This window comes from Ursus americanus, chromosome 10, assembly GCF_024610735.1.
Source record: "Ursus americanus isolate L20-20 chromosome 10, mUrsAme1.1.p, whole genome shotgun sequence".
Classification (NCBI taxonomy): Eukaryota; Metazoa; Chordata; class Mammalia; order Carnivora; family Ursidae; genus Ursus; species Ursus americanus.
In genome coordinates, this window is record NC_142136.1 from 78,254,688 (window position 1) to 78,316,343 (window position 61,656).

At 46.0% G+C, this 61,656-nt stretch overlaps 2 protein-coding genes across 2 annotated transcripts; both read right to left on the minus strand.

Moving 5' to 3' along the window:
- Window positions 1-251: 251 nt before the first annotated feature.
- On the minus strand, window positions 252-52,494 carry LOC123791748 (uncharacterized). The gene is made up of 23 exons (XM_087865249.1): window positions 50,810-52,494; window positions 50,173-50,298; window positions 49,894-50,064; window positions 49,570-49,794; window positions 49,189-49,315; window positions 48,133-48,332; window positions 47,260-47,472; window positions 36,684-36,829; window positions 36,081-36,208; window positions 35,199-35,343; window positions 34,097-34,229; window positions 33,612-33,773; window positions 29,257-29,383; window positions 28,731-28,942; window positions 28,048-28,210; window positions 27,759-27,841; window positions 24,957-25,117; window positions 24,653-24,818; window positions 19,505-19,620; window positions 18,609-18,727; window positions 15,490-15,619; window positions 2,492-2,629; window positions 252-746 (listed from the first exon to the last, which is right to left on the minus strand). Exons 1-23 carry the CDS (start codon window positions 50,880-50,882, stop codon window positions 498-500), a joined length of 3,513 nt encoding a protein of 1,170 aa, XP_087721375.1. The 5' UTR covers window positions 50,883-52,494; the 3' UTR covers window positions 252-497.
- Window positions 52,495-52,625: 131 nt separating this feature from the next.
- Window positions 52,626-59,390, minus strand: LOC148109391 (uncharacterized). Its single transcript, XM_087864919.1, has 7 exons — window positions 59,336-59,390; window positions 58,574-58,673; window positions 57,551-57,771; window positions 56,366-56,512; window positions 55,580-55,744; window positions 54,980-55,131; window positions 52,626-54,660 (listed from the first exon to the last, which is right to left on the minus strand). Exons 1-7 carry the CDS (start codon window positions 59,388-59,390, stop codon window positions 54,142-54,144), a joined length of 1,359 nt encoding a protein of 452 aa, XP_087721045.1. The 3' UTR covers window positions 52,626-54,141.
- Between the last annotated feature and the right edge of the window lie 2,266 nt (window positions 59,391-61,656).

Below are 61,656 nucleotides of genomic sequence, written 5' to 3' on the forward strand. Positions count from 1 at the left end.
GGCAGTGAATGTGACCCACTGGGGATCCCCCTGAGAACTCAGCAGTGATGGAAGATGGGTATGGAAGCTCTGTGCTATGGCTGTACCTGAGTTCTCATGGTTCCCATTCCAAGCACTTCTCACCCCTAAAGCCAGGCTCCCCAGTAAAGCTGTTGGGAGCATTTGGCCTGGACCACAGCACCCAATGACCAGCACCCTGAAGAGAGAATGTGGGATAGACTCAGTGATGGGAATACATCAATTTTCTCAACCTGTATGACTTTATTTTCCCTCACCGCAAAGGATTGCAGACAGAAATCTGCACAAGCCCAGGTCCAGGCTCTGAAAGAAATTTGGGTATTACCCAAAAGAAGCATGTCATAAAACTGAGCACATGCTCTAAGCCTGGTGACCCCTCAGACACCACTCCTTCCTAACAAGAGCGAGCAGATTAACCTGGTTGTGTTCTCTGTGGAAAAGGCGCTCCTACAGATGGCCACCACAGTATCCTGTGTGACTCAGTGGCTCCCCAAGCTGGGCCAGCTCCCTCCTGCGCACACACTGCCATCTGTCACCTGGAGGAGCAGGGACAGCTCCCACTCCAGGTCCTCAATACTCTGAGCCAGGTGGGCTCTTCTCACTCCCAGCATCAGGGTCTGGTCACTCTTCAGGGCCCAGGTCCCCAGATTCTCTCCACCTGGGCCACTTGCATCTGCTGGGTAGGGTCCGTCTTCCTGCCACACACAAGGAAAGATGCTGGGAACCTCCTGAAAAGGACACAAATAGAAAAAGGAGATGTGGCCCCTGAGAGCTGTAAATTCACTCTTTCCTGAATCCACCATGTGATGTTGGCAAGACTCTTGTCACTCTGACAGTCTCCAGGCATTACCACCCATCCAAATACTTGGGAAGATGCCAACAAGTTACCTCCAGGGACTGATCTCACAATTAACTAATAAAGACATAGTGTTCCCTGAGTTTATGTTGCTACATGAATGCACAACAACAACTAATTATATCATTACATAATCATCATGGTTAATAATCTGGAATAATTATTGAATAATTAACTCTTGCTGCATTTTATAGCCCCTCAGCTCATCCTGTTTTTTTCCTTCCTTAATACTAGAGATATTTATATAATGTCTCTTTAATCTCGAAGTATCCCTGTTATTTTATCCTCACCAAATCATCTGAGCCCTTCAATGCAGCCAATGATAGGTCCCTGTGCCAGGTCCCTCCACAGTGGCACTGACATCACAACTGCCTATCTGAACTGGAGGGTGGCTGTGTAGAGACCCCACAGCTTAGTGTGACTTTTTTGGGAAAAGTCTAGATGAAGCTCAGGGAAGGAACAATAGACACACTGAGGAAAAAACACAACGGGAAGTTGGCATCTGCATTTGGGTTTCATGAGGAAGACCCACCTTGGGAGTTCAGGGAAACTTTGGGGCCTCAGGAGACAGTTCCTGCAGCCCTGCTGGGAAGGGCACCTGTGCATTTCATGACTGTTACACAGCCCCTGCTGTGTCTTTGTTTGTACACAAGATAAATTTTTCCTTTAGTCATTTGTGAGCACAGGTGCTCTTTCTTGTTGTTTTTGTCTTAAGAGAGAGGTCAGCTTGACCAAGAAGAACAGATTTTCCAGACCTCCCAAAATTAAGGCCCAGGCACATACAATGTTCTCATGGAACTCTCTGCATTTATAGAGCATTGCAGTGCCCCAACCCTGCTCCTCCTGGGTCCTCACTTCCAGGGTTCTTCCTAGCTGAAGAGGAGATTCTTTGGTGACATAGATATCCTGGCACAGATGCCCACTCTTGGAAGCCCGGTGAGGGGAGGTGTCTATGCATATTCCTCCACCAGCCAGGGCATTGCCTGTGTTTAGCAACTCAGTAAGGCAGGGAGTAGGGTGAGATGATGTAGGCACTGGCTTGGGTGCAAAAGTTAAGAGTATGCTAAAAAATTCAGGTCAAGAGAAATGGTATTCTAATGCAGCATTAAAAATCTCCAAGTGGCAAACTAAGGCCCACAAGCTGGCTGCCTGCTTTGATGAATAGAGTTTTATTGAGCTCAGTGCAGATAAAACTGAATCATGCCTTCTGTCTTTTGTCTTTGTCCACTCCAACCTTCCCTGTGTTGACACATCCAGAGACCCAAGTTAGGATGGGGGTGCAATCTAGATGACAGATGCATCTCATGTAAAAGTCCCTGTTCCAGTATGTGCTAAGCTGCATCTGAACAGCTATTTTTTTTATTGCTCCCTTTTTATGCTCCTCCTCTGTCTTTCCAGGCCATCAATTTACTTAGAGACCTGTAAACCCAAGCTGATTGAGTGGGCTTCCCTGTCTTTAGAAGTACTTGCCAAAGCAAACAGGCAAAACCAAATTTTGGCTGGTGGGCTTTCTCATCAGAGCTGGTTGTTTTAGTCTCAACCTCTTCTATGGAAGACTGTGAGACCCAGCTGTCTGTGGGCACCTCAGGAGCTGAGGTGGTGGTTGGCTGGGCTTACCACAAATGCATTGTCTTCACTTGGGGGCAGTTGTCCTGGTTCGTCTTTTTCCTTCTGAAGTTCTAGGGCTTGAGCAGTGAGCTGAAAGAACTCCTCATTCAGCTCATCCAAAGTATCTTCCACCTGCCATATCTTTCTCTAGAAACAAGGGACACATGGGAAAGGCTGTTGTGGAGGTGTCCACAGGGGCCACAAGAGCAAAAAGCAGGACACCTAATGCAAGTAGGTGTGACCAGGGAGTACTTTCTTGAAGAAGGCGCATCTCAGCTGAATTTTAACAATAAACAAGAATTAGCTGGGTGGACAATGGTAGGAGGGCATGCTAGGCAAAGGGAATGGCATATATGAAAACAAGAGATATGAGAGAGGAAGGGAACATTCATCCATCTGTCATTCCATCTATCTGTCCATCCACTCATAAGTAAAGAAGGATTTATTGAGACCCAGTATGTGTCAAGCCAATGTTTAATTCTGAAATTCCATTAGTGAACTTCCATGGGGTTTATAGTCTATCAAGAATGGCAGGCCTAAAACAAGGAATTATGAGTGAAGAATGTTACCTGTGGGTTGCTGTGGGAAGGTTGCTACAGGAAGTAGTCCAACTTCAGTTTGGTGGTAGCATGGAATTTGTTTGGAAAAGTAGAAGGAGATGATGCTGGAGAAATGGAGGTGATGTGGGGGCTAGAGACAGTAGGCCACAAAGGGGCTTGGGCACTAGTCTTGGCTACTATGGTGGAGACTTTCTTTATTAATAGAATTCAATTTGTTGGGAGTGTTGTGTGCCCAGCTGAAAAACTGCTAATTTCAGACTCTCTTATAGATTGAGATTTCCATATGACTAAGTTTTGGCAAATGAGATGTAAAAGAAATTTGTTGAAAGGATGGATTTTAGCAAATCTCTTTAAAAAGACAGCTGACTCAGTCAGCCTGTGCCCTTTTGCCTTCCCACCTTTCCAACAACCATCTTGTGACCACAGGGACCATGAAGATGAAAGTCATGCTAAGAGTTATGAAGCAGAAAGACAGAACGATCCTAGAGTTTGTAGATCATAGATGCTGATGGGTTTGCTCTGCATGTTACATTTAAGCTATTTGTGAGTTAATAAAACATCCAGTTGCCTGGTCAACTTGGCTGTCATGGAAAGTTCACCTCTTGCTCCACACATGAAATGCCAGGTAAAATACAAATACAAATGCAGAACCACATTTCAGTGGGAACCCTCCTGATGCCAGAGATGAAGAGACAAGTCAGTGGTAGGAGGAAGCTGAAGGCACATGGCATGTAGGTATTTTTTCTCAAAGGCTTAGGTGTTAACTACCATCTTGGGCAGGTGTTGAGGTCATGAGGCCATTTATGGCAGGAACTGGTCCCTGGCTGCCTGAGTAAAGTCTGGACTCAGGCTCTCTATTCTCTGAAGTTGAATTAAAAACCTACATCTGGCCTGAGCACATGGCCTATTGCTGAGCAAGCTTGTTGCTCAGGGCTGAGGTTGGAACAGGTTTGATGTGAGAAATTGGAACCATGAGGTTGAGTGCTCTGTATGAGGCCAGATAACAGAGAGAGAGAGATGAGGGATGTGGAAAGTAACCTCCCAAGAGAACTGGAAGCAACAAACCCAATAGGGTGCAGAGAGAAAATTAATCATTGCTTATTGTGTGGGGATGATGGTTAAAATGATTACCATCCATTTTGGATACGAACGGCTTCCCATGTCATGTAAAAACTCCATTATGTCATGGATTGTCACAGTATCTGCTATTTTACCTTCATCAAGAAGGAAAGCAGAAATGTTCTTTCCGTAGAAAGAATTTTCCAATCTATGCCCATCCTGGGTTGTGTGAGGGAATAGTGTCAGTGACATCTGAAGGAATTTCTATACCTTTATAGGGGTGGTACTTGTTTTAGGTGAATGGGCAGAAACTGTAATCTCTGAGGATGCCTTATGGGCAAAACATTGTTTCACAGGCTTCTTTCCCATTTCCATTCCCCTTATTGTCAGATCTGCCCAAATATCTTTTTTTTCTTTTTTTTACTAATAATTTTTTATTATATTATGTTAGTCACCATACAGTACATCCCCAGTTTTTTGATTTAAAGTTCCATGATTCATTACTTGCATATAACACCCAGTGCACCACGCAATAAGTGCCCTCCTTAAAACCCATCACCATCCTATCCCAATCCCCCACCCCCGTCCCCTCTGAAGCCTTCAGTTTGTTTCCCTGAGTCCATAGTCTCTCATGGTTCATTTCCCCTTCTGTTTACCCCCCCTTTCTTCTTCCCTTTCTTCTACCGATCTTCCTACTTCTTATGTTCCATAAATGAGTGAAACCATATGATAATTGTCTTTCTCTGCTTGACTTATTTCACTTAGCATTATCTCCTCCAGTCCCATCATGTGGCAGCAAATATTGAGAACTCATTCTTTCTGATGACTGAGTAATATTCCATTGTATATATGGACCACATCTTCTTAATCCAGTCATCTGTTGAAGGGCATCTCGGCTCCTTCCATGATTTAGCTATTGTGGACAATGCTGCTATGAACATTGGGGTGCATATGGCCCTTCTCCTCACTACGTCTGTATCTTTGGGGTAAATACCCAGTAGTGCAATTGTTGGATCATAGGGTGGCTCAATTCTTAACTTTTTAAGGGACCTCCACACTGTTTTCCAGAGTGGCTGTACCAACTTGCATTCCCACCAACAATGTAAGAGGGATCCCCTTTCTCCACATCCTCTCCAGCAATTGTTCTTTCTTGCCTTGTCTATTTTTGCCATTCTAACTGGCGTAAGGTGATATCTCAAGGTGGTTTTGATTTGAATTTCCCTGATGGCTAATGATTTTGAACATTTTTTCATGTGTCTGTTAGCCATTTGTATGTCTTCATTGGAAAAGTGTCTGTTCATCTCTTCTGCCCGCTTTTTGATTTGATTATTTGTTTCCTGCGTATTGAGTTTGAGAAGTTCTTTGTACATGTTGGATACTAATCTTTTATTTGTAGTGTCCTTTGCAAATATCTTCTCCCATTCCGTGGGCTGCCTCTTAGTTTCTTTGACTGTTCCCCAGGCTGTGCAGAAGATTTTATCTTGATGAAGTCCCACAAGTTCATTTTTTCTTTTCTTTCTCTCGCCTTTGGAGATGTGTCATGAAGGAAGTTGCTGTCGCTGATGTCAAAGAGGTTGCAGCCTATATTCTCCTCTATAATGTTGATGGATTCCTGTCTCACATCGAGGACCTTCATCCATTTGGAGTTTATCTTTGTGTATGGTGTGAGAGAGTAGTCAAGTTTCATTCTTTTGCATGTAGCTGTCCAATTTTCCCAGCACCATTTATTGAAGAGACTGTCTTTTTTCCACTGGATGTTTTTTCCTGCTTTGTCAGAGCCAAAGGTCCATTTCTGGGTTCTCTATTCTGTTCCATTGGTCTATGTGTCTGTTTTTGTGCCAGTACTATGCTGTCTTGGTGATCACAGCTTTGTGGTATAGTTTGAAATCCGGCAATGTGATGCTGGATTTTTCCTTTTCAACAATTCCTTGGTGATTTGGGGCCTTTTCTGGTTCCACACAAACTTAAGAGCTGTTTGTTCCAGTTCTTTGAAAAATGTCATTGGTATTTTGATCAGGATGGCATTGAAAGTGTAGATTGCTCTGGGTAGCATAGACATTTTAACTGTGTTAATTCTTCCGATCCATGAGCATGGAATATTTTCCCATCTTTTTGTGTCTTCTTCACTGTCTTTCAAGAGTGATTTGTAGTTTCCAAAATATAGATCCTTTACGTCTCTGGTTAAATTAATTCTGAGATAACGTATGATTTTTGGTGATCTTGTAAATGGAATGGATTCCCTAATTTCTCTTTCTTCAGTCTCATTGTTCGTGTATAGAAATGCATCTGATTTCTATCAAACAACATTCAGTGGAAAAAAGACAATCTCTTCAATAAATGGTGCTGGGAAAATTGGACAGCTACATGCAAAAGAATGAAACTTGACCACTCTCTCACACCACACACAAAGATAAACTCCAAATGGATGAAAGACCTCGATGTGAGACAGGAATCCATCAAAATCCTAGAGGAGAACATAGGCAGCAGCAACCTCTACAACATCAGCCAAAGCAACCTTTTTCATCACACATCTCCAAAGGCAAGAGAAACAAAAGAAAAAATGAACTTGTGGGACTTCATCAAGATAAAAAACTCCTGCACAGCCAAGGAAACAGTCAAAAAAACTAAGAGGCAGCCCACGGAATGGGAGAAGATATTTGCAAACGATACTACAGATAAAAGACTGGTATCCAAGATCTACAAAGAACTTCTCAAACTCAATATACAGGAAACAAATAAATCAAAAAGCATGCAGAAGAGATGAACAGACACTTTTCCAATGAAGACATACAAATGGCTAACAGACACATGAAAAAATGTTCAAAATCATTAGCCATCAGGGAAATTCAAATCAAAACCACCTTGAGGTATCACCTTACGCCAGTTAGGATGGCAAAATTGACAAGGCAAGAAAGAACAATTGCTGGAGAGGATGTGGAGAAAGGGAATCCCTCTTACATTGTTGGTGGGAATGCAAGATGGTACAGCCACTCTGGAAAACAGTGTGGAGGTCCCTTAAAAAGTTAAAAATTGAGCTACCCTATGACCCAGCCATTGCAATACTGGGCATTTAACCCAAAGATACAGACGTAGTGAGGAGAAGGGCCATATGCACCCCAATGTTCATAGCAGCATTGTCCACAATAGCTAAATCATGGAAGGAATCGAGATGCCCTTCAACAGATGACTGGATTAAGAAGCTGTGGTCCATATATACAATGGAATATTACTCAGCTATCAGAAAGAATGAGTTCTCAACATTTGCTGCAACATGGACAGCACTGGAGGAGATAATGCTAAGTGAAATAAGTCAAGCAGAGAAAGACAATTATCATATGATTTCTCTCATCTATGGAACATAACAACTAGGAAGATCGGTACGGGAGGAAAGGGATAAAGAAAGGGGGGCAATCAGAAGAGACAATGAAGCATGAGAGACTATGGACTCTGAGAAACAAACGGAGGGCTTCAGAAGGGAGGGAGGAAAGGGAATGGGATAGGCTGGTGATGGGTAGTAAGGAGGGCACATATTGCATGGTGCACTGGGTGTTATACGCAACTAATGAATCATCGAACTTTACATCAAAAACCAAGGATGTACTGTATGGTGACTAACATAATATAATAAAAAAAAATTTAAAAAAAAAGAAATGCAACTGATTTCTGAGCATTGATTTTTTATCCTGCCACATTACTGAATTGCTCTGTAAGTTCTAGTACATTGGGGGTGGAATCTTTTGGGTTTTCCATATAGAGTATCACGTCATCTGCGAAGAGAGACAGTCTGACATCTACTTTGCCAATTTGGATAACTTTTATCCTTTTTTTTTGTCTGATCGCTGTTGCAAGGACTTCTAGTACTATGTTAAAAAATAATGGTGAGTGTGGGCATCCTTGTCGTGCTCCTGATCTTAAGGGAAAGGCTTCCAGCTTTTCCCCATTGAGAATGATATTTGCTATAGGCTTTTCATAGATGGTTTTTATGAAATTGAGGAATGTACCCTCTATCCCTACACTCTGAAGGGTTTTAATCAGGAAAGGATGCTGTATTTTGTCAAATGCTTTTTCTGCATCAATTGAGAGGATGATAGGGTTCTTGACTCTTTTCTTGTTTATATGATCTATCACACTGATTGATTTGCGAATGTTGAACCACCCCTGCATTCCAGGGATGAATCCCACTTGATCTTGATGGATAATCCTTTTAATGTACTGTTGGATCCTATTAGCTAGGATCTTGTTGAGAATTTTGGCATCCATATTCATCAGGGAAATTGGTCTGTAATTCTCCGTTTTGATGGGGTCTTTTCCCTGGTTTGGGGATCAAGGTAATACTGGCCTCATAGAATGAGTTTGGTAGTTTTCCTTCTGTTTTGATTTTTGGAAACAGCTTCAGGAGAATAGGTATTATTTCTTCTTTGAATGTTTGGTAGAATTCCCCAGGGAATCCGTCAGGCCCCTGGACTCTTGTTTTGGGGGAGGTTTTTGATCACTGCTTCAATCTCTTCATAATTAATTGTTCTGTTTAAATAATCAATTTCTTCCTGCTTTAGTCTTGGTAGTTTCCAGGTTTCCAAGAAGTCATCCATTTCTTCCAGATTGTTTAATTTATTGGCATAAAGCTGTTGATAAAAGTTTCTAATATCCTTCCTATTTCATTGGTGTTGGTTGTGATCTCTCCCCTTTCAATCATAATTTTATTAATTTGGGTCCTTTATTCGTTTGAATAAGTCTGGCCAGTGACTTATCGATCTTATTTATTTTTTCAAAGAACGGGCTTCTAGTTCTGTTGATCTGCTCTACTGTGCTCCTGGTTTCTAATTCATTGATCTCTGCTCTAATCTTGGTCAACTGCTTTCTCGTGCGTGGGTTAGGCCTGTTCTTCTGTTCCAGTTCCAGCTTCTTGAGGTGTGAATATAAAAAATGCATTTTAGATTTTTCTATTCTTTTGAGTGAGGCTTGGATGGCTATGTATTTTCCCCTTAGGACTGCCTTTGCAGTGTCCCATAGGTTTTGGACCAATGGGTTTTCATTCTTGTTGGTCTCTGAAAATTGTTTAAATTGATTTTTAATTTCCTGGTTTACCTAATCATTCTTGAGCAGGATGGTTCTTAGTTTCCAAGTGTTTGAGTTTTTTCCAAATTTTTCCTTGTGATTGAGTTCCACACTCAAAGCACTCTGGTCTGCGAATATGCAGGGAATAATCTCAGTCTTTTGGTATTGCTTGAGACCTGTTTTGTGACCCAGTATATGGTCTATTCTGGAGAACTTCCATGTGCATTCAAAAAGCATGAGTATTCTGTTGTTCTGGGGTGTAGTGTGCTGTATATATCTATGAGGTCCCTCTGGTCTAGTATGTCATTCAAAGCTCTTGTTTCTTTGTTGATTTTCTGCTTAGGTGATCTGTCTATTGCTGAGAGTGGAGTGTTGAGGTCCCCTACTAGTAACATATTATTATCTATATGTCTTTTTATTCTGGTTAAGAGTTGGCTTCTGTATCTAGCTGCTCCCCTGTTGAGGGCATCGATATTTATACTTGTCATATCCACTTGTTGGATATATCCTTTAAGAATAATATAGTGTCCTTCTGTATCTCTAACTACAGTCTTTAGTTTAAAATCTAATCTGTCTGATATGTGAATTGCTACCCCAGCTTTCTTTTGAGGTCCATTGGCATGAAAAATGGTTTTCCATCCCTTCACTTTCAATCTGGATGTATCTTTAGGTTCAGAATGAGTCTCTTGTAGACAGCAAATGGATGGGTCATGTCTTTTTATTCAATCTGCAGCCCTGTGTCATTTTATGGGAGCATTTAGGCCATTCGCATTGAGAGTGATTACTGAGAGATATGATTTTAATGATGTCATGCTGCCTGTGAATTCTTTGTTTCTATAGATTCTAAATTTCTGTTCTGTATCACTCTTGGGGCCTTTTTACCTTTATAGAACCCCCTTAATATCTCCTGTAGGGCTGGTTTCATGGTTACAAATTCAGTCAGTTTCTGCCGATCCTGGAAGGTCCTTATCTCTCCATCAATTCTGAATGACAGACTTGCAGGATAAAGGATCCTTGGCTGCATGCTTTTCTCAGATAGAGCTTTAAAAATATCCTGCCAACCCTTTCTCTCATTCCAGGTCTGTGTAGACAGGTCTGATGTTATTCAGATATTTTTGCCCCTGTACATGAGAAATTTCTTCACCCTTGCCGCTTTCAATACTGTATCCTTGGATCTAATATTTGCAAATTGCACTATGACGTGACGTGGTGTAGGTTTGTCGTGGTTGACCTTGGAAGGGGTCCTCTCTGCCTCTTGGACATGAATACTTGTTTCCTTTGCCAGATTAGGGAATTTCTCAGCTACAATTTGTTCAAATATCTCTTCTAGACCTCTCTCTTTCTCCACCCCTTGGGGGATGCTGAGGTTTCTGACATTAGAACGTTTCATTAGGTAGGTTATCTCCCATAATCTACATTCTTGAGATTGGATTTTTTTGGGCCAAGGTTCTGTTTTAACTTTGTCTTCTAACATCCCATCGTCCAATTCACTAATTCGTTCTTCTGCCTCATTTACCCTGGCTGTCAGAGAGTCTAGTTTAGACTGCATTTGATTCATAATACCTATTCTCCTGAAGCTGTTTCCAAAAATCAAAACAGAAGGAAAACTACCAAACTCATTCTATGAGGCCAGTATTACCTTGATCCCCAAACCAGGGAAAAGACCCCATCAAAACGGAGAATTACAGACCAATTTCCCTGATGAATATGGATGCCAAAATTCTCAACAAGATCCTAGCTAATAGGATCCAACAGTACATTAAAAGGATTATCCATCAAGATCAAGTGGGATTCATCCCTGGAATGCAGGGGTGGTTCAACATTCGCAAATCAATCAGTGTGATAGATCATATAAACAAGAAAAGAGTCAAGAACCCTATCATCCTCTCAATTGATGCAGAAAAAGCATTTGACAAAATACAGCATCCTTTCCTGATTAAAACCCTTCAGAGTGTAGGGATAGAGGGTACATTCCTCAATTTCATAAAAACCATCTATGAAAAGCCTATAGCAAATATCATTCTCAATGGGGAAAAGCTGGAAGCCTTTCCCTTAAGATCAGGAGCACGACAAGGATGCCCACACTCACCATTATTTTTTAACATAGTACTAGAAGTCCTTGCAACAGCAATCAGACAAAAAAAAAGGGATAAAAGTTATCCAAATTGGCAAAGTAGATGTCAGACTGTCTCTCTTTGCAGATGACGTGATACTCTATATGGAAAACCCAAAAAATTCCACCCCCAAAGTGCTAGAACTTATAGAGCAATTCAGTAATGTGGCAGGATACAAAATCAATGCTCAGAAATCAGTTGCATTTCTGTACACGAACAATGAGACTGAAGAAAGAGAAATTAAGGAATCCATTCCATTTACAAGATCACCAAAAATCATACGTTATCTCAGAATTAACCAGAGACACAAAGGATCTATATTCTAGAAACTACAAATCACTCTTGAAAGACAGTGAAGAAGACACAAAAAGATAGAAAAATATTCCATGCTCATGGATCGGAAGAATAAACATAGTTAAAATGTCCATGCTACCCAGAGCAATCTACACTTTCAATGCCATCCCGATCAAAATACCAATGACATTTTCAAAACTGGAACAAATAGCCCTTAAATTTGTGTGGAACCAGAAAAGGCCCCAAATCACCAAGGAACTGTTGAAAAGGAAAAACAAAGCTGGGGGCATCACGTTGCTGGACTTCAAGCTGTACTACAAAGCTGTGATCGCCAAGACAGCATGGTACTGGCACAAAAACATACACATAGACCAATGGAACAGAATACAGAACCCAGAAACGGACCCTCAGCTCTTTGGACAACTAATCTTTGATAAAGTAGGAAAAAACATCCAGAGGAAAAAAGACAGTCTCTTCAATAAATGGTGCTGGGAAAATTGGATGGCTACATGGAAAAGAATGATACTTCACCACTCTCTCACACCATTCAGAAAGATAAACTCCAAATGGATGAAAGTCCTCAATGTGAGACAGGAATCCATCAAAATCCTAGAGGACAACATAGGCTGCAAACTCTTTGATATCAACCACAGCAACTTTTTTCATGACACATCTCCAAAGGCAAGAGAAACAGAAGAAAAAATGAACTTGTGGGACTTCATCAAGTTAAAAAGCTTCTGCACAGCCAAGGAAACAGTCAAAAAAACTAAGAGGCAGCCCACGGAATGGGAGAAGACATTTGCAAATGACACTACAGATGAAATAGTTGTATCCAAGATGTACAAAGAACTTATCAAACTCAATACACGTGAAACAAATAATCAAATCTAAAAATGGGCAGAGGAGATGAACAGGAACTTTTCTAATGAAGACATACAAATGGCTAACAGACACATGAAAAAATATTCAAAATCATTAGCCATCAGGGAAATTCAAATCAAAACCACATTGAGATATCACCTTATGCCAGTTAGAATGGTAAAGTTGACAAGGCAGGAAACAACAAATGTTGGAGAGGATGTGGAGAAAGGGGATCCCTCTTACACTGTTGGTGGGAATGCAGGTTGGTACAGCCGCTTTGGAAAACAGTGTGGAGGTCCCTTAAAATGTTAAGAATTGAGCTACCATATGATCCAGCAATTGCACTACTGGGTATTTACCCCAAAGATACAGATGTAGTGAAGAGAAGGGCCATATGCTCCCCAATGTTCATAGCAGCATTGTCCACAATAGCTAAATTGTGGAAGACGCTGATGGAATATTACTCAGCCATCAGAAAGAATGATTACACAACATTTGCCGCAACATGGACGGGACTGGAGGAGATTATGCTAAGTGAAATAAGTCAAGCAGAGAAAGACAATTATCATATGGTTTCACTCATTATGGAACATAAGAAGTAGGAAGATCGGTAGAAGAAAGGGAAGAAGAAAGGGGGGGTAAACAGAAGGGAAATGAGCCATGAAAGACTGTGGACTCTGGGAAACAAACTGAGGGCTTCAGAGTGGAGGGGGTGGGGGATTGTGTTAGGCCGGTGATGGGTATTAAGGAGGGCACATATTGCATGGTGCATTGGGTATTATATGCAAATAATGAATCATGGAACATTGCATCCAAAACTGGGGATATACTGTATGGTGACTAATATAAGAAAATAAAAATTATAAAAAAAATTTTAAAAAGGATGTGAGTAAATGTAACATTTAAATATATAAATGAGTACATTAATATCATGATAACCCACTTAGCTGGACTGCAGTGATGGCTCGTCTTTGCCCCCTCTGGACCTATGCCTTTCACCATGTTCTTCTGTAGTGCCCCCCCACTGTGTGTCGGCTTTTTTCTCATATCTTGAAGCTGAGCTCCACCATCTGACTTCCTTTGGCCACTAAGATAGGCAGAAGTCACCCGGTGCCACTTTTGAGCCTGGGCCTTAAGACGCCTTTTGTGATTCTGCCAATATTGTAAGAAGGACATGTCCAGGCTAGCCTGCCGGCCCTGGGAGGAGGAGGAGAGACCCTTGATGCGCAGTTGCCCTGAAACAGTGTCTCAGGCAAGCCCAGTCTGGATCTGGGGCCCAGGTGAAATGCAGACACCCTGTGAGATCCAGAACTTCGGGGCAAGCCCAGACCAAATTAGCTGAACCCCCAGACACAGGAGCAATAAACGTTTATTGTTCTTTGCTGCTGAGGATTTGTGTTGTTAGTACTGCAGCAAAAGTTAAGGGATAATCAGTAATCATTCTTACATTTTGGGCTTTCTCATTTCAGTTTTTCTCTCTCTCTTCCCTCAAGCTAGTTTCACTACTGCTTTTATGGCCCTCTCTTTCTGTTTTTCCCATGTGTCTTTTTAAGAATATATATACCCACATATGAAATCATTCCACATGTGCAATTCTTTATCTTCATCTTTTACCTTAATAACATTGAAAATTCTCTATAACCTTATTTTTCATAAAGGCATTAATATCTCATGATAGAGTTCTACCATAATCCAGGTAAACCCTTATATTATCAGAAACTTAGGTCATCTCCATTTATTTTTATAATATAAAAAATTTCAATGTCCTTGTTTCCTCATATTTGCCTGTATTTAAAATTTTTTTCCCTTAGAGAGATTCTTAGGATTGGAGATACTGAGTGGACTGAATATTTTAGAGATTTTTGACACAAAGTGCCAGGCTGCTTTCCAACAAGGTTTTAACTTTTTATCCTCAATCAGCTGGATGTGGGAGTATCTATCTCTTTCATCCTAACAAACACTTAGTACTTTAGTTAAATGTTTTAGGTAGATATAAAAGGTCATCTAGTTTAATTAACATTTCTCTGATTTTTTAAACATTTTTCATATAATTTTACATGTTGGTATTTCCTTTTTCTTAGGGCCATTTACATATTTTTTCCTCATAGAGTAAAAGTATCTGTTGATGGTAAATTTTGACCTAGAGAATCATGTTTTATATTATTATGTGATCATACCTATTGTTGCTTTTCTTTGGGATTTTTTTCATTGTTTTGAAGATTCTTTTAAACCTTCACAGGCTCCCACCTCTTGCCTTTATGAATATTATAGATGTAGGGGCCAGGGGCAGCCCCCAACCAAGGCCAGCCATCTTGGCATGGAGATTATGCCAAGTTTAAAACAATCATGGCCCAAAGGGCTTGACTTCCCCCACAACCACCTAAACTAATTTAGATAGAGGACCTGCTCCAGGACAAGAGCTGTCACCATAGAAAACTACACTATAATATGAACTAGGTGTGGTGGACAGGGAGGAATGGACTGAGGCCTGTTGCATCAAAGTCCACACTATGTCCTATTGTTTCTGGATGACCCAGCAAACATTTGTTGACCAAACATTTACTCTTTTTATTGTCCTGTAAATTGCATTTCTTCCTTTAAATTCCCTATCCCCTTCTCCTTAGTTCAGGATATACCTCATTTTGTCTGACTGATTTTAGAATCTCATGTCTGCGTGAATTCTCCATATGTATGAAATTAAATTTGATTTTCTCCTATTAATCTGTTTCATGTCAATTTAATTCTTAGTCCAGCTAGAAAAATCTTGAAAGACGTAGAAAAAACGATTTCCTCCCCTGCATAGACAATCAGTGAACACTTAATGAGTGATTTTCTTGACCAACATTCTCCAATCCAAATTTCTTTTTCCACAAACTATCCCTCCGAGTCATGTTTTCTCCACCCCTGTGTTTGATTTCTGAACCCCAGAGTCACATACAGTGTGTAGGTAACAAGCAGGGCTGAAAGATGGGACAGCTGAACAGCTCAGAATCCTTGGAGGAGGCAGAGGCTCATAGCATTCCCTGAGGTGAAGAGGACCTTGGTCACAGAGTTAGACTCCTACCTGCAGTTCAGGATAGGCTCCATGCCTGTGTCCTGCCCTGAGGCTCCACAACCTAGAACCTGGGCTCATGGTATCTCCTCTTTTGGTGGCACACTGGGGGAGCTGTCCAGGTCCCAGGTTCTGCTGGGGGCTGGGGAAAAGGAATGAGAGACATCCTTTCAGGCCTCTGCTACCCAGTAGTACATCTCCCCAACCAGAAAAAGGACATATTGGCCACTTTCAACTCCTCCCTAAGGTGTCAGGCATTAGAGAAGGATGATATTATTAACATGACAGAGAAACTGATAGACATGCATGGATTCCTGAAACTGCACCCACACAGCCATGCCTGCCTCAGCAGGTAAGTGACTTCTCAGTAATGGGTACAGAATATGCCATCCAGAAATATGCCAACTTGGCATATTGATTATTTTGAGGGGAAGGCAATTGACAAGAAGCAGATATAAGGCAAGCTCTCTGCCCTCACCCTATTTACCTGAAAGCAGAACATATATTTTAAAGGTACTTTCCTCCCTTTTCTAGGAAGGACAGGAGTTAATCCTGAGACAACTCTAGATACTTAACCAGCCTGGAGATGGCACCAAAGGAATTTACATAAAAACGTTGCTAAAACTAGCCCTTATTCTCCACTAGTTCCCCCATATATTTACCTTCTCACAATTTGATGCCCTAGAAACTCAAAGACCTTTTCTTTTGTCTTGTCACCTCTCTAAAAATTTACTGTTCTTCTGTTAAGATGCTGTGTAAGCCTCAGTTCTAAGGACCTTCCTTTACATTTCACTGAGTGCTTTCATGTACTATGTGCATGTTAACGAACTTGTTTGTTTTTTCTCTTGTTGATCTTTTGTCAGTCTAATTTACAGGGCCCCAGCCAAGAATCTAAGATGGGTAGAGGAAAGGAATTCCCCCCCCCATCAGTCTGGCCATGCCCTGTGAGGGTCCCCTTAGGACCTCCCCAAATGGTGTTCCTGCTGGGGTCTAGTAACTGCTCTGTGACCTTACCCTTCAGGCTTGGAAGGGGGAGATGTTGGCCCAGTACTACTTGCCCCAGGGTACTGTGCTAGTCTTTGTGGTTACATGTACCTGCCTACACCTTTATACGTCCTCCTTAAATTTTCCATCTAGAAAATGCCAGCTGCTTCCTGCTGGAATCCTGGTCAATAAAGTGCTATACTGTTCAGACTCCCTTTGAGAAACTCAAGTCTTGATCTCAGTTTCTGCCCCTTGATATGAGAGGGTTGGACTGTCCTCAGTGAGCTTTTGGGCCTCTGGGACTGATCTCAGTTCATGAGCTATGCCTGAGCTTTCTCACGTCCATGTTTTTGTCAACACTGTTCCCCTCCAGGAACACCCTTCCCCAATGCCTCTTCCGGTTAGACCCCTACTCTTATTTTAAATTCTATTTCAAAGTATACTACCATCACAAAATCTTCCCTGATCCTTGCAGACATCTTTAAACTTCTAGAGCCTTTTAGTATAATCATTTCTTCTTCCTGACTCCTTCAGCTCTGTATCAAAGACAGCAATAAATATCTGCTGAATGAAATTATCCTTAGGTTGTAGCTCATGACACTGGCTGAAAAGTGTTTGCTCAAGATGCATAACTTTTGGAGCAGAGCCCACTCTAGAATCCAGGTCTCTGGATTCTGAATGTCAGAGAGGAAGAATTTCCTCTGCCCTTCAAGATCCTTCTAGTTGGACCAAATCAAATTGACATAAGACAGATTAACAAGAGAAAATCGAATTTGTTTCTTATGTATGGGGAATCCACATGGATGTGAGATTCCAAAGACAGGGAAAATGAGGTGCATATCTCATTCTGAACTAAGGAGAAGGAGTAGGGGTCTTGGATTTCAAAGGAATCACAGGAAGAATGAGAGTAAATGTTTGGTAAACAAATGTTTTCTGGACCCACAGAAACAATGAGACTTAGAAGACTTTGATCAAACGGCTTTGCTAGCTTCCTCCCTACCTACCATACCTAGTTCATATTACAATGTAGTTTTCTACGGTGACAGCTCTCTTCCTGGAGTAGATCCTCTACTTAAATTCTTTCAGGCAGTGGGGGTGGGGGCGTGGGTAAAGAGACTTCCTGAGTCTGTTGGGTTTTGATAGCTTCTAACTCAAAATAATCTTCATGTTGAGTGGCCCAACTTTGGGGGGTTGCCCTTGGCCCCTACACTAACTTGCCTTTGTGTGATTCCCCTGCTGGAGTCCCTGATCCTCCAGGAACCCAGGCCTGGTAACTTTGGCAGGAGAGTCTAGATTCCTCTCCCCTTGCTCACAGGACACTTTATTTGTATACGTTTTCTAGGTACCCTAAACAAGAAAATCAATGGAAGAAATGTTTCTGAGAGGAAGGACTGTTGTAGCTTTAGTGGAGGGATTAATGGGGAGGTTAGTGCAGGGTGGATGCTGAGATTCAGACTCTCTAAGCTGATATCCCAGCTCCATTATATAACTTAGCCTCTTTGAAACCCAGTTCTCTCATCTTTAAAAAATGGAGCTAGCAATAGTATCTACTTTATAGTGTTATTTTTAACTTAGAGAGCAGATAAAGTGTTTACATCAGGTCCACTACATACAAAGCAGTCAATATGACTATTACCACTTATTGTTATTAAAGGGGGATGAAGGGAGAAACAGACCATGCAACTAAATGCGTGGACAGAAATCAAGTCAACATAAGCAAACAGGTCCATCTCAGCCTTTTGGTCAATTTGGAAGAAGTACAAGTCAACCATGTGGCTACATGTTGGAGGAGACCATGTATCAGAGGAAGGAGAGTTGGAAGGAGGTGGGGTGGAGTCTGGTGAAGTCCAGAATCACCCAGAGTGAATGTGACCTTGTTCCCATGGGTGAGAACAAACCCAGTAAATGACATGAGTTCTGATGAGTTACTCAAACCAGCGAACCCCTTGGTAAACCAAGGTAGCCAGGACAATGGGTGAATTACTATGGGCAGAGCATCCCAAAGCCTTCAGCTGGATTTGAGTGGGTTAAGGCTTTAAATCAGGTTCTGGTTATGAAAAATAAGATTCTCAGTACTGGGAGTTAAGGACAACAACCAAAGAATACAGCTGCTATGTGCAAGGCTTAGTGCTGATACCTGCCCCCACCTTGTACTTTGGTGCTCATCATCCGAGGGTAGAAGCTGTGGCTTCAGGGGCATGTTACTTGCCAGGTGAGAATCTTGTTGACAGCTGGGGGGAGGCTGTTCACCAACCTGACCAGAGACCTTGGAAGAACAGACAGTCTTGCAACTTTCCTTCAGTTTTGGGCCCCCAAAATAACAGTGATGGACAAGTGCATCATTGCTGAACCAACATGGGAATCTGCACTGATCCGAGCTTGGGATCCTGTGTCTTGGTGTGGCCAGGCCACTGACTGCCTAGTGTTCCTGGGGGCCCCAAGTGCTGGCTCAGTAGCAGATAAGACCTGATATGTGTCATGGTCTCCCTTTTCTATGCCCCCACAGGCACTTTGGGAACAAACTTAACTGTAATGGATTCTGCCCTGTTGCACTGGGGATGTACCAGGTAATGACTCCTGAACAGAGGCCCTCTGAGTCTTTCTTCCCTTTGACATGCTGCTCTCAGGGTAGGATCCATGAATTGTGCTTCCCTTCTGAGCTCTGTGTAAGAGGCCAGATCATCAAGGGGACTGGGGAGATTATCTCTGACACACAGCTTAGAGAAGATAAAGAGCTGAAAATAGGGGTTAACCTATGAGTACAGGCTGTGCACCCTGGGTTTCTGAATAGAATGCAGACCCAAGAGTGTGAGACCCAAGTATGTATGTGTGTGGTATATGTACACGTGTGTGTATGCATGAGTGTGGTGTTCTGTGTGTGTGAATGTGCACGTGTGTGGTTGTATGTGGTGTGTACGTGCATGAAAGTGTTTGTGCATGCATGTGTGCATGCGCACACATCAAATGAGTCTCCACCACGTTGGGGTGACAATGAAGCTGTTCGCATATACAGGTACACTCTGTCACCCTGGGGGGTTTTCACCTTTCTGCTGGCACCAGCTGACTGCCCACATGCATGAGAAAGTGCCGATGCCAGGGCCACGATCACTCTGTCAAGCTCTGGCTGAAAGTCCAGGAGTGAGACACTGGCAGTGCAGCCTGGGGAAGGAGAACACAGAGAACAGCTACAGACACAGTTGTCTCATCTGAACACAGATGCGCCACTTCACATTTACTTGGCTTTTTCCCATTTTTTTTTGAAATTCAATGAAGCTATGATTTATTTGTAAATGTCTTGGGCTACAGAACGTGGATTAGCATGGCATGCATGTGCACAGATAGGATGAACCAAAACCACAGGGATTTCATCTGTTTCCCACAGTGTGCTCCACGCACTCCCACAAAGCTGGATTTGTATGTCCTTCAAAATAGGGCAGTGTCAAGTTAGTATTTATTTTATTTTTTAATTTTTATTTTATTTTTTGACTTTTTCCCATTTTTGAAGCCTTGTGTGTGAGCCTCTTTGTTTTTTATTCCACTTCTACCTCCATCCCAGAACTGGCTTCCATCTCTCTCTTTCCTTCAGAGAGTCTCTCCAATGTGCTAAATATATGTGGATTGAACCTTGAAGACTACATCATGGTTTTTTATGTGTGAATAGTTAAATTTTTATACATACTCTCTTCCCTTCTTATACAACTCCTTCTGTTTCTTCTTTTTTTTAAACTCAGAAATGATTAATGATCTTTTATCTCCATACGTAATCTGTTACTTGTGACTACTTGAACATTTTTGAGTGCTGCATTTTGTTTGTGCCCCCCTCCCCCGCCAGGCCAACTTAGGATACCTGCTGCCAAGACCAAAGCTGTGCTGGGGTTCACACCCAGCAGTCTCCAAGAACTACACTGTGACTTGCTGAAATACCTACCCAGAGGGAACCTGATGGGCTACAGGGTAGTTTTGCCAAACTATTATGTAATTTCTTCTTTTTAATTTGCTAAACCTTCATCACATAATTTTTTGGAAAAAAGTGCTCCCCATCAAGAAATAATGGAAGACTCTGCCTTCAGTTAGCAATAGCTAGGAAAGTAGTAGGCTTCATTTAGTCTTCTACGCTCAGCTCCTGTCGGTGCCCATGGAGAGGATTTTCAGGACATGAAGTTTTTACAGCTTAGTCCCAAGCCAATTTCTGAGGAAGGTAGGGGTTTTTTATTTGTTTTTTGTTTTGTTTTGTTTGGTTTGGTTTGGTTTTTTTTCCCTTCTCATGATCACTTGGCCAGATGTTCCAGCTGAGAAGTGTATGGATAAGAAGTTTAAAAAGAGGGAATGATTTTGAGAGGTCAAGGAAAGCTCTTAACAACATTGTTCCATCCCCAGGATTTCACAGACCACACATGCACACAAGTACACATGCACACACACACCTGTGTGCCAAGGAGGGCTTCTGGCATCTGTCTGACCTGTTCCCCAACTCCTCTCCACTAGGGCTTTTGAGGACACATGGCTGTTATCTTGTGAAAAGTAAGTGCTTGGATCTCAGCCTCAAATGCATTCTGGAAAGCGGTCTATACTGAGGAACAAGGGGTGAGACCCCAGCCCAGCCTGGCCAGTCTGTCTCCCCAGAAGGGCCAGGGAGATCAGTGGAAAGGACTGGGGCTGGGATCTTGGCACTGGAGCCTGGTGGCTGAGTGGTGGGCCCTTTGGGTCTACTGAGGTGTGTTCCTTCATGCTCTTTCAGCTAGAGGCGGCAGAGGTTTAGTGTAAGGGCTACAGGTGGAGATTGGGGTTTGGCTAGCTGCTCTCCATATAACTTTGGTGGGCTTTTTAGCCTCTTTAAGACACTCTTCCGTCATCTGTAAAATGATGGTAATGTCACTCATAGATTTCCTGTGAGAATCGAATGAGTTAAATGAGATAGTGCTTTCCCAGTGTTTACAATGGCCCTCAAGGCTGTGGAGGAGAGCTTGGAGAAACTGGGGTCCCAGAGCCCCCAAAGCCCCAGGCAGCTGTGCGCAGGAGGAGTGGGGCATGCTCCCTTCCTTGGTCAGATGACCTGTGTGTGCAGATCTTCTCCAAGGAAGCTCCTTGGTCCCCTCTAGATGCTGACAAGACAGCATCCTAGCCTGGTATCCAATGGCTGAGGCAGGCCCTTGGGAGCCGTCCTATAAGGAGTCTTCTGTCGAATGCTCTCAATGCTGAGTTAAGGGAGGGGCTTATTTTTCTGATTACACTAAATAGACAGAATAGATAAGCATTTGATGAGATGCTGCGCATATTATGGGTTGTTTTAACTCTTTTTCCTGCCCAAATTAGAGGCTAAAAAAAGTTTTCTTTCTCTAAATAACTCCTATAACTTGAAGAAATTTAAGGAAGCATTAAGCCAGGCAAGCATTGTCTACTAGCCTTAAGAATCATGTGTTTCCCCTCTAAGTGGTGAATGAGCTGTGCTACCCCTGCCTTCCTTACAACACACCCTGGGGATGGAGAACTGGGGTGTGCCCTTCGGGACCTGTGGGAATAAACAGAATCCATCAAGTTAATTCTCATTGCTATGACTTGGTGTTGTTCTGAGGGGCATAGCGTAAATTCTGCAGGTTTAGCTTAAAAATGGCAGTGTTAGGCCAGAACCAGGAGACCCTTCCTTCTTGGATCTGACTTTTCTTCCCTTGAAGGAGGCAAACATAAATTCTCTGAACCCCTCCAAAGGCACTTGCTGACCAGGTGGGTTTGAGGGTCTTAGGGCTTTTGCAGAGCAGCTGCAGGAGGGGCTAGCCTGGGAGGGCCAGTGGGATTCTGATTTAAGGGGAGCTGCTGGGGGCAAATCCTATTTACTAGATTCTTTCTATGCAGTGGCTTCTATACTTAAGAATCACAACACATACTAAGAAATTCATTGTTCATATACTCCTCCATATATGTATGCATAAAACTGCAAGAAGAGTTGTATGAAGCCATATACATGTGTTGCTTCTGGTAGTTTTGATTTTATTCCTTTCCAGGTTTTTTTTTAATGCTTCTTGCAACTTATTAAACTGATTTATAATAAGCTACAATCTGAAGTTTGACAAACTGCTCCAGGAGATGGAGAATCAGCTGATTTTCAATGAGATACCATCTCACACCTGTCAGAATGGCTAAAATTAAATACACAAGAAACAACAGGGGTTGGTGGGGATGCGGAGAAAGGGGAACCGTCTTGCACTGTTGGTGGGAATGCAAACTATTGCAGTCACCCTGGAGAACAGTGTGGAGGTTCCTCAAAAAGTTAAAAATCAATCTGACAATTGAACTACTAGGTATTTAGCCAAAGGATACAAAAATACAGGATTCAAAGGGGTACATGCACCCTGATGTTTATAGTAGCATTATCAACAGTAGCCAAATTAAGGAGAGAGCCCAAATGTTAAATCAACTGATGAATGAATAAAGAAGATGTGTGTGTGTGTGTGTGTGTGTGTGTGTGTATGTGTGTGTGTGTAATGGAATATTACTCAGCCATCAAAAAGAATGAAATCTTGCCAATTGCAATGATGTGGATGGAGCTAGACTGTATTATGCTAAGTGAAATAAGTCAACCAGAGAAAGACAAATACCATACAATCTCATTCATATGTGGAATTTAAGAAAGAAAACAAATCAACATATAAGAAGGAGGAAAAGAAAAAAAAAGGAGAGAGGGAAACAAGCCGTAGGTGACTCTTAATACTAGAAAACAGAGGGTTGATGGGGGTTTGGGGGGATGGGCTAGATGGGGGATGAGTATTAAAGAGGGCACTTGTGATGAACACTGGGTATTGTATGTAAGTGATGAATCACTAAATTCTACTCCAGAAACTAATATGGCACTGTATGTTGACTAACAAAATTTAAATAAAAGAAAATAAAAGAAAGTCATCTGGTTCTACTGAGGTCTGGATTCAGATGTGGATGACTTGCAGCAACAAGCTTGGATTTTCCTGCCTTGAGGTTGGGCTTTCACAGAGCATGCTTTGGGGCTGGGAAGTTCTTGGTGAGCTCAGGAGTGCTTGCTCCAGGAAGCACACAGCCTCCTCCAGTGTCCATGGCTCCTGGCCTGGGAGTGAACACTTACCCTGTCTCTACAGCGGAGAAGGCTTGTATACGCTCTAGGAGCATGTAGCCAGGCTAGGGAAAGCTGTGGGTAAGCCTGCTGGTATGAGTTGCTAGGTGAGTTCCCCTGCCTTGGGGACACAGTCTTGCAGAGAGCAGCCTGGTGCCCCCTTCCCACCCCAGACTGGTATCCACTGGACACTTACAGGGAGAAAGAGGGGCCAGGAGCAAAGGGGACAACAATCCTTACCCTTACAACATGGAAGTAGAGTTACCCACTGTGGTAGTTAGAGCTGTGCTTTATTCAGTGGCCCAAACACAGAGACATCAGGGCCATTCAGGAGTAGCTTAGAGCCCACACACCCAGAACTGCCATCTGCCAGCCCCACCCAGGACAATGCTCAGTTTTGGGTTCTCTAATATCTGATTGTGGCTGTAAGTCAGAGCATGTAGGGGGACCCAGGAATGTCCCTCCATACCCTGTCCCTGTTCCATCATAAGCCCTGCCTAACACATGCTTCTTTACAGTGAAACTCAACACCCAGGTCCTAAAGGAAGAAGCCTTTACAACCTGGGAACGGTTAGACTCTACCAGGTGGCAAGAGTATTTCAGGGTATTTCAGAAGCTGTTGTAGGAGGGGCTTCCACAGGGAGCAAATAAATATTCATCTACAGACCTGCGAGGCTGATGGGATTTGGGGTCAAGTGGACTTTAGCTTTCCATTATTTACTCTTTTGTACTGATGGAACTTTTCTAAGGAGCATGTATTGCTTTTGCCCTTTAGAAAAACAAAACTAAACATATAAACTAAGGAGACTCTCAAGGCCTTAGGGTCCTTGACATCCTCATATCCTACACAAGGCCAGCCCTAAAACACAGCGGTGGATGTGGCCAGCAGGAGAGCTGGGGCAAACATCACTCTGCCATCTGCTATTGCAATCTCCCTCCTTCTCTGGTAGATCACGTTCTTCCCTGGGCCCAGGACCATTTTCGGTGATCAGGGTCGTTGCTGTCCCGTTATGACACAGGGATGATGAGCACCAAGTGAGAGGATAAATATGAGATGCACAGTTAGGTGCTATACAAAGTTCATATTCCCACCCCTGGGCACCTGCCTCTCACCTAGAGGACGCTGCCAGTGCTCCCTGGGTGAAGCTGCAGTGTGGCGGCCCCAAGATTCCTCACTCTGCCCAGTGTATGTCCTGGAAGCAGCTTTGACCTCCTTCCCTGGGTCTCTACCCCTGCCCAGAGTTTGCTGTTCAGTTGTGCTGAGATGCTGCAGAATGTCCTGGAAAAATCAGAGCTGTGTCACTCTCTTGGTTACGAGTGTTCTTCTTGGTTCAGGCAATTTCCAGAAGTGGGTGTTCCCTGTTCCTTGGGATGGTAGGGATGATGGTGGCTTGGTTGTCTGGGAACTGCGACTGACCTTGAGGCCCTGGAGCTGCTGGCTTGCACCCCTGTAGAAGGCTAGTGCATCACTCCTGTGCTTGTTCAGCTGGGCTGCCACATGCAGGCTCTGGTCCTCAAGCTTGTCGTAGAGGGTACGGATGCTGAAGTCCTCTAGGATCTTCACAGGGAATGGCTCTCCTGCAGGAAGAAGGCTTGGAGTGAGACTGTGGGATGGAGCAGAACCTGGAAGCAGCTTCTCTCCTTCCCTTTGAGGTTTTGTAGGCAGGTATGCAAGGACAGAGGAGAGCAGAGGAAGCATGTACAGGGGGAAGGTTAGTGCTGGCAGGAAAGGCAGGGGTTAGACTTGATGGGAGCTGAAGGAGGGGGGAGACCTTCTCAGCAGCAGGTAGCAATGGCTGTGGAGAGAATCTCTTCTGTGTGGGGTGACAGACAAGGAGCTCTACAACCTCTGTCTGTCGGGCCCAGTGTTACACCAGAGTTGGGTGGTGGGCACTGCCTCCCTGCTTTGCTGAGGTCTCCCTGGCCTCAACAAGATGGCAGCCCCCTGAGGAGGCTGTTTGCTGGGTAATGCAGGCCACGTCTGGCTGAGTAATCTCTGCCCCTTCCCTCTGCCTGAGTTCATCTCACTGTCCTCATGTCCCCATAACCACTCTGTGCTCACCTTCAATAGCTCTGGCCCCACCTGTCCCCACTGCTCTGTGGATTTCTGTTCAGCCTCAGGTGTCCCACAGCACCTGGCAGACAGCAGAGGCTCTCTAAGTACTTGTCTGGCTGAGGGCCTCCTCTAGGCTTTAGGCTGGAGTGTGACCCAGACTGACCCCTAAGGGAGTGAATCCGGCAACTCCACTGTGGCTGCTGGGCCCCAGTGGGGTTCTCACTCCCTATAGGAACATCCCTTGGCCGAGGGTCTTAAACCCCTTGACCCCCTTCTCCCTCAAACCCATTCTGCTCTGCTAGGACACATGTGAGTGAAGGAGGCAACTTTCCAACTGCCTTTCCCTGTGGAGCTGGGCCTTGAAGGAAGGAAGAAAGAAGGAAGGTGTTGTGAGGGCCCATGTTGGCCTAGGGCTTGCTCAGAGAGTGGCCTGTGGGAGTGTGAACATGAAGCTGAGTGAGTGTCCATTGCCAAGCCTACACTACTCTTTCCCAGGACTGATGGGTGCAAGAGGGGAGAAGGGTAGTCCCATTGATGCTGACAAAGTGATGCAGGAGTTCTCGTTCTGGGTAACAAACATGGGCCCATCCCCTGCACAGCCAAGCTTTGCCTTCCTTTCTTTTCTCTATAGCCCAGATGGGGTCTGTCCCCTGAGCTACCAGCTGTTTAGGTGGGAAGGGGGTGGGAAAGCAGCTTTTCAGATCCCCTACACCACCAAGATCTTCTCTCTATGTGCCCCATCACATGCCCCCCATGTAGAGGCACTTCACCCTCCCTATTGGGCCAGTTCTCTAACCAAGAGAACCTTGTGCCAGCACCTCCTCCTATGGGAGATCCCAGCAGTGAGCCCCCCACCCCCAGCCCCGAGCCTGAATGGAGGCTTCCTTTGAAGATTAAAGTGCTGGCATTGATCCCTGACTCTGTGTACCTTTCCCTGTGTCCACCTTGTGCATGCTCTGAACAGCCCACCCTGCTGATCACCCCCAAGCAGGGACCTAGGGTGGGAAGGGTAGATTTGTCCTGGACTCAGTCAGTCCTCTATGTCTGCACTAGCAAGGTTGCTGTCCTCACTGTCCAGAGCTATCTCCAGGAAAAAGATGACCACCCTCTGAACCCCATGCAAAGTCATAGCCAGGGACAGCACAGAGGTAAGCCTGCCTTGGATGGTGTATGTGTGTATGCATGTCTGTGTGTGTGTAGGTGGGTGTATATGCAATGTGTATGTATGTGGACACTTGTGGATGTGTGTGTGTCTGTTTGTGGATGCACGTGTGTTGTGAGGAGGCTTGTGTTCAAGTTCACATAGCTAGCAAGACTCTAGTGCTGGTCTGGTCCCATGACTGTGCTTTGTAATCACTCACTTCACTGCTTCCTCCAGGTCCCTGGGCACTCAGCTTACTTCCTGGGGTTTCTGCAACACAGCAGTTAAGGACTAAATGGAGGCAAACTCTAAGCTGTGTGAACCCACATCAATGAGAGCTTATAAGGCCCTTCCTCTGTCCCTTTGTCTGATGTCCGAAGTGAGGTAGCCCAGTTGTTATTCCCAAGCAGATGAACGGTCTTGGCAGAGTCTCTTCTTCATGCTGTCCTGCATACACTTCCTCCTTACAGTAGGTGCTGGGGGCCAAGTGTGAATGGGGAGGAAGGTGTGGCCCCTCTAGGTCCTCCTGAGAATGGAGGCAATATCCTATTCTCCAGGTGAGAAGAGAAACTGACACGGGCAAGTGAGTGATCCTGTAAAGAGATTCTGTAGAACAGGCTTCATTTTTGCCTCTGCAGTGAGCTAAGGAAAGCTAGCCATGAGTTGGAGAATTGCCCGTGGGTTCCTAAGAACTCATGACCAGCACAGTAATGAGTAGAGAGCTCTCACTTCAAGCCCAGCACCACCTACTCTCTAAAAATTGCCACTTGGGGATCTCAGGGAAGCCACTCACATTTCCTTGAGTCTCAGTTTCTTTGTCTATAAAATGGGGGTGGTACAACACCTGAAAACACCCACTTCTAGGTGCCATTGTGATGATCAGATGGACAGCATGAAGTGTTTTATAAATCATCAATGTTGTAGAAATATGAACTGTTACCCAGAGTGTGTACCTGGGGTGCTGGTTGGGGTGGAGGGCAGGAGAAGAGGAGAAGGAGAGTTGTTGCACACAAGTGTGGTACCTGTACCCCAGGTAATGGCTTTCTCCTTGGGATCAGCTCCTTCCCCAGAGCCCACAGGACTAAGGTCTTCATAGGACAAAAGGCTGAAAAGAAGCACCCACACTCAGGTGGCACAGTGCTCATATGAACAGGAGTGCCAGCAATGAACATCACAGATCAGCTTAGGAAGGTGTTCTTTCCCGAGTTTCCAGGGCCAGCACTGGGGTCATGAGTGTGGAGAGGGTGGAAAGTGGCCAGACAGGCCATGACCCCTAGGCTGGGAAAGGAGTGAAGGGTGAAGTGGACTCACCTGTCCCTAAGGGGCACATACTCAGTGGGCACATGAGTCTCCCCAAGGCTCCTCCACTGGGGCCGCCAAGCCCTCGCAGGGCAGGCCTGGGCCAGCGGGGGTCTCAGTATGAGGCTGAGGCCTGTCAGCAGCACGGTTGCTAAGCCAATAGCCAGTAGCATTCCTGCAAGGTCAGGGGAGAGGGGTAGGGGCCAGGTGATGACCACTCAGATCATCTGCAGGCTTTATGCCTCAGCCACTGCAGGGCTGCCTTCTCTCTGCCCTCCTGGGCAGGGGGCCATGACAGACCCACTGTCTGAAGCTCAGTGAGATTGGTTAAAGATAAGCAGTAAAGAAGATGGATGGAAAACCCACAGAGGAGGTTAGAATAGGCATTTCTGTGAGCCTATGACTCTACTCAGGGGCCCTGTTTACCATGAGACCCTGTTCATAAGGACTGGTCCCAAAACTGATGGGCTTGGGAGGTGGGGAGACGGGAGAACCCAAGAAGGAAATTCCATTTTCTTTACCTGCAAAAAAAGAAGCCCTAGTTCAGGGAAAAGTTTGTCCTCGTGCCCATATGAAGTCTTTGGGGCTATGCCCAGAGTAACAGATAGGACTGGGCACACACTTGAGCATCCTGCTGTGCAAGGCTTCTCCCATGCCCCCTCTGGGTCCTGGCTATTCTGGTCCAGGGTCAGTACCTGTGATCACTGCCCAGTCTGGGCCCAGGTTTGGCAGCCTGTGCCTGAGAACCCCATGCCTGGTAAGCTGATATGGGGAGGAGGGCTGTACGGGGGATAGACTGGGATCACAGGCCACTCCTTTCTTCTTCACCAGCACCACGATGACGCTTTCAGGCAGTCCATTGTCTCGAAACACATATGTGCCTGGATCTAGGAACTGGTGGGCAAACCTGGGGGATGAAGGGACAGAATATGGGGAGAGTCAGGTTTGCTGGGCTGCTCACACCAGGCTAAATGTCAGTGCCCTTGACCTGGGGCAGGACCCTTCCCCATGAACAGGAATAATGTGGCCCCCGGAGCTGTCCATGACTCCCAAATCCCTCCTCTCCATGTCCTCAGGAGACCTCACCTCCCCTTGGTCTCTTCTCCCATGTGGTTGGCAGATTCCTATTCTCCTCTGGTCCTCCTAGCACCTCCCCAGCTGTGACCCACATGTGAGGAACCATGGGTCCTCCAAGTTCCCAGGCACCTTAGTTGAGATTACCTTGAGAAGTTGAGGTGAGTCTCTTGTACCAGGTGGCTGAGTCTCCTGAAGGCCCCAAAGTCCCAGTGGGGGTTGCTGTTAAACAGATGCTGCATCTGGTACACAGGGTAGTGACTGGCTGAGCGATCTGGAGAATGAACAGGGGTGGGGCTGGCTTCCAGGGACCTCCTCAGCCCCAACCCTGCCAGCTCACATCTTGGTAGCTCAGTGTCTGTCCTCAGGAGAATGAGCAAACTGAGAAGACATGTTTTCAATGAAATGACATGTTTAATCCTTTAGTGTATGTAATACTAATACATTTAATGATCTTGGTGCCAGGGCAAGACCCTTTTCCCCCCTCAGCCTGCTAAGTGAGCACACTAGCACATTGTTGAAACACTGTGAACAGAGGCCCTCAAGCCCCCATGCCCTTTGTGTGAGAGCACAGCTGGATGTCCTGGCAGTCTCAGAGGTGGGACCTGTTCAACTTTGTACCCTTGACAGGCAGCATGCATGCAGCAGGCATGCAGCAGGCACTCAATACATGCTGTGGGTTGACTGAGAGAATGAGCAGCTAAGGCAGTGGATGGGGAGTCTGGCAGAAATACAGCCAGGCCCAGCCAGGCCATTCCTTCTGCACAGGAGGTCTTTCCCATGCATAGGTGTCAGTTCTTCCTGAGCACTCCCATTCCCCCAGAAAGGTGGGGCTCTGATCTCTCATCTCCCCCACTGTGTGGAGAAGGGGGAATGCAACTGGGTTCACTCCACAGGTGTAAATACCAAGGTTTAGAAAGGATGGAGGTTACCCAGATCCCAGTGGGTTTATGGGAGACCTGGCCTGGAAACCAGGGCACAAATGTCTGGAGTTCATCTTCCAGGATTTATTTCCCCCTTTGATACTCATTGCCTCAGCAGTGCTTTGTGGGGTGGAACTTTGGTACTTACGTGACACATGAAACCAAACACTTCATCTATTTCTACCTGGGCCAAGGGGCCATTCTTCTGTTTAAATCAGGTTAAAAGCATGGCTGTGCCACAAGCCCAGTGCAGCATAAATGCCAAATACCAGAGACTGATATCTTCAGCATTGCCTGAGGGAGCACCTTAATCTTTGAGCCTTTATTGTGTTGTTTGTATAGGGCATTATCTGTACTATTTTGTTGCGGTTATAAAACGATTAGCAAAACAGCTTACATTTGCATTTATTTTCTATTCCATACCTCTCTGCCCCATGTTTTTTCTCCTCAAAATCCATTCCTTAAAAAAAAAAATTCTGTTGGAAAATAAAAATAGCCCTCCCAGGACTGGCTACTCTCTTGCCTCTCTCATGTCTTTAGAGCTACAGACCTGTCCTTATATCAGCCCAGCCATTTAATGTCCTGGGGCATCTTAGTGGGACAGCACCGTACCATCTGTCATCTGTGTGTGAGCAGGTGGGCCGGGTGTGTGGAGAATGCCCATCCACTCCACAGCAGCGCCCTGGGGAAGTATCAGGCAGGGGAAAGGGAGGAAATTAAGGTCTACAGAGGGCCCGGATCATGCTCAATGTATGGAAGGTGGCGCTGAGCCCAGAGGGGATGAGACCCTCTTCTATAGTAAAGGGTGTCTCATGGAGGAAAACTCTGTCTTGTTCTGTGAGGTTCCCAGGGATGGGAGTCACAGGGTGACAGGCTTCTGCTCATTTCAAGGAAGACAATCCTTATAAACAAAGGTATCTGAAGATGTAGGGGGATTAAAACTCTTTGGAGTGTAGGGATAGAGGGAACATGCCTCAATTTCATAAAAGCCATCTAGAAAAAGCCCACAGTGAATATCATTCTTAATGGGGAAAAACTGAGAGCCTTTCCCTTAGGATCAGGAACACAATAAGGATGCACACTTTCACCACTATTGTTCAACATAGTGTTAGAAGTCCTAGCAACAGCAATCAGACAACAAAAAGAAATAAAGGGTATTCAAATCAGCAAAGAAGAAGTCAAACTCTCTTTGCAGATGACATGCTACTTTATGTGGAAAATCCAAGAGACTCCACCCCCAAATTACTAGAACTCACACAGTAATTCAGTAATGTGCAGGATACAAAATCAATGCACAGAAATGAGTTGCTTTCCTATACACTAACAATGTAACTGTAGAAAGAAAAATTAGGGAATCAATTCCATTTACAATAGTACCAAAAACCGTACGATACCTTGGAATAAACCTAACCAAAGAAGTAAAGGATCTATACTCTAGAAACTATAGAACACTTATGTTAGAAATTGAAAAAGACACAAAAAGATGGAAAAACATCCTAAGTTCATGGATCAGAAGAATAAATATTGTTAAAATGTCTATGCTGCCCAGAGCAATCTATCCTTTCAACGCCATCCTGATCAAAATACCGACGGCATTTTTCAAAGTGCTGGAACAAACAATCTTAAAATTTGTATGGAACCAGAAAAGACCCCAAATTGCCAAGGAAATGTTGAAAAAGAAAAACAAAGCTGGGGGCATCACATTGCCTGATTTCAAGCTACATTACAAAGCTGTGATAAACAAGACAGCATGGTACTGGCACAAAAACAGACACATAGATCAATGGAACAGACTGGAGAGCCCAGATATGGACCCTCAACTCTATGGTCAACTAATCTTCGACAAAGCAGGAAAAAACATCCAATGGAAAAAAGACAGTCTCTTCAATAAATGGTGCTGGGAAAATTGGACAGCTATATATAGAAGAATGAAACTCGACCGTTCTCTCACACCATACACAAAGATAAACTCTAAATGGATGAAAAACCTTGATGTGAGACAGGAATCCATCAAAATCCTAGAGAAGAGCATAGACAGTAACCTTTTTAACATCAGCCATAGCAACTTCTTTCAAGACACATCTCCACAGGCAAGGGAAACAAAAGCAAAAATGAACTTTTGGGACTTCATCAAGATGAAAAGCTTCTGCACAGCAAAGGAAATAGTCAACAAAACAAAGAGGCAACCCACAGAATGGGAGAAGGTATTTGCAAATGACACTACAGATAAAGGGCTGGTATTCAAGATCTATAAAGAACTTCTCAAATGCAATAATCAAGTCAAAAAAATGGGTAGAAGATATGAACAGACACTTCCAATGAAGACATACAAATGGCTAGCAGACACATGAAAAAAATGTTCAAAATCATTTGCCATCAGGGAAATTCAAATCAAAACCACCTTGAGATGCCACCTTACACCAGTTAGAATGGCAAAAATTGACAAGGCAAGAAACAACGAATGTTGGAGAGGATGTGGAGAAAGAGGAACCCTCTTACACTGTTGGTGGGAGTACAAGCTGGTATAGCCACTTTGGAAAACAGTGTGGAGGTTCCTCAAAAATTTAAAAATAGAGCTACCCTATGACCCAGTAACTGCACTACTGGGTATTTACCCCAAAGACACAGATGCAGTGAAAAGAAGGGCCACATGCACCCCAATGTTCATAATAACAATATCCACAATAGCCAAACTGTGGAAGAAGCCAAGATGCCCTTCAACAGATGAATGGATAAAGAACATGTGGTCCATATATACAATGGAATATTACTCAGCCATCAGAAAGAATGATTACCCAACATTTGCATCGACATGGATGGGACTGGAGGAGATTATGCTAAGTGAAATAAGTCAAGCAGAGAAAGACAATTATCATATGGTTTCACTTCTATGTGGAATATAAGGAATAGCATGGAGGACATTAGGAGAAGGAAGGACAAAAATGAAGGGGGGAAATCAGAGGGAGAGATGAACCATGAGAGACTATGGACTCCAGGAAACAAATTGAGGGTTTCAGAGGGGAGGAGGATGGGGGGATTGGGTTAGCCCAGTGAAGGGTATTAAGGAGGGCACATATTGCATGGAGCACTGGGTGTCATATGCAAACAATGAATCATGGAACACTACACCAAAAACTAATGTTGTACTGTGTGGTGACTAACATAACATAATAAAATTTAAAAAAAAGAAGATGTAGTGGGCTGCCAGGAGGGGTTGAGGAGTCTGCCTCTGGGGGACTTCAGGCCCTGGATGGCACAGACCAGACATGCAGGAAGGCTGGCTCAGACCAGAGGTCACCTCGGTGAGTCCCTGCCTCCATGCAAGGCACAGAAGTCTGACCCTCATGGGCTGCAGGGAGGAGTTGTAGAATATTGGAGCTGGAACATCTGCTCCGAGAAGTGAATGGAGGCCCACAGCGAAGTAACCAATCAGGTTGAGAGCAGGAGGACAGCACAGGCCTGTGAGTTGCTACTTCAAATGTGTGATCTATGTGTGATGTCCCCGGGCGGCCAGGCTGGGGAGGGATGAGAGAGCCAGGGCCAGAGGGAGGGTCCAAGGTATTGAAGTAGGGAACTTACTGTGGGGAAGAATATGAAGCTGGAAAAGAATCACATCCCCCTCTACCAGGCAGACCACTGGATTTGGAATATGGGGATGGATGCGGGGGTCATGAGGGACAGAGTGCTCTGGTCCTGTAGTCCGATGATGCCTTTGCAGCCAGGGCCTGGATACAGGTAATCCTGGGAGAATTTGGAGAAGGAAAGCTGAGGGACCTGGGCTTGTCTGGGGATATACACACACTCACCTATTGGCCCTATCTTGTCTCAATTCCCTTTTAGGAGTAGTTTCAGCCCTTTTGGGGCCCTCGCCTCCCCAAGGACATGGCCTTCTGTGATGCCTGCCAGACTGTCACCTCCTGAAGACCAATATAGGGCTGAAAAGTTCCTGAGGAGCCATGGGTGGGGTCCCCAGCTTCCCATCCCTTGCTGGAAGAATGCAGCCATGCCCCTCATCCCTCCCACTCTCTGGGAAAGCATGGGCTTGTTACTCCCCCTCCACTTACCCAGAAGGAAAGAGCCAAGCATGTCCACTTTGGAGATGACAAAACCAAAGATGCCATGAGGGCCACATTGGACCAGATGGACCCTGACGTTCCCTTGAAAGAACTGGTCTGGACCCAGAGTGCTCGCTATTTCCTGAGAACATGCAGCACAGCATTATATACCCAGGGAGCACAGGAGGTGCAGAGAGGCTTGCAATGATGGATGGCGAGAAACCCAGACTGAGCCCTTTAGTACAACCCCTGGTGATGCTGGGTTCAAAGATGCCCATTGTCAACCTCCATCAGGACATGTCTCCTTCCTCACTGAAACTTGCCCAGGTGGCCTCCTGTGCCCTGGGCTCCTTCTTATCTCCAGAAAACACCCCTGACTCAACTCTGGTCCTTGTACTGGGTCATCGTTTGCTCCTTTTCTCTCTACTTGCAAAATCCTACTAACAGAACAACTTCTTCAGAACACTTATCTTCCTATCACCCCAGAACTGCTCTCTAGTGCCACACCAGTGATCCTCCCTACCCTTTCAGTTGCAAGCAGATACAGCCACCAAGAACCTTCTGGTAAGCAAATGTCCAAGTTGAGCCAGCCTTGCACTGCGTCTGGGCCCTGGTCTTCTGCCCCTTCTACCCTGATGAAGCATTGAGGTGCTGAAGACAGCCACAGCCAACACCATGGTGGCCAAGAGAAGGCTCTGCTCTGTGACTAGAGGTCTGGGCTGGGATGAGAGGCTCACGCTCAGTTTTAGAAGGGCTCACACCATTTTTGTGACCATGGTGAGGGCTTTCATTCCCCTGGGCCTCACTTCACACTTATGTAAAGCCAAGCTAATGCTTTCTCAGCTCCCTTCTGGCATTCAAACCAGATGGTTGACATTATCAACAGAAGAAATACCACTTATTACTTCCTTTCTGCCTTTCCCTCAAGACTACAGAATGGAAATTCATGCAGATAGCAACAGACTAGGAAAGACTGGTTATCAAAAAACCAAGACTGGTTTCCCTTCTGCTGCATGGTTTCTGCAGCCAGGGTGCCTGGGTGACTCTTTCTCCCTGTCCCAGCAGGCAGAGGCTGACCTTCCATCCCAGCCCTTCCCTGAGCTGGGCTTACCCTCTGGTCACTGTCTCCTGCCTCACTCTTCACATTGAGGATCAGCTCTCTGCTGGAACCCCAGGCCAGGGAAAGTTGGGGGGCCCTGGCCAGACACTGGGCATCACAGAGCTCTTCTGCTGAGACATACTCCTGGCACTGGCAGCTGTGGAAGAGAAGATGGGAGGTCTGCCCTGTTGGGTGTGGAGCAGCTTCCCACTTCTGACACCCCTATGGTAGTACAGGCCCCTTCAGAAGGATATGAGGTGTCTATACTTCCTAGGTAGTGACTGCACTTTGAATGGAGGTCCATGATGACTCATTAAAATGCACTCTCTCTAGCCCCTGCTTTTGTGCCAGCTTGGGCATCTCCCAAAATGGGAGCAGTGCCTGGGACAAATCCTAGCTGAAAGGCTCAGAATTTTTGTTTTGGGTATCCTGGTGAGGCAAGAGTGAGGAGTAGAATGCCATTCAGCCTGGAATACTCTATTCAGCGGATCTCCCAACACAGTGGCTCCCCAGCCCTGCCCACTGGGGGAGACTCTGTTCAGTCCACAAGTCAGGTGGGAGACTGGAGTGTCAAAAAAAATTGGAATTCTCCTTGGCTTGGCATCTAGTCAGGGTCACTCCTAGCAGTTGGTTCAGGGACCTGGGGTGTTGAGCTCACTCTGCCTTGCTGCCGGCATCTCCTCAGCTCTGGGTTGCTTGACCTGGCTGGTGTTGGCCTGGCTCCCCTTCTTGGGAAATGCTGATAGGGCAGTTTCTGGAAGGAGCTTGTATTTGGCTCAGTCTCCCATCAGGGCTGGGTCCTGCCCAACTCTTCTGGATGGGCTTTCTGGGGACAGTCAGGACCTGTCAGGTGATGGTGGATTCATTTGTTTTCAGCAGCTTTTCATTACTTACATGCCCAGTTCAGCACTGAGCTCTCCACCCACTGGGTGACAGAAGGAGGAGCAGTTGTACAGCTGGGGGGACACACACTTGCGAGTGGCAGCCAGGCGAACTTGTCCAGGCCAGCAGCGCTCTGCGACCTGTGGGAGAGAGTAGGAGAAGAGTCCTGGCTCTGGCACCCACTGCAAGCCCAGGGTGGGGCACTCTCAGCATCAGAGAACATTCCAGAAACGTGGTGGGACCTCTGGGGAACCAGGCTCCTCTGAGAGGTCACTTAGTGCCCTAAGACTGGAGTTAGGCTTGAGGATAGAGGAACCCACACAAGTAATAGAAAACAAGTTTGCTGACCAAGGGAGATGTATAGGAGGTCTAGCTTTGGGGAGACTGGATCCTTTATAATGAACGCTGAAGTTCTGTGGGTCTATGATAAGAAGTGTGTCTTGCCATGTGAGCTCTCTAAGGTCTTCTCATTTGTATAGGAGGTAATCCACCCAGCACAATGGACTGAACATTAACCAGACAGCCAACCAAAAGTGGCTAGCATGCAGAGAGACCCGTATATGCTACCTCTCCTCACTCTCCTCAAGCCTTCCTTTCTTGAGGCCAAGGTGTTACCTGGGGCTGACAGTCCTCATCATTGTTGCTCTCCTCATTTTCCAGGCCCCTCCTGCTGTAGGACTCATGTCCTGCCTGGCAGATGCAGGAACCATCCGACTTCTGGAAGACCCTGTTCAGGCCCTGACACGTGCAATGGGAGGCACCTGGGGATAGAGAAGTCCCATAGCCCATCACAGGCACCTAATAGTGAGCCAGAGACATGAGTAAACTCTCTGTCCTTGTCTATAGGGAGTTTGTGATCCTGGTGGGGAGATCAGACACTCATCTTTACCAAAGTACTGACCTTAGGAGTCTTTGTGGGGATTGAATGAGATCTTCTGAACCAATGATTCTTAACCCTGACTTTGCATTAGATTTATCTGAGAAGCTTTTAAACAATATTGATGTTCAAGTCCTCTTTAGGCATATTATATAAAAACCTCTGAGGTGAAGCCAGAACATTTACTTTTTAAAAGTCCCTTGAGTGCTTTAATGTGTAGCTGCAGCTGAGAATTACTGATGTAGTTCAAAGCACTTGACACTGCATGGAATGGAAAGCATTATTCCTATTTTCCCTCACACAAAGCCATGTGGGGCTATTCCTGAAGGACTGGCACAGGCCTCCATCTCTAGACAATAGAGAGAGAGCTGCAGAGACTGAAGGCCTCTCAAGGAATTTGAAGGGTGGTCTGGTTTGGATGGACAGAGCCAAGAGAACAGGGATTCTCTGAAGAGGTGATGAGTAGGGAAAGTTCAAGTTTTTATTTGGGAGACTAAAAGAGTCTAGGTGATTGTTCTTCTGGGAGAGAGGTAGAGATTGGGACCTTGTAGTTGACTAGGGTTCACTGCAGTTCCAGTTTGTTTGCCCCTGTTGGAACTATCATCTGCTCAGGGAGAATAAAAAATTCATTTAAAGTTTAGCCCTTATCTGCTTCCTGCAGATAATCACTTACATGTACAGGGGATAGTAGCCAAAAGAACTCAGCAGAACTTGTTGAATGGATTGAAAGTTGACATTTTTTGCTAGTGTGGTCATATTCTTTCCCCAAATGAATTTAGGGACCATTAACAAGAGAAATAATTATTTCTACTATAGAGAAGGAAGGGAATTATTCAATAGTGAAGTGACACAGAGAACTCTCATGAGTCAGGTTCTAGATGGTGAAGCCCTCTCTAATATCCTGAACTCCAGTATATTCTTGGGCTCATCTAGACCAGCTCCCTGCTGAAACCCTGGGCACCATCAGATCTAGGAGTCTTCCATATCTCATTGTCCAGAGCACTGGGCTTCCACTTGGTTTTGTGGAGCCTGTGGTTCCACAGGGGAGCCTTGGGGACTTCTTGGATGAAGGAGTGACTCAATGGGAGCAGTTGTGAGACCTCAACCTTTGTTCATTCTGCACCACTCTGGTTTTACATGTTTCACATTAATTTCCTAAATGTGAATTATTTTGAAAAAGTGTTCTGTTGCTAAAGATACTTTGGAAAGAAGTCTGAACTCTTGGTCTGGCATCCATGACTATAAAAATAACCACAGATCTATATTAAAAGAATCATTGTTTAATATCTTCCCCCAACCATCTCAACCCAACAAGATTTTACTCATTTTCAAGTTCCTGTTTAAATACAACCTTTTTATATGTCAGCTAATTGAACATAATAAATAATGAAAAAAGAAAAAATAATAAAAATAATAAAATAAAATGCTTATAAAATTATTTTTAAAATTAAATAAATACAGCCTTTCCCTGGAATATTACTCAGCTATCAAAAAGAATAAAATCTTGTCATTTGCAATGATGTGGATGGAGCTAGAGTGTATTATGCTGAGCAAAATAGGTCAGTCAGAGAAAGACAAGTATCATATGATTTCACGCATATGTGGGATTTAAGAAAGGAAACAGATGAACATAGGGGAAGGAGGAAAATAAAAGAGAGGGAGGCAAACCGTAAAAGACTCTTAACTATAGATAACAAACTGAGGGTTGGTAGAGGGGGGTAAGGGGGCTAAATGGGTAATGGGTATTAAGGAGAGCATTTGTATGTAAGTGACAAGTCACTAAATTCTATTTCTGAAACCAATATTATACTACATGTTAACTAAGTAGAGTGTAAGTAAAAACTTGAAGCAAGCAAACAAAGATGTATATGCTGTATCTACTTCACAGGGGTTTTTTGAGACTCTGGATAAGATGGCATCCATCTATTTAAAGCATCTAGCCTAGCCCTGGAAGTACCTAAAGGCATAGAAGGAATTAGTTCCTTTCCTCACTTTACTTTTCCAAAATTGACAAAATAGGTGTCTTTCCTGGCAATGGTTTTCATTTCTACATTTACCCATATCTGCTGTTTTAACCTCAGGAACTTCCCTTCAACTCAGCTCAAAGTTTATTGTTTCAATTCTCTGATGTGAATTGCCCCTAGTGTATTAGAAAAACCAAGAGTATTTGTGAAATTAGCTTTTCAGAAGAACCATAAAAATCAAAGGCAATCTAGAAGTTTTGTTTTATTATGTTTTGTAATGGCTAGAAAATGTTGCTTGGATGGCTGCAAATGGCATGATAAACTTTCCATTGTTTTTGTTTTAAATAAATATGCATCAATCTTCAAAAAAAATTTACAACCATTCCCATAAGTTTCCCTGATCCTACAATTTCTTCCTATATTGAACAATCCAGACTTCTTTTTTTCTTGTGGCACTTGACATTTCTGCCAGTTTGTTATATATTCTTTTCTTTCTTTCTATTGCGCTTGTCTTCATATATTCCATAGTGTCTTTGTGGCACTAACAACAATAGTTGGAAGTTAGTGTTTGTGAGCTAACCTCTAAAATAAATGAACTAAAAATTTCCCCAGCTCATCCCAAAAGGGAAAGACACAGATTACAATAGTGCGTATACTTACAAGACTTTTTTTCACCTTTGGCAATGGTGGGGGTACCTTATTTTAGGCCAAACTTCCTATGATATATAACTAGAAAGACCAGAAAACTGTCAAAAACATCTGTTTGAAGGAATGAAGAACTTAACTGGGGACTTACAGGGGAAAAAAATCTTGGCAAGAATGGAAATCCAGAGGGGTGAACCCCACATTTGGCAACACATTTTCCCAAAAGGCATTTGCCTCTTCAAAGGTGCCATTGAGAGGCTGAAGCATAGCTTCAGGATGTCTCATAAGGTTAAGGGGACAAAAATTGGGCCCACCAAGAATAAGGGTCTCTGGTAAACATCACAGGCTTTTAGGTTGGACCACCGAAGGGCTACACCCTAGTATGGATTGACTGTAAGGAAACTAACTTTCTCAAAACCTGGAGCCTAGCACTGATTTTCTGGATCCCTGATGAACTGAGGTGATTTGTTCCTACTGTAAATGCTTTCCAGAAAGAAAATAATTCTTCTATGGAGGAAAGTAACAACATCCAGAATTTCAGAGTTTCTCCACAATTTTCAGTCACAATGTGTAGTGTTCAATAAAAACAAAACAAAATAAATAAAACAAAAACCAGGCATGCAAAAAAGCAAGAATTTTTAAGAAATCAAAGGAGAGAGAGAATAAGAGACCCCCAGATACTAGCTACAGCCTCCTAGGAGATCCAAATATTGGAGTTTCAAGACATGACATGTACTTTAAACTATGATTAGTATGTTTGATAAATCAAAGGACAAGATCAAAGGAAAATTTCAACTGGGAATTATCAAAGACTAATATAAATTCTAGGTCTGAAAGATTCAACAGCAAAAACATCAAATATTGATAGATACATTTAATGGCAGATTTTATGGAACTGAAGCAAAATTAAATAAAGTGGAATATAGGTCTGAAAAAATGATCCAGATTGAATCTCAGAAAGAGAAAATAGAAGATGAAAAATGCAGAATATAGTGCAAGAGACGTGTATGGTAATAAGAGATAACATGTAATTGGAGAGTCAAGAGGAAAGAAGAGAGTAGAGGAGAAAAAAATTTTAAAAATATAATGGCTGAGAATTTCACAAACTTGATGAAATGCATCAAACTACAGATACAAGAAGTGTTAAAGAAACTCAAAGAAGATAAATACAAAGAAAAACTACAGGAAGAGAAGTATAGTTACATTCCCCCAAATTGAAGACAATGAGGAAATCTTAAAAGTACCAAGGAATGAAGCATGAGAGACTATGGACGCTGGGAAAAAAACTGAGGGCTTCAGAGGGGAGGGGGTGGGGGAATGGGATAGGCTGGTGATGGGTAGTAAGGAGGGCACGTATTGCATGGTGCACTGGGTGTTATACACAACTAATGAATCATCGAACTTTACATCAAAAACCAGGGATGTACTGTATGGTGAATAACATAATATAATAAAAATATTATCATGAGGAAAAAAAGTACCAAGGAAAAATGATATTTACCTCCTAAGAGCAAATATAAGACTTATGTAACACTTCTCAACAAAAATAACAAAAGGCAGAGGTCATGGAAGTGTTTCTTTGAAATGCTAAAAGAAGACAACTATCAAGCTAGAATTCTCTGCTTAGCTAAAATATGTTTCAAGGATAAGCTGAAAAAAAGAAAATGTTAAACAAACAAAACACCAGAAGATGAAATTTTATTTATTTATTTATTTATTTATTTATTTATTTATTTATTTAGATTTTATTTATTTATTTGATGGAGAGAGACAGCCAGCGAGAGGGGGAACACAGGCAGGGGGAGTGGGAGAGGAAGAAGCAGGCTCCCAGCGGAAGAGCCTGATGTGGGGCTCGATCCCAGGACCTGGGATCACGCCCTGAGCCGAAGGCAGACACTTAACAACTGAGCCACCCAGGCGCCCCAGGAGATGAAATTTTAAAAACCTAACAGCATTTGCAATAACTTCAAAAAATATTAACTTCGGGCATATCTTAGAGATATTGTGGGTTCCGTTCTAGACTACTGCAGTAAAACAAATATTGCAATAAAACAATGAAAAAAAGTAAATAAAGCAATTCAAATGGATTTTTTGGTTTCCCAGTGCATATAAAAGTTATGTTTATGCTATACAGTAGTCTACTAACTGTTAATAGCATTATGCCCAAAAAAACAATGTATATGCCTTAATTAAAAACACTTTATTGCTCAAAGATGCTAATCATAATCTGAGCTTTTGGCAGGTTATAATCACTGATCACAGATCATGACTAATATAGCGTTAAAGAAGAAGTTTGAAATATTGAGAGAATTACCAAAACGTGGCCCAGAGACATGAAGTGAGTAAATGCTGTTGGAAAAATGGTGCCAATAGTCTTGTTCCATGCAGGGTTGCCACAACCTTCAATTTGCAAAAAATGTGGTATCTGTGAAGCTCGATAAAGAGAAGCACAATAAAACAAGGTATGCCTCTACATAGTAATAAAGCTAATGAATAAAAAAAATATTGTAAGAGTAAAGAAGACATAAATAAAAGGAAAGCTAAGCCATGTTCAAGACCTAGAAGACTCAATACAATAAAGATGCCATTTCTCTCTGAAAGGATTTGTTGTTTCTATGCAATCCAATAAAAATTTCAGCAAGTATCTTTGTGAATATGATCTGATTACATAGAAATCAAGGGCCACAAGAGCTAAGACAATCTTAAAAAGAATAAAGTTGGAAGACACAGACTATTAATATTAAGATTTATTATAAAACTAGAATGATTAGGACAATGTTACTACAAGGATAAGAAAAAAGACCAATGGACAAAACACAGTTTCCTAAACAGACCCACACATATATGGGATGTTTGATTAATGACAAACCTGAGTGATATTTCAATAAAGGTGCCGTGCCAATTGGATATCTGTTTGGAAAAAAGAATTTTGACCCTTAACTCACAACCTATGCAATAAACCAACAACACTTTTAGGAAATAAAATTGGAGAAATGGGGTGACTTCTTTTTTTTTAATAATAAATTTTTATTATGTTATGTTAGTCACCATACAGTACATCCCAAGTTTTTGATGTAAAGTTCCATGATTCATTATTTGCGTACAACACCCAGTGCACCATGCAATACGTGTCCTCCTTAATACCCATCATTAGAAACTTTTATCAACAGCTTTATGCCAATAAATTAAACAACCCAGAAGAAATGGATGACTTCCTGGAAACCTGAAAACTACCAGGACTGAAACAGGAAGAAATTGATTATTTAAACAGGCCGAATAATTATGAAGAGATTGAAGCAGTGATCAAAAACCTCCCCAAAAACAAGAGTTCAGGGCCTGTCGGATTCCCTGGGGAATTCTACCATTCAAAGAAGAAATAATACCTATTCTCCTGAAACTGTTTCAAAACACAGAAACAGAAGGAAAACTACCAAACTCATTCTATGAGGCCAGTATTACCTTGATCCCCAAACCAGGCAAAGACCCCATCAAAAAGGAGAATTACAGACCGATTTCCCTCACGAATATGGATGCCAAAATTCTCAACAAGATCCTAGCTAATAGGATCCAACAGTACATTAAAAGGATTATCCATCATGACCAAGTGGGATTCATCCCTGGGATGCAAGAGTGGTTCAAAATTCACAAATTGATCCGTGTGATAGATCACATCAACAAGAAAAGAGTTGAGAACCATATCATCCTCTCAATTGATGCAGAAAAAGCATTTGACAAAATACAGCATCCTTTCCTGATTAAAACCCTTCAGAGTGTAGGGATAGAGCGTACATTCCTCAATCTCATAAAAACCATCTATGAAAAGCCTACAGGGAATATCATTCTCAATGGGGAAAAGCTGGAAGCCTTTCCCTTAAGATCAGGAACACGGCAAGGATGCCCACTCTCGCCATTATTATTCAACATAGTACCAGAAGTCCTTGCAACAGCAATCAGACAACAAAAAGGGATAAAAGGTATTCAAATCAGCAAAGAAGAAGTCAAAATGTCTCTCTTCACAGATGACATGATACTCTATATGGAAAACCCAAAAGACTCCACCCCCAAACTACTAGAAGTTATAGAGTAATTCAGTAATGCGGCAGGATACAAAATCAACGCTCAGAAGTCAGTTGCATTTCTATACACAAACAATGAGACTGAAGGAAGAGAAATTAGGGAATCCATCCCATTTACAATAGCACCAAAAATCATACGTTATCTTGGAATTAACTTAACCAGAGACATAAAGGATCTATATTCTAGAAACTATAAATCACTCTTGAAAGACATTGAAGAAGACACAAAAGATGGAAAAATATTCCATGCTCATGGATCGGAAGAATTAACATAGTTAAAATGTCTATGCTACCCAGAGCAATCTACACTTTCAATGCCATCCCGATCAAAATACCAATGACATCTTTCAAAGAACTGGAACAAACAGCCCTTTAATTTGTGTGGAACCAGAAAAGGCCCCAAATCACCAAGGAATTGTTGAAAAGGAAAAACAAAGCTGGGAACATCACGTTGCCTGATTTCAAGCTATACTATAAAGCTGTGATCACAAAGACAGCATGGTACTGGCACAAAAACAGACACATAGACCAATGGAACAGAATAGAGAGCCCAGAGAGGGACCCTCGGCTCTTTGGGCAACTAATCTTTGACAAAGCAGGAAAAAACATCCAGTGGAAAAAAGACAGTCTTTTCAATAAATGGTGTTAGGAAAATTGGACAGCTACATGCAAAAGAATGAAACTTGACCACTCTCTCACACCATACACAAAGATAAACTCCAAATGGATGAAAGACCTTGATGTGAGACAGGAATCCATCAAAATCCTAGAGAAGAACATAGGCAACAACCTCTTTGACATCGGCCACAGCAGCTTTTTTCATGACACATCTCCAAAGGCAAGAAAACAAAAGAAAAAATGAGCTTGTGGGACTTCATCAAGATAAAAAGCTTCTGCACAGCCAAGGAAACAGTCAAAAAAACTAAGAGGCAGCCCACGGAATGGGAGAAGATATTTGCAAAGGACACTACAGATAAAAGATTAGTATCCAAGATCTACAAAGAACTTCTCAAACTCAATACACAGGGAACAAATAATCAAATCATAAAATGGGCAGAAGATATGAACAGACACTTTACCAAAGAAGACATACAAATGGCTAACAGACACATGAAAAAATGTTCAAAATCATTAGCCATCAGGGAAATTCAAATCAAAACCACACTAAGATACCACCTTACGCCAGTTAGAATGGCAAAAACGGACAAGGCAAGAAACAACAATTGTTGGAGAGGATGTGGAGAAAGGGGATCCCTCCTACATTGTTGGTGGGAATGCAAGTTGGTACAGCCACTCTGGAAAACAGTGTGGAGGTCCTTTAAAAAGTTAAGAATTGAGCTACCCTATGACCCAGCAATTCCACTACTGGGTATTAACCCCAAAGATACAGACGTAGTGAAGAGAAGGGCCATATGCAACCCAATGTTCATAGCAGCATTGTCCACAATAGCCAAATTGTGGAAGGAGCCGAGATGCCCTTCAACAGATGACTGGATTAAGAAGTTGTCCATATATACAATGGAATATTACTCAGCCATCAAGAAGAACGATTTCTCAACATTTGCTGCAACATGGATGGCACTGGAGGAGATAATGCTATGCAAAATAAGTCAAGCAGAGAAAGACAATTATCATATGGTTTCACTCATTTATGGAACATAAGAAGTAGGAAGATCGGTAGGGGAAGAAAGGGAAGAAGAAAGAGGGGGTAAAAAGAAGGGGGAATTAACCATGAGAGACTATGGATTTTGGGAAACAAACTGAGGGGATCGGGATGGTGTGAGACTTTTTCTTGTAGAAGTTGAAAAGGCTAAACAGAACACAAAGCTGAAGAGAATTTTGGCTTATTCCAAAATCTGACCTAGAGGTGATCAAGGCCCTTTTTACAGGCTCAATTGTGTCCCCCCAAATTCTTATGTTGAAGTCTGTACTCCCACTACCTTAGAATGTGACTGTATTAGGGATGAGGCCTTTAAAAAGGTAATTAGGTTAAAATGAGGCCATTAGGGTGGGCCCAATGCAATCTGACTGGTGTATTTGTAAGAGGAAATTTGAACACACAAGAGAGGTACCAGGGATGCTTGCACACAGAGGAAAGGCCTTGTGAGAACACTTGATAGCAGTCATCTGAAAGTGAAGGAGAGAGGCCTCAAAAGAAGCCAAATCTGCCAACACCTTAATGTTGGACTTCTAGCCTCCAGAACTGTAAGTAAATAAAATTTTATTGTTTAAGCCACCAAGTCTGTGTATTTTGTTATGCAGCCCAAGAAGACTAATAGCCCCAGGGTTCTATGTGACAGAGAATGCTTGCAATAATTTCAGCCTGAAAAAAATTTAAGTAGTGTGACCTAAACGTCATCCCAGCACAAAAATTATTATCACGTGCCCATAGAAGGTGTAACTCTAATTCCCTCATGATCATTCCAAGATAAGGCAGTTAAAATATATTTCTCAATAACTAAAGCAACTGGCTGTACTAGGTTGTTATGTGCAAGCCAGTGAAATGCAATTTAGACAGCACAACCATTGGGACCTGCTTCACTCAGCTCCTGATCTCCTAGTTCTGGGGCAAGTGTTGGTCACTGGATTCAGGGCTTGGTCACCTAAGAGATAGAATGCCTTAACCAGAGACAAAAAATGATGGTAGAATCCCTGTAAACCTCAAATCACACCATTTGAAGGTGGCATGGCATTGTGGTTAAGAGCAGGAATGTGGGAGTCAGCTAGACTGGGTTCAAATCCTGGTTCTGCCACTAACTCTCTGACCATGGACAAGTTATTTAAACTCTCTGCAGTTTAGCTGGCCTGTTTATAAAACAGGGACGATAGTAACTGTGCGTATTTCAGAGAGTTGGTATGAGGATCTCGAGGATTGACATTAGGGCGGCACTTGCAACAATAACTGGCATAGGGTAGGTGCTCTTATCGGTGGAGATCTGGGGTCAGCCCTCATTAGGGAGAAGGGCTGGAGGGAGCCCCCACTGAGGCTAAATATGAACAACTTAAATTTCCTGCTGTTGGTTACTTTTCCTGCTTGCACTGTGGACCACGCACAAGTGGTTCGCACAGCAAAAACCATGAGGAGACCACCTCTGAAATGAGGAAAGGTGAAGGGGATCAGCAAGGAGCCAGTGGCCACAGCTGAGTCCTGGGTTTATGTCTCTGTGCCTGATCCTGCCGCACAGGTTCTAAGACGGGTGGTCTTGAGAGAACTGGGTGTGGCTGCCACCATCTTTAGGAGCGTGCAGCAGCATCAGAACCACTGTGGCCAGTCTCAGTGCAGGTACCGGCTCCTCCATTAGTCGAGTCATCTGGGGCAAGTTGCTGGACCTCTCTGAGCTTGTTTCCTCACATTCAGTCACTTTGTTGAAGTCAACGCACAAACTCATTTTATCCATGCACACACACCATGCCCGTGCGGTGGGAATCATGCGGTCATCCATTCTCTCACATAATGCAGCTTTCATAAAACAATTATATTTGGTGCTAATGTGGTTTTCTGAAACCTTATACTGTTGATCCTCAAAACTTCAGGGGACAGGAGAAATGGTGTATTTGGAGCCCATATCTGGAGACAAGGGCAATTAGCCAGTGGGGGAAAGGGGTGGAGGGCATAGGTGGAGACTCACCAGGTGGAGAGAAAGCAGAGCTCCCACAGGGGAGGCAGCCAGCCTGGCCAGGCTGGGCACCAAAGGTGCCTGCAGGGCATGGCAGGCACTCTGGAGCTGCCCCCGCCTGGCTGCTGTTTCTAAACGTTCCCAATGGGCAGGGCCTGGGGCTGTGAGCCCCGGCTGGACAGTAGTGCCCCACCGGGCAGGGCAGGCTGTGGTAACTCTCTGTTCCTGGAGGGAAATAGAGGGGAAATTCTGAGCCATGGACTCTAGCTGAGGTGCAGACTGAGAAGTGGCAGATTCCAAGGGAAGAATGAGCTTGCCTGTAGGATTCAGGTGGGGTAGGGAGTGGGAGGGGAGATAGCAAAGCAAATACTGTTCAGGGAAGAATCTAGATGGTAAGTTGGACAGTGGAGTCTCTGTGCTTTATTGTATTTACCCTCCTACCCCCCAGCAACAGTTCCCTTGGCCTTCTGGGCGCCACACGACACACTTCCATCTTTCTCAGCAGACACAGAGCCGCATACCCAGCATTGCTAACACATCGGACAGTAGGTTGTCCTGTTTTCTAGGACAGGCTCCAACATGCTCATTGTATGATGTGATGCACAGTTGATAATTTTTAGGTCTTTTAAACCTAACATCAAGACAGGTGTGACACTATTCTCTCTGAATCTTCTTTCACCTATACCCCCCACCCCGATACTGTTGGGTCTTTCTCAATCAGGTGGCTGGCCTGGCTGAGAAAAACTACAGGCCTGTTCCCCTGCACGCTCCTTGGGGCTCTGTGGGTCCTCCATACCTGCCACCTCCACCCTCCTCACTGGGCTCTGCCCAATTCCAAGGATCCAGCCCCTTTCTCCTGCTCACGCCCAGATTTCCCAAACTCACCCTGGTGGCAGCTGAATCCAGGGGGGCAGGCCTGGCAGGCCTGGGTGTCGAGGGCCTGGCTGCGGTAGGTGCCTGCTTCACAGAGGCGGCAGCAAGTCTCCTTAGAGACCCTAAGGCCAGTCCCATTCAGGGCCTCGGAGCCCCCAGGGCACGCATGCGGATGGGCACTGCCCGGGGGGCAGTAATAGGGAAACACACAGCTGCACAGAGACAGAAAGCCCTAGACTCAAGTTTCATGTTGACGGGATCCATGTGTGCTATTGCTCTCAGCTCGCTAGCAGGGTCCCCCGCCCCCCCCCGCCCCCCGCACATTCCCCGTGCTTGGGCCTTAACCCGACAGGGGCAGGGACAGCTCTGATATTGTCCCAGACGGGGGGCTGTGGGATGGCCTTATGTCTGACAAGGCCCAAGTAGGTCACAGTGTCTTCCTGGAGGGGGTTGAGCCATGTCTAGGTGGCCAGGCCACTGGGCAATGTCTAGGCCTGTGCTCCCTGCCCACCTCACCCTGCGCAATGGAATACGTGAAAAACATCTGGTCGGCCCCGGGTGGGGGGACAGAGCCGGGAGTGCTGGGAGTGTCAGTGCTGGATACAGGATTGAGGTTGCCGGGTGAAATATACTGCGTCCAGTCATATTTGAATTTCAGATAAACAACAAGCAATTAACAATGAATAAGCGTAAGTATGACCACATGTCTCATGGGCCGTACTTATACTAAAAATTTATTTGTTTTCCTGAAATTCATACTTAACTGGGTTTTCCTGTATTTTTATTTGCTAAATCTGGCCACCCCACACAGAATGGCCTTGGAAATGAAGGAAGGGCATCTCAGTGGAATTTGCTTCCTCACCCTCCCTTTCCAGGGACAGAGGCAGGGACTGGGGCACCTGAACACTCAAACTGGGAAACCCAAGCAGACGGTTAGCCCGTGCTTGCCTCTGGGCCCTGTTGTTTTGGTCTGCATCCTTTGGGACGCCGGGGTTGACTCCTCTCTGGAGAACCCAGAGGCTGAGACACAGGGAGAGCCCAGACACACAGACAGGGGAGGGTACTCACAGCTGCCCTGGGCCCGTGTAGGTGGAGGAGCCGGCAGGGCAGGCATAACCCCCGGGGCAAAGTGGGGGGACCCCCGTCTGAGGCCCGCAGTAGGAGCCAGCCCTGCATGTGACCTCAGCCGCAGCACCTGAGAGAGACAGAGCAGACCAAGACACCTTGGTCTTGAGGGGAACCCAGGTGTTGCAGACCCAACCAAGATGGAGTGGGCCCTGGGGGACTGGGCAAATGGCTTGCTAAGTCGAGCAGGTGGCCATATCAAGGCTGCATGATGTGTCTTGTGCTGAAAAGGCCTGCCCGAGCACCTGGCTTAAGCCTCAGGGAGGAGGGCACAAAGGATGGGGGCAGGGGCTGGGGAGGGACAGATAGGCCAGACAGTCTCACCTGCAGGGCATTCAGATCCAGCTCTGCAGGGGATCACAAACACATTTGCATGACCCCTCAGCTCAGCCTGGGGGCAGTAGTGGCCAGGGGGACAGAGCTCACAGTCTTCTTGTGATGATGCCCCTGGCTTGATCCGAAAGGTGCCTGGTGGGCATAGAACAGCGCCCTGATCACCTGGACACCAGTAGCCTGGAGGACATGGGTGGCTTTTGAAAGAAGAGAGACCTGGGGACAAAAACAACAGGCATGACCATGGGACCCCTGAAAACCTCTCATCTCTCCTCCATAGAGGCTCTCAGCATCCAGCCTGGGTTAACCTCTCACCTGGGGACAGGCAGTGGTACCCAGGAGGGCAAGGGAGGCACTCTGCCAGACTCTGGCCTCCTTCTGCAGCCAGGTAGGTGTGCTCAGGGCAGGCCTGGGGCATTCCTGGGCTGGTCTCATTCCCTCCTGGGCAGTAGTGGCCAACAGGGCAGGGGCGGGTGGTCGGGTCTCCTGGAGACAAAGGTTGTGCTCACTTTCCATCCTCTCTCCCTGCCCAGAGGGCCTCCCTCTGCCCTTCTTGGGACCAGTGCCCTCCTGGCCACAGTGCAGGTACCTTACCAGCTTCGCACCAGCGCCCAGCAGGGCAAGGCCCACATTCTTCTTGCTGCTTGGCTCCAGAGGCAGCTGCCACAGTGTGAGGTGGGCACAAGGTGGGCTCTCCACTACCTTCTGGGCAGTAAAAACCTGAAGCATATGGGGTCACATTGGATCTTGTGGAAGGCAGGTAGACTGCTCCACCGTGGCAGGCTGGGAACAGCATGCATCCAGGGGTGGCCCTGGGTATTCTCCTGGCCCAGCAGTTGAGAGGTCTTGATGCCAGTCCTGGCTCCACTTGCTTTTATGTTCGTCAGATCAGTAACCTTCTGAATTGCATTAGGTGCATACTCATATTACATACATATGATGTATGTAATTATATACACATGCATATGCAGATACATATTAGATGCACAACACTGGGGCTCAACTATTTCTTATGATTTTTTAAAGTAAGTTCTACAACCAATATGGGGTTTGAACTCAAGACCCTGAAATCAAGATTCACAGGCTCTACTGACTGAGCCAGCCAGGTGTGGGTGTCAACTATTTTTAGGGCCTGTTTTTGACCAAAACAAGAAACCCTTTGCCCAGGTGGGTGCTGTGCTGCTAGCTCTGCCTCTTTCACACTCCAAGGGCAAGAAACAGGAGTCCTTACCTGGTGGGCACTGCTTGGCGCACAGCTGTCCCCGGGGGCATGAGGGCTGAGACTCCCTGGAACCTCGTGTCATCAGTCCAGAGGTCCCAGGAGGACAGAAATAACCAGCAGGACATTTCCCCCACACCTGTCCACCTCTAACAGCACAGAGAGGGAAGAAGAGTGAGATCAGGGTGGAGGGGCTGATCGGAGCCCAGTGCCCCAGCACCAGAGGGGATCCAGGCCCTTGTTTCAGACAGTTTCATCGTGACCCACAGCGTGAAATGCTTTTGACCTCTCCCCCAGGAGAACACATGGATATATCCACGTATACTATAGAAACAAGATGTGATACTTCACCAAGCAATAAAACAGGGCGTGAGGCTCGGACTCAGGGGTTCTGGGCCCAGCGCAGCGTTCGAAGCTCCATCCCTGCACATCCTTCAGGAAAAGATGGATTCCTGGATATCTACTCCACTGACTTTGTGGAGCTCAGTGGATAAAGGGCAGGGCTCAGGGCTGCCAATAGCAGGACAAGCACCTCCTGGAGGAACTTGGTGGCCCTGCTGCACTCACTGTGAAGATGAGGAGGAAGAGGACTGGCAGCTAGTCTACCTGCTTCCTGCATTTCCCCCAGGGAGGGCCGGTGGCTTGCCAGGTCTTTGGGCCTGGGCTCTGGAGCAATCAGTCTGATCTCCAACTCTGCAGCAAAAGCAGGCTACACCTAAGGAAGAACTTCCTGAGTATAGGAAGATAATCCTCCAGAAGGAGCATCTGAGGAACTCTCCACTATTACCTTTTAAGTAGAAAGTAATCTTTGAAGCAGGCTCACCTCTGCATGAAATGGAGCAACTCTTCTTTTGACGATTCCTCTTCCCAATTCAAGGAAATTAGAGGTATGTGTTTTCAGCAAATGTTGGGACCTTTCTCGGACCAGAGACCCCCAATGTGCTTTTCTTTTGTCCGGCTACTCTGGGAGAATTGGGCTGAGGGCTACTTTGAGGCCTGGGCCTGTCCCCAAGGTCTTAGAGAAGGTTGGGGAACCCCCACCGCCCCATGCAACCCTAGAGCCTGTGAGTCTCTGAGTCCCAAGTACAGCATGGCTTCTACAGCTACAGTGAGAATGTCCCCATTGTATAAATACATATCGTACTCATACCAAGTAGGCGTGGGACATTCAGGTAGAATTTTGGTGTCCTGAGCTCTGCTCTCTGATTATTCTGTTTATAGGTACCATTTATTGTCTTTCTAGCTCCAACAATTACAAAAGCTATTCACATTGTCGAAGATTCAGAAGTAGAGGTAGAAGGAAGAATTGTTCCTCTCTTCCCCTGAGTGTGGTGCAGAACGCTGGTATTAACTGGAGGCACAAAGAATTTTGCCTATAAGGAACTTTCCCATGTTTTTAGGCAGGGACTGAGCAGAGCTTTTTAAATTTCATATTGAGCAGCACAGAGAGGCTCTCAGCATCCAGCCTGGGTTAACCTCTCACCTGGGGACAGGCAGTGGTACCCGGGAGGGCAAGATTTAAAAAAAAAAATTTTTTTTTTTAGATTTTTTAAAAAAAAAATCTCAGTCTGCACCCATTGTCCCAGCTCTCTTCACCTGATTGTCAGGTTTCCTCCCTGTTCAGGCCTGTGTGGCCAGGTGGGGCTATGGTCTTACAGCTGGCCCTGGCCCCTCACACCTTAGCTGCTCCACTATCAGTGTGGGGGCCTCAGGGCAGGCTCAGGGGTATTAGGCCTCTTTGCCTGGAGGGTGCACTTTGATGGCAGTGCAGGAGGTGAATGACTCTGGGCTATTACTGACCTGCAATAGCTACCGGGGTGACAGACGGAGCAGTCACCCTCTTCCCGGAGGCCTGATGCATCTTGGGGAGTGAAGGTCCCTGGAGGACACGGAGGAGGGGACCACGTTCCTGGAGAGGGGGGTTAGCCAGTGAAGATGGGTGGCTGAGGGCTCAGGTCATTTCAGTGCCTGTGGACCCACCTCCTCCATGCCTGCACTGATTAGTGACCAGGCCCCCCACCTGTCAGCATCCTGCTGCCCCCATGGTGCTGAGAGCTTAGGCCCTTCCTGCTTTCTCAGAGCCTTCAAAGTGCTGAGATGGCTGTGACTTTAGTCTCTCTCCCTAGGATTATTGTCCCCTTACAAAAGGGTAACTTCCTAGGGAAGGATTTCCAGGTAGCGGTGAGACTGAGACTATGGGGTGAGGGGCTTTAATCTAACCAATAGGCTTGGGGGTTGCCTTCTGTGTGTCAGACACTGGGCTCCCTGGGACTGAGCTAGATCCAGTCTGTCCACACTGAACACATCTCTCTTGGGAACTGTCATCTCCTCCTAGTCACCCCTTCCACAGTGCCCTGCTGCCTGGCCTGGTTGGGTGGGATGTGCCTGTGTGGTCCCCTCCTCTCCAGCTCGGGTTGGCCCACAGCTCCACTGCTCCGGTGGCCCTTGTCCTGGAGGCCATCCTCTGACTTTGCCGTTTTCTTGTGTACATGGGCTGTGCTGTATGTGCCAGGTGCACCCCAGTGTACACATCTGGAATGGGAAATAAGTCCCCCGAGGGAAAAAATTTAAAGGGAGCAGCTGGATCTACTGAAAAACAATTCCTGACCAGGAGAGGGAGTAAGAAGCTGAAAGGTGTGAATTGAGTTAGGGGAGGTTAACATCAGAGTCAGCAACTCCAGCTGGGTGGGCTGAGGGTCTGGGTGGTGGGGCTGGGAAGGCAGAACAGTGCTTCCTCAGAGACCAGCTGTCCTCCGTGTGTCTGTGTGACTAATACAATATATAATCACGGGGACAATAGGCCAAGTTCTTTGGATTTGAAATGTAAATATTCTGGGGTAAGAGGTCACTCATTTTAAAGGGGGCATATATACCTTTCACACCATAGTTACAGGAAGAACAAATATATGCGTCACCTGTGAATCAAACACTTGCAAAGTAGAAATAGTTACAACTCTAAAATTGGCAGGAAGATTTGCCTAAATTGATATAAGATGTGGAAGAGACTATGAACTTCTGTGGATACCTATTTGTTTGCCAGGCTGCCTGGAGACAGCATATGCATGTGTGTGCCTGTATATATGTGTGTGTCTGTATACACTGTGTGTGCACATGTGTGAGTTTGTGTGTGTGTACTGTGAGTGAGTACACCTGGGCATGTGTGTATGTATTCACATGTGCACGCATGAGTTTGTGTGAGGGTGGGCTCATGCACACTGTGTTCAAGATTACTGGACTCAAACTTGAGGAGAGCACACTCATGGTTGATAGAACACTGCCTTTTGGTCTTTGGGTTCCACTTCCAGTGACCCAACACCACTGCAGAGTCCTTTTCCATGTGGTGTTCAGGAAGCTGCTCCCAGATTGTTGACCCAGACTGGCACAGATGATGACACCTGTTTGCCATCATCCTGATCCAGGTGCTCACCCTGGACCCCCAGGCTGAGTGTAAGGAAGGGGCAGGACATTGAGCATGGATGAGTCAACAGGTGAAGAAAAGAAAAGCGACAGAGTGGGGTGGGATGAACTTGGGGTAGGAATGAGGGGAGGATGAAATCTATGCTTGGCATGCAGTAGGCATTCCATGGAGTTTGAATGATGAATGAATGAATGAAAGAAAGAAAGAAAGATGGGGATGTTGAGGAGAAAGATGAGGGCCTGGGATGCATGGGGACTTGAGGGCTCCTGGGCTTACCGGTTGGGCAGTAGGCATGTGCTGGGCAAAGCCTGGGCATTCTGATGCCAGGATGTGGGCAGTGAAAGCCAGGTGGACACGAGAGGCAGGTGTCTGAGCCTAGGGAGGGCTGGTACTCCCCTCGGTGGCACGGGGCAGGCCAAGCAGACCCTGGTTGGCAGAAGTGACCCTGGGCATTGGACACAAAGCGGCCCCTCTGAGAGCCAGGCTGGGTGTGGTTGAGTGCTCAGGAAGGTCAGTGCATTGTCCTTCCTTCCAGCTGGTTCAGGGCATGGTGATTGGAGTACAGGAGGCTAGGAGGCTGGGTGGGGGCATTGGAGAAAGAATTGGAGCCTGGAAGACAGGAGTGTCAAGGTGCCTCCTACGAGGCACCAAAAACCTGCCTGAGGCCTACAGTTGGAGGGCTCCAGCTTGAATCCTGGGTGGGGATCCCTGGCTTCCGCAAGCCTAGGGGACCACGCTCCCTCCTGTCGCTCCTGGGGAGGTACCTGAGGGCAGAGGAAAGCCATGGAGCTGGAGGTCCTGAGATCCCAGGAGCATTCAGAGCCAGCCACACAGGAGCTGATAGGAGAGCTTAGGCCCAGGCCGGGGCAGAAGGAACCAGCTGGGCAGGGTCCACAGCTTCCCTCTGAGGCGCCACCTTGGATAAGGAGGTTGAAGTTCACGAACTTTGTATGTCCCCATGCTGGAATATCAACCCCCAAGGATGGGACCTTTTCCCTTCTTGCTAAAACAGCTTGGCACAATATGTGTTGAATGAAGCAGCCACTGGCCAGAGCCTCCCTTAGGGCATCTCTACTTCTGGTTAGCCAATGGCATAGCCTGGCATTTTTCAGGCAGAGCCCTGCATTGGGCATAGATTAAGAGGTGGAGGAGTGGGCGTGTCCCAGGGGTAGGAAGCCCTAACATCTACACCCAGGCACAGGCCTGTCCCCCAGACTCAAGTCCACCCCAGTGAGAACCCCAGAGACCCTGACAAACGGATGTTCCTGTTGTGCTGTTTGTGTCTCAGGTGTTGAAATTGGGATTTTGAAGGAGGAGGGGCCCACAGCTGGGAGGAGATGGGAAAGTGCAGGGCAGATGCTCACCTGGGCTGCTCCTTGTTGTCCCCATGGGGCAGGGCACAGGGTACAGAGTCCCCTGGGGGCAGTAGTGGCCTCGGGGGCAAGGTCCATTGAGGGAAAAGGCAGAGTTTCTCTGGGGAGTGGGACTGGCAGCTCCCCCCTCACAGTAGTAACCAGCTGAGCAGAGACCTTGGATATAGAAAGACTAGAATTTTAGGGCAGCAACAGAAGCCTTACCAGCTGCCTGTGCCAAATCTAGCCTCCTCCCTGGTCCCTGCCTATGTCCCCAACCCCAGAGAATCATGGAAATTAAATTAAGAGGAAGGAAAAAGGGAAATAAGGGAGCATCTAAGGTGTCCTTGGCCCTGAGCTGGCAACTTCCACATGGAATCCAGGGGGAGGGGTAGCTCTAGGAGATAATAGTTGTGGGCACTTGCTGTGCACCAGGCACTGTTCTAAGCTCCTGTTTGTAATGACCACACTCTTCATAGCAACTGTGGGAGGTGCGTACTGTGATCATCCCCACTTTACAGGGGAGGAGACTGAGGTCAGAGAGGTGAAGTGACTTGTCCAAGGTCATGCGTGCAGTAAGTTCAGAGCTAGAACAAGAACCTGTTCTTGGCCACAAGGCTGAGGACTTTTAGGGGAGGGAGGGAGGGAGGAGCAGAATTCAAGGGAAGAAGTGGCAGAAGGCCACACTGAGGTGGGCAGTCAGACTCAGACCTAGGCTGTGGCCCAGCCAAGGAGAGCGTTGGGGGAAGCCATTCAGTGGAGCCAGGACAATAGCTCTGCTGGGTTGCTGGTACTTACCCTCAGTCTTCCCGTTGCCCTCCCCAGGGCAATACCTCCCTGCAGGACAGGGCTGGCAGGCCCTAGGGGAGGGAGCACCTTCCCGTGGGTTCAGGGTTCCCTCTGGGCAGGGAAGAGCAGAGGATGTCCCTCCTAGGCAATAGTGACCTGTGGGGAAGACCACCGTAAGTGAGCACCAAGTATCCCAACCCCCAGCTGCTCCCTGGGCTGTATAACCTCCTATCATTTATGGCAAAGAAGTGAGGGGATGCAGACAGCACCACTGAAGGACGTGGAGAAGGACATTGACCCAGGTGGTGGGAGAAGGCAAGAGGATTAATATCCAGGCTAGAGGGGTGGGGGCTTCGGGGGGGGGGGTCTGTGCAGGCAGCCAAGGTGTGCCTATGTGCATGTGTGTGTGCATGCTCCTGTGTGTGGGACATCAGCCCTGAGGTTTCTGGGGTCATTACTTAGTGAGAGTAAGTGACAGGTGTGCTCTGGCTCAGTAGGCCAGGGAGAGAGTTTCTTGTCCTGGAGAAAGTAGGGTCATGTGCCCCTTACACAACCCCCCAGGATTCCCCCTCAAGCAATAGTTGCCCTAAGAGCACCCTAACAGGTGTCCTGGCCATCAGTTTGCCAAAGAGTCTCACACAAGACATGCTGTAGTCTTCTCTGGGGAGTATTTACTGAGAGGGAGTCAGTTCCCCTGGGTGGGGTTCTCATGGGTCTTCTGGTCTCACTTTGCAGACAGGTTGTGGCTGTCCAAGTACAGCAACACCTTAGGATCAGGGTGGGACTGACCAGAATGTCCTGCCTCTCAGACTTGTGTTCCTCCCTCTGTAACAAATGCACACTCACCTCCTGGGCACCCACTGAGAACCTGGGGTATGGATATATGAGGCTGGTCACAGACCGTGTGAAGAAAGGTGCTTGCAGCGTCCCTAGGCAGGTGTGTCTCCCGCAGCATCCTTCACCCTGTGTCCTCCCTCTGCAGTATGATTAGCTCCATTTTATAGGTGGGTCACTGGTTACAGGGGAAGGCTGGGGTTTTTCTGTCAAGCATTGAGTTCTGGGATAGGGCTGAGCTTTGGGAGACAGGGACCCCAGCTACCTTTAACCCTGAGGTGCACTGTCCATTGCAGTCATGTCCAGTATCCCTCTACCCGTAAGAGTGAGAGCAGAGACTGGCCTGAGGGCATTCATTACCTTTGGGGCAGGTGATAGGCTTCACGGTAGCAGCCTTTTGGCAGTAGGTGCCAGCTGGACAGGGCTGGCAGGTGTCAGCCCCAGGAAATGGGCTGAAGGTTCCAGGCTCACAGGGCTGCTCTCTGTGAGCCCCTGGGGGACAGCGGAAGCCAGGAGGACATCTGTATCCCTGGGTTCCATCAGAAGGTGAGGACACAGCACTGCCTCCCAGGCAGATATACCTGCGGAAATGGAGAACTGTGGCTGAACCTCCTCTAGCATGAGCATGGGGTCCTAGCAGGCAGAAGGTGAGAGAAAGGGGTGGCCTTTGGAGCCTTGGGTCATCAGAGTTGTGCTGAGGATAAGGCCAGAATGGCTACAGCCAAGGGCCATCCCTCAAATAGAAGGAGGTCCTCCAGTCCTCAACTCTAAAACATGCCTCTGCCCCTATGATAGGAAACTATGCAGTAGGGGCTCAGCAAGAGTACTGGGAAGGGTCAGACATTTCCCACAATGAGCATGGCTCCCCTCCCCAAAATTTCTGTCCTCAGGGCCCTGAACAGATGGGGCAGGACTTCCTTCACATAGGACCCAGATGGAGTTTACTGGTGGCTGTGGCCAGTCTCTAGTCCTTTCAACAATAAGGGGAAATGCACCTGTCAGGAATCTCAGACACCTGTCGGCAGAGACTGTGTAAAGGGGGTAAAGACCAAGGCCTGGTAGGGGCTACAGAGGGTATGGAGGCTGCCCTGGGGCTTAGTGGAGCCACAGGGCTGGCCCAGCACACCAGCACTCCTTGGATCTTGGAAAGCCAGTGCTGGGAGGGCCCTAGAGGGTGCGATCAGTTAAGCTTTGTATCTAAGGGATGACACATCAGAGGCCTGCATCCTGCGGGACAATCACCCTGGCCCAGGATTCTCACAGGGGCTGGGGAGAGACCATAGGATTTAAGATTAATCTGTGACTTGGGGGCCCTGTCAGGTCTGACCTAGGGATACTCTTCTTTCTTTGCACCTGAGGAGTTCAGGGTCAGGGTCCGCTCACCCTGCATCGCAGACCCCTGCCTCCAGGGCGTGGGACAGCCCAGGATGGCTACAGTAGTGCCCCGGGGGGCACGGCAGGCACTGGTCCTTGCTGGCCAGGCCTGGGGTAGACGAGTAAAACCCAGGCAGGCATGGCATTGGGGAGCCCGTTCCCCTGGGGCAGAAGAAGCCAGGGGGGCAGATGTCATTCCCAGAAAGTCCTGGGGCCTCCACCTGTGTAGTCAGAAAGAAGGAAGAGAAGCCTTTAGTTCTTCTGGTCTAGTGCTGTGGTCTCAGGTTACACATACCACTGCTGGCACATGGAGACCACAAATAAGAATGTTACATGCAAAATAGTCCCATTACTACATGCTTCCACCTGTGCCAGCTAAGGCCTGAGGAGGAGTTTCTTACTTCCTAAGTCATAGTGTTGACTCAATGGCTTCCCTCCCCTCTCTTCTTCATTCCCTGGGCCTATTTTCTCCATAGCGTCAGTGTGGAATCGGTGATTTCCAGAAGGGGCAGTTTCTAAAAGGGAAGTTGGGGTCCACAGAGGGCAAAGGACAGGTATGTCCAAGGTCACACAGGAAGTCAGTAACAAAATGAGAATCAGAGATAATCAATCAATCACACCAACATCATACCATCTGTCTGTCCAACACAGGTCTGTGTGTCCATCCACCCAACTGACTCTCCACTACCCTGCTCTATAGTATAATGATCCTACATATTGATGGTTGCTTTCTCACCACATGGCCTTGAGAACATTCATTACCCCACATACTTCTCTGTTTCTTCATGTCTAAAGTAGGGTATCTGTGGGGCCTCCCAAAGGCCATTGTGAGGACTTCTGAGTCAACATGTATACAGCACATGAATGTTGCCCAGCACCAAATAAAGCCTCTGTTTATGTTACTGCTGTTGTTGTCACATGCCATCAAACCCAAAATGTCACACACTGGAAGGAGAATGATTTAAAAGAAAAAAGTCACTGTCACTGTGATTTCCAGATGCCATGGATTATAAGATGCTGCTTATTTTAGAGATGTTAAATGTGAAAAAGAAGCACTTCTTAGAATCACTGAAATAAGCTATCATTGGGTGGGTCCTATGCCAGGCCCTGGGGACACAAAGGTGAGAATGGTCCTGCCCTCAGGGCACTCAACCCTGGCAGGAGAAGCAGTCAGCCTAGTAGGAACCCCTGGCCAGCACTGTGGTCCCATACACGGTGGGTGTTGCAGGGCAGACTCAGGTACATGTCTGGGCGGCCGTGCCCAGTGTTACATACCTTGTGTCTGAGGGGGGTGGGAGACACTGCTCCTCCTGTGCAGTAGTATGCCGCGTGGCAGAGCCCTGATGGCTGGGACAGGCCTTCTGATGAGCAGAACATCCCTAGAAGAAGCAGACCCAAGGGGAGGGTGACAGAGGGACCCCTCCTACCTCCCTCTAGCTTTGGCACCCGCCCTGCCTCTCTTGGGCTGTTCCCCACCTGGTCCTCCCTCCCTAGGCTCTCAGACTAGCGCAGAGAGTTGGCGTGATGGCCAGGCAGAATAATGGGAGTGAGGGGTAGAATGAGCTATAGAGACATGGATTTGCCTTGACCAGGCAGTAATTTCTCTCCAGCAACACCTGGTCTCTGAAGAAAACATAGGGTTGGTGTTGCCCGAGTCCTAGAGGTGCATATGGGGTGGGGTGGGGCACAGGGTATAAGGAGGCTTGGAGAATCCAAAGGATGGTGGAAGCTGTGGGCATGTAGGAGGTCAATGGTGCCCTGGCCCATATTTGAACATGACTTTGTTTTCCTTGACCCAGCTGTTATACTCGTGAGAGGCTGCCGTGACAATACGGACTCAGGGGGCCAAGGCACATTCCCTCATGGACTTGCTTGCTTGCCCTCCTTCTACTTCTCCTCATTCTCTTCTCAGCCCTTTAGTCTAGGCTTCCCGAGGGCCCATGACCCAGAGTCCACCAACCTGCTGGGCACAGCTCACAATCCAGCTCTGCACGGGCCCCTTGCCTGGGCCCAAATGTTCCCCGAGGGCATGGGTGGGCAGTGGCTGAGTGGGAGCCAAGAGGACAGAAGTAGCCCTGGAGGCACAGGCTGGGGCCACCGGCTGTGGGACCTAGGGGGCAAGGGCAGGGTCGGCCTAAGCTTGCAGTGAGAGCCCTACCTTCTGAGCAACCTGGTCAGAGACCTAGGACTCCCAGGCTCTGAAGCTGGCCTGGCCCAGCTCCTCAGTCAAGGTGCTTTATTTTTTGTCCAATTTCTGGGCATGTTGGCTGGGAAGGGGACCCTCAATGGCTGTCCATCTGCCATTGCAGCAGAAGATGTATTGCCCAGGAAACCTCTGAGGGCTCCAGAGATCTCCAGGCTTGAGGCTGACTGTTGAGCATAAAGCTCCCTTTCTCCAGAAGGTGGCACTCGCCCATGCTGGACACACTGGTCTGCAGACCCCACTGCTTGGCTCTGGCCTCTCTGCCAGGCCAGTAGCCACCTGTGTATCTCTAAACATGACCAAGGCCATGTCATGATCTCAAGTGTGCAGAATGTACCTTGGAAAAACTGAGTCGGGTCCCAGACAACTAGATCCTAGGGTCCTAGACCTCAGACTGTCCTGTCCTGCATCTAGTGCCTACCATCCTGAGCTGGGCACTGGGTGTCCAGATGAGTCATTGTGCAATGCCTCTTCCTGACACGTCCTTCCCTTGTACCTGTCTGGTTTCAGGGTCCCCTTCCCTCCACTTTGCTGTCAGTTGTCAAGGGCTGCATGTTGATCGTAACACTATGACTATGACACCAAAGCTTCTGACATAAGAGTTCCTGAGATACGTTCTAAAGCCAAATCTAAATGAAGGCATAAGGGAGACACCAGAGGTCTCTTTTGCACTGAGCCGTTTCACTGTGCCACCTCAGCTTAGTCCCTCCCCTCTCCCTACCAAGGGAGGTGACCTCACGCTCATCAAGGAGGCATCACTTCTGCAGGGGCTCAAACTACCGGCACCTTGCCCTAGGTCCCAGCACCATGTGGGGGCCTTGTGTTCAGCCCCAGTGAGCATACCTGTGCCTGAGGCTTCACAGTAGAATCCTGCAGGGCATGGCTCACA

What these genes read in the sequence shown, in the direction of transcription:
- LOC148109391 (XM_087864919.1), bottom strand. Translation starts at nt 59,390, where the DNA reads ATGGCCTTTGGGAGGCCCCACAGATACCCTACTTTAGACATGAAGAAA. An exon ending in GCCTATCACCTGCCCCAAAG is followed by an intron (nt 56,513 to 57,550) that starts GTAATGAATGCC and finishes TCTTCCCCACAG; the next exon opens with GTCACTATTGCCTAGGAGGG. An exon ending in TGGCTTTCCTCTGCCCTCAG is followed by an intron (nt 54,661 to 54,979) that starts GTACCTCCCCAG and finishes TCCAATGCCCAG; the next exon opens with GGTCACTTCTGCCAACCAGG.
- LOC123791748 (XM_087865249.1), bottom strand. Translation starts at nt 50,882, where the DNA reads ATGACACGAGGTTCCAGGGAGTCTCAGCCCTCATGCCCCCGGGGACAG. An exon ending in GTACCACTGCCTGTCCCCAG is followed by an intron (nt 49,795 to 49,893) that starts GTGAGAGGTTAA and finishes TTTTGTCCCCAG; the next exon opens with GTCTCTCTTCTTTCAAAAGC. An exon ending in GTGAAGACAATGCATTTGTG is followed by an intron (nt 747 to 2,491) that starts GTAAGCCCAGCC and finishes TGTCCTTTTCAG; the next exon opens with GAGGTTCCCAGCATCTTTCC.